Source organism: Sceloporus undulatus, chromosome 1, assembly GCF_019175285.1.
Source record: "Sceloporus undulatus isolate JIND9_A2432 ecotype Alabama chromosome 1, SceUnd_v1.1, whole genome shotgun sequence".
Classification (NCBI taxonomy): domain Eukaryota; kingdom Metazoa; phylum Chordata; class Lepidosauria; order Squamata; family Phrynosomatidae; genus Sceloporus; species Sceloporus undulatus.
Genome location: NC_056522.1, coordinates 190,338,114 through 190,409,922, shown reverse-complemented (window position 1 = coordinate 190,409,922; position 71,809 = coordinate 190,338,114). Strand labels below are relative to the sequence as shown.

General features: G+C 40.5%; 3 protein-coding genes across 7 annotated transcripts in view; 2 read left to right on the top strand and 1 right to left on the bottom strand.

The window, feature by feature from the left end:
• FAM126B (family with sequence similarity 126 member B) overlaps window positions 1–6,253 on the bottom strand; it is a 53,770-nt gene extending 47,517 nt beyond the window's left edge. For 2 of the 3 annotated variants that reach the window (XM_042462074.1, XM_042462091.1), the window contains exon 1: window positions 6,115–6,253. The gene's annotated coding sequence lies outside the window, so the exon portion shown is untranslated. Of the gene's footprint in view, window positions 1–2,415; window positions 3,293–6,114 lie in introns of those variants that run through there. The other variant, XM_042462083.1, reaches the window with a different exon arrangement.
• A 71-nt stretch (window positions 6,254–6,324) lies between these two features.
• NDUFB3 (NADH:ubiquinone oxidoreductase subunit B3) lies at window positions 6,325–20,554 on the top strand. Its single transcript, XM_042462101.1, has 4 exons — window positions 6,325–6,504; window positions 17,563–17,678; window positions 18,108–18,245; window positions 20,304–20,554. Exons 1-4 carry the CDS (start codon window positions 6,340–6,342, stop codon window positions 20,464–20,466), a joined length of 582 nt encoding a protein of 193 aa, XP_042318035.1. The 5' UTR covers window positions 6,325–6,339; the 3' UTR covers window positions 20,467–20,554.
• A 15,463-nt stretch (window positions 20,555–36,017) lies between these two features.
• Window positions 36,018–70,933, top strand: CFLAR (CASP8 and FADD like apoptosis regulator). 3 transcript variants are annotated; one of them, XM_042475528.1, is made up of 12 exons: window positions 36,018–36,083; window positions 40,929–41,057; window positions 41,235–41,272; window positions 48,923–49,366; window positions 52,402–52,513; window positions 56,098–56,233; window positions 58,006–58,094; window positions 60,265–60,310; window positions 61,434–61,483; window positions 62,045–62,120; window positions 66,069–66,546; window positions 67,543–70,933. In XM_042475528.1, the coding sequence occupies exons 4-12, from the start codon at window positions 49,071–49,073 to the stop codon at window positions 67,676–67,678; spliced, it is 1,419 nt and encodes a 472-aa protein (XP_042331462.1). In that variant the 5' UTR covers window positions 36,018–36,083; window positions 40,929–41,057; window positions 41,235–41,272; window positions 48,923–49,070; the 3' UTR covers window positions 67,679–70,933. The 3 variants fall into 3 exon arrangements, with proteins under 3 accessions (XP_042331462.1, XP_042331470.1, XP_042331478.1); XM_042475536.1 differs by lacking the exon at window positions 41,235–41,272; XM_042475544.1 differs by lacking the exons at window positions 36,018–36,083; window positions 40,929–41,057; window positions 41,235–41,272 and adding an exon at window positions 46,816–47,113.
• Window positions 70,934–71,809: the final 876 nt, after the last annotated feature.

Genomic DNA, 71,809 nt, shown 5'->3' with positions numbered 1-71,809 from the left:
TCCCAGGTCTTCATCTGCCTCTCCAGAGCACCTTCCGTGTGCCACAAAAATGGCTTCGTGTACCATTTCTAGTATGCGTGCCATAGGATCCCCACTGTGGACATAGAGGTTCCGAAAAGAAAACAAGGCAAAAGTAGGTTAGATACCCCAAAACAAGTCACACTTCCATACCTCTGAAACATGAAACCCAATCATCCCTCTCTCTGTAGGGGACAGTCTTGCAAAAGTCATTACTTGCTGCAGAACTGTTGGCCCTCATCCAACTGCTAGTCTCAAGGAAAACAGTAAACCCATTAAACCAGGGGTAGGCAATCTTTTTGAGCCGGGGGCCGGGTTGCTGTCCCTCAGACAACTGGGGGGGCCGAAGCCAAAAAATAAATAATTAAATATTTTTTTAAAAAATTTTTTTAATATAAAAATAAACCAGGACAAATGTAGGACAACATTTTCAAATGGAAGACACTTTTTTTAAAAAAAAATGGAGGACATGCAAAAAAATTTGCTGATTTTTAAAAAAATGTTAATATAAATGCATGTTTCTGAGGCTTCTATAGACAATTGCCCCCAAAGGCCCCGGCGGCAATCGGTGGCAGGACTGGGCTGGGGCTGGTCCCAAGGCCTCGCCGGGACGCATCCGGCCCACGGGTCGCAGGTTGCCTACCCCTGCATTAAACCAACTGCTGAATGGCAAGCAAATACTTATATAAACACCACTCATTCAACTGGCCTACTCTAGTATGCACAGGCAACTCAATGAAGCTGTATTCTGCAATATCAACTTTCAATTAATTTTAATTATTTAATTTAGTGACAGGTAAAGTTCAGCCCTCCATTGCTACTAAACTGTAGCTTCCAAAATTCCTCACCATTGGCTATGTTTACTAGGGCTGACCACGGCTGAAGTCCCATAACATTTGGAAACCTGCACTTTGCCTACCACTGATCCAAACCAGGAGCAAATGAAACCAACTGCAAAGGAATAAGGTGAGATTTCTCACCTTAAGACCTCCAGATAGCACCATCATCATTATTATTTTCCCCTCACAATTCAAAAACTTCTAATCTGGGGGCTTAAACATATGGGTCTTTTTTCCTTCAAGAAATGTTTTTCAGGTGTGAGGGACTGCAATGGAGAGGAGTAGTGAAGGCCAAAAAAAAGGGGGGGGAGAATTCAGAGGAAAATCTGGGAGGGGGTCTTTTCCTGAAATCTTTATTTTGTTCCAGAAAATTTGAAAAACAGATTAGGAAATATTTCCTTTAGAACAATGAACAAAATATTTAAGACAAGGTACAGTTCCTCACACTATTGTCCCAGCTAAAGCACATCTAGACTTTTTTTAAACACTCTAATAAAAATATTGCTCCAAGAGGAGTATAATGCCCATTATTCTCCATTATGCTAGCAAGAGGGAGAGGTGGGTGGGAAATAAATGGACCAATGCAGCAGGAAGACCATGTTTAGTCTACTGAGCTGATCAGGACAGAATTGTATGAATAGGAACAGACTGTATCGAAAGTTATTGAAAACATTTGCATTGTTTCAGGTGGATGGGTGTGTAGATGGGGTAAGCAAAATGCTTCAACAGCAGCAAATCAACAGCTTTCCGCTACTTATTCTATGTGTATAGGCTGTCAGTTAAGCGAAAGTAGAATCACAGAGAAATAGTTGACAACTGTTGTGCAAGCCCTGCACAGACCTTGGTTGCAGCAATTGAATGTGAGCTTGTGTAACCCTGACCAATAAAATAAAGCTCCTTATACATATTTCCCTCCATTCTCAGTAAGTGTACAAGTGACAACTTCAGAGCAATAACATTTCCAATATTCACCTGATGTGCTCATGATGCCACTCTATCCCAAAGGCACCTCTCCACAATCCTCCCAGCGGACATCCTGTTGATTCTCATGTGCCAAGAGTAAAGCCACGCGAGTCCAGAGCAAGTAAGGCATACAGAGTAAACTTGAGTGCAGTAAGTAAACCACGCTTAGAGGTACAACAGACAACAAATAATTGACTTGAAGACAAAGCACCAGCAGAGTTCAAGCAGCACCTCAGTAGCAACCATCTAACTGTGCACAAATCTGATATTGCTATATTATTCAAGCAGCTGTGTACATCTGGCTGCTGCCACTATTTACCCATTCACAAACGTTTACAAGTAATGGGAACAAATCCTTAAGGTGCTTTATCTTCACATTTTGCTATAGCTCTTAGATAGAGTAACTTAGAGCACTTAAATTACAGGAAAACAAGCTAACACCATATGTTCCTTTATAGTGCAGCAGAAGACAAAATGTACTGATAATGAACATAAGGCAATTCCATAACAATTCTCAGATTTTTGTCTCTACTTGATATTTCTTGAACACTACCACTGATTCTTCACAACATTCTTCATGAGTATCAACACCCACCTTTGTGAAGTATTTCCCATGACGTTGAGGGGCAGGAAGACAAGACAATTCTCTCATCAGATGCAATAAATGGCTTGAAGATCCAACTGCCAATGGCACAGTAGCCTACAGTGTTCTCAAGCATTCGTTCCTCATTATCTTCACCAAGTTTAACAAGAATTCTTTTGGGTAAAGGGATTCCCTCAGAATCACTAGAATCATTATCCTCTAGGATCATATTACTAACAGCAGCAACAACAACAACACAGTTCTGTACAACTTAAACAGGGCTCAAAAGCAATTTAGGGGTAATAATTGTAAGTTCCAACTAAAACAGGCCCATCAGATAAATGGAACTCAAATAAGCACTGATCTAACAAATTCCACTCGGTTCGGTTGGCCTTCTTTACTTGGGACTGACTGTCAGATTTAACCTTCTGTGTTTACGTTTTATTGCACAACATACAGTCCATTTAAAATCAATGTGAACAGCTGCTTACTCCAAGAGAATTCTGCTACAGTACAGAAAGACCACGTCCCAAGGCAAAGTCTAATGCACCAAAAACACCATATAAATGTTTTGTTTGAACCATAGCGATAATAAATTTTTAAAGTGACCACCATTACTAAAAATGTTGAACAGCCAAAACGAATCTTCTTAAGGTTAACTGTATATATGTAACATGCATAACAAACTAGTAAGCACATAGAATGATTGCACACCTTACCCTCTCAAACTCCCCTTTGGTCTAGAGATAAAAAGCTAATCTGTTTTACATCTTACGTAAAACTATGCCTGCAAAGGCAACTTTACTCCCACCTAGCTTGTCATTGCATCCCAGGAACTGAAGAGGCTACCCATCTGCAAGATCTTATCTAAGAGAAACAAAGATATCTCTTATCTAAGAGAAACAAAGACTGCAAAATGAAATAAGGACAGGGAACACTAATCTAAATGGAACAGTTTAGATTCAAGCTCTTTTCTTCAACCTTTGCTTATTTTATAATACAGTAACTAAAAAAATCTTAGAAAGTGTTGAACAAGATTAAAATAAATGAAAGCTTGTTATGAATAGAACTTTTTAAAAGTATGATGCAAATATGCTAAAATACAACTGAGCCAAGAAGAAAACATTTAAGAAACTACTGACTTTCATATAGTAGTTTACAGAATCTATGTTTGACTCTTCCTGAAAAAAGAAGCTGGCATACTGAAAGTCCAACAGCCCAACCTAAAGGACTTCAAGGAAGCTATAATAAACTGTAGAAATGCTAGTATGCTATGGCCTTTTCTTTTCAAATTCTGTGAACACCTATATATAGTTTCGCCATTACCTGTTTATAATCTGTACCGATTTGAGTGTTCTGTACAAACTCTGCAAGTGAACATCAGCATTACAACATAGCCAAATGGTTACATAACCAGCTACAGAAATGTCCCTACCACATTTGCTTATATATTTCCCCTACTGCACTTTCTATGCTATCATGCATTAACATGTTAAAATAGAGGTTCTCAAGAAGCAAGCAAGAAAGGGATGTCAACTTGAAAAGGGATTTTACTTGGATTTTAAAAGGGGTCTGTTAAACATCTCAGTGATCAGTAAAGCACAGATGAGAACATGCAGCACTGACTGGAAAAGGAGGGGGTAACTTTTTTATTTTGAGAAGAGAGATATACAGTATGGCATACAGAATATACTAAGGCCTTTGAGTGCCTCCAGGAAATTAGAAAGCCCCTATCTTGAGAGAGGTGACTTTCAAAGCAATGCCTTAAAAGCAAAAGGCCTGACTGGGATAATCTCATATTGTTTTGAAATTAAAGGACCCAAGAACAGGAGTGGGGTTTTGAGAGGGGCCACACAGAGGGAAGCATGTTACTGCAGGAGGAAAAACAGACATGGAGGAGCCAAGGAAAGTCTTCTCTTGCAAAGGAAAGCAAGGAGGAAGGCAGCCGGTCTTGAAAGCTCTGTTGGGAGAGGAAGGAAGAAGAGAGGAAGCATCTGTTATGTCCAAGGAGCCTTAGGAAAGGAAAACCTCAAGCTGTCTCCAATGAAAGGGTGGCTCCAGCTGAAAGTCTCATGCTGCCCCCAATTGAAGGAAGTATGGATAGGAGAGAAGTATGTGGAAACCAGGGTAAGGAGACAGAGCCATACCTATCTATTTATCAATCTATCTATACAGTATATATAAGAGAGAGAGGAAGGAGAAGCAGCCAGTGGAGCTCCAAGACTGAGCACTGAAGAGGAAGTGAGTGAATCCCTCCCTACGAATGAAGTGCAAAGGGAAGGAAATAAATTAATAATGATAATAATGATAATAATAATACATTGTATTCCTTACCAGCCTCTCCCCAAGGTTCAAGGCAGGGTGCAACATAGGCTAAAGTACACAGCATCATTTAAGCACTATCTAAAACACTGTTAAGCGTTTTAATACATAAATATAGAACACATCAAAAACCATCTGCATAAATTAATATCCAAATCTGAAATTAGGAGGGAGGGAGGGAGGGAGGGAACCGAGGAGGATTGGAGGGTCAACTGAGGAGCCCCCGAAGCACCCCTCTTTCCCCCGCTTGGAAAGACAACCTACATTAAGATCTTTGGCTGCATTCACGCTGCAGAAATAATCCCATTTGAGACCGCTTTATCTGCCCTGGCTCAATGCTAGGGAATCCTGGGAACTGTAGTTTTGTGAAACATTTAGGCCTTCTCTGTCAGAGAGCTCTGGGCCACAATAAACTACAATTCCCAGGATTCCCCAGCACTGAGCCAGGGCAGTTAAAGCGGTCTCAAACTGGATCTTTATTACTGCAGTGTGTTTTGGACTGTAGGCTGCATCCAGGCTATAGAAATAATCCGGTTTGAGGCTACTTTAGCTGCCCTGGCTCTGTGCTAGGGAATCCTGGGAACTGTAGTTTGTTGTGGCACCAGAGCTCTCTCTCTGACAGAGAAGGCTCAATGGCGCCACATAAAGCCTCATTAGTTGGGTTACTATTCAAGAGTCAAAGGTCCGAGCGACACTGCAGAAATAATCCAGTCTGAGACCGTTTTAACTGCCTTGTGTGGGTGCCAGGGGAACTTGGGAATTATAGTATATTGTGACACCAGAGCTCTCTGACAGGGAAGGCTAGATATCTCACAAAACACTACAGTTCCCAGAATCCCCTAGCACTGAGCCGGGGCAGCCAAAGCGGCCTCAAACCGGATTATTTCTGCAGTGTGGATGTAGCTACAGTATAAATTAAAATTAGGAGGGAGGGGGCAGGGAACCGAGGGGGAGAAAGAGAAGAAGGAGAAGGAAGAGAAGGAGGAAGAAGAAAAGGAGAAGGAAGAGGAAGAGGAGAAGGAGGAGGAAGAATAGGAGGAGAAGAGGAAGAGGATCCTGTCCCCTGAAGCGTCCTCCCTTTCCTCCTCCAGGAGAGGAGACCCTCATCCAGTGGCTCCCAGCCTTTGTCCCTCCAGGCGTTTTGGACTCCACTTCCCAGAAGCCCCAGTCACTCTGCTCATGGCTCAGGAATCCTGGGAGTTGAAGTCCCCAAAAATGAAACCCTAGAGGACCAAAGGGTTGAGAGCCACTGGGGGCTTAAAGGAACAAGACCCTGATTTAACAGGCAGAAGGCAAGGGCAGCCTCCCGCTCGAGTCCTGGCCTTTCCCCATGATCCCACGTCCCTCCCATCTCTCTCTGCAAGGGCTTGCAAGGGAAGCTCTTCCTACCCGGGTCCCTCCTTCCTTCCTTCCTCCGAGTCCGGAGCCTCAGCGGCCTCCCCGCACCGGACCCATCGCGGAGGGCCAACTACGGAAGCGCCGCCCTCCTCCTCCTGGGCCCCTGACGAAGACGACGCCCCCGGCTTCACTCAGCAGCCCCCGCCTCCAAACAAAGCGCCCGCCCATTGGCCCTCCAACAAGCGCGGCGCTCATTGGCTCCCTCCTCCGCGTTCCATGGGGGAGGAGTCAGTTACAAGGAAACAGCGGAAGGGAAGAAGCGCGGAACCGTTCGGAGCGGCTCAGGTTCCCTGGGGGGACTTCTTAGCGGTTGAGCGACTTCCGCTTCCGGTGAAGCTCCTGGAGTATTGGCAAAAAAGGTCACTCCGCAGAGAGGAAAGGGTAAGGAAGGGGGGCCCTTGGCTCTGTGCCCCATTGTCTTTGCTCCCCCAAATCTTCTCTCCTGTAATAGGCTTCCTGGGTGTCTGGGAGGTTATGGAGAGTGGGGCAGAGAGAGGCCTTCTAGTCGCCCCTTTGGGGCTCACTGAAAGGAAGAGCTTGGCAGCAGGAGCTTCCCTAGACTCCAGTCTACTTCCAAATGCATCTGAGGAAGTAGAGTTAAGTCCATGAAAGCTCAGGCTCCCAGCTTGTTTTTTTCATAGAATCATATTGCTTTTAATAATAATATCATTCATTTGTATAGGGCCATAAATTGACATGGCCCTTTACAGAAACAAAAGCGGTCCCAAGCTTTACATCCTGCCAAAGGCGTATAGTCTAAGGATAATATATATATATATAAAGTATACAGTCATTATAAACAAATGATGGAGGTGAAATACAATACGATAATAGCAACCGAGATACAATCAAATACAAAGCAGTATTAATGTAAAATTCCAAATGCATTAATAAATAAGAATGTCTTCAATTCAGATTTAAAACTAGCCAGAGAAAAGGCAGTCCACAAATATTTAAGGAGGCTATTCCAGGAATACGGTGCAGCAAGAGAAAAAGGGCAAAGCGAGGCCAAGGGAGAGGAAATCCTTGGTTGGGTAAGAAGTCCAGAGTGCCTTATTTATTTATATCCCACCCTTTCCCCAAAACTGGGGTTTACAAGATTAAAAACATACAATTAAAAACACAGGAAAGTGCTACATTAAAGCCTCTTGTTTAAAGGCCTCCAAAGAAGGAGACACCTCCACCATGGTCCTGAACCAGCACTGCCAGGAGTCAGGTTTAATCCACTCCTTTTTGATCTGGTCCAAAGGAATGGGCCACTTTGGGGGAATGCGTCATTTGAACGGCATGCTCTCAAAGCGGCCAGAAGCTGCCTTATTTGGCCCATGCATTTTGGGCCCCTGTTTGACTTGTGGTTACTATTCGCCAAAGCTGGCATAGCAAATGGGGCAGGGAAATGGAAGTTTCCAGACAGGTTGGGTTTTAGGTTGTTGCAGAACATGAAAAAACTGATTTATAGCTTCAGTCACTTAAGCATGTGGTCCTAAACACACGTAAGAGGATGAAAGTCCTGTTTGTTGTGAAACAATGGTCGAAAACACACTGCAGAAATCATCTAGTTTGAGACCAACTTATCTGCCTTGGCTCAGTGCTAGAGAATCCTGGGAGTTGTAGTTTATTGTGGCACGAGAGCATTCTGACAGAGAAAGCTAAATGTCTCACAAAACTACACTTCCCAGGATTTTCTAACATTGAGCGAGGACAGTTAAAGCAGTCTGAAACTGGATTATTTCTGCACTGTGTTTTGGGCCAAGGTTTACAGTCCTTTGTTGACATTCGGTTCTGCCTGTTGGCACTTTTAGTTGTGGCCTTCTGACTTAATAACGTGTGCAAGTATACTGAATGGCTGGGGTTTTTTATGTAATTGTGGATTTGTTCACACCATATTAATCATTTTGAGCTAGATTTGTGTCTTGCTTGTTATTGTATAAATTCAAATATAAATCTATTAATTTTAGTAAAATAATTGACCGAAAAAATCTGGGTCAGTTTATCCACTGGTCAATATAAGTACTGAACTTTAACTCTTATCAAAAAAAGGAACCATCCCCTTCTCTCAGTAGAGTGGCAAAAGGCGAGAGCTTAGTCCATCCTGGGAGCACTTTAAAGAAGCACTAAAAGAAGCACCAACCCCCCTCTACTTTCTCCACTGCATTGCATCCTTCGTTGCATGCCCCTAAGTTTTACCCTTGACTTAACATGGGTTATGTCAAAATCTATAATTTTAGCCCTAAAACCTGCTGCCGACTTATACATGAAGTCGACTTATAGTTAAGTATATACGGTATATTTGTATCATTCAAAGTTCAGTTAATAGTTTAGTATGCTGTGAATTCTGCATTTCACTCACCATTGAGGCATGCCCTCTCCTTGGGGGCCAAACTGGCACCAATGGTGATTTCATTCTAGCACCGAATTAAAACAACGTTCTGCTAGAGCTGTTGGGGTTTAATTTAATTTCCCCAAATCTAAACTGGCACATGTTCTAAAATTGTTTTAAATTGTTCAATATACCTTTGAATTATTTTAAAATTCTTACTGATTTTAAGTTGTTCTAAACGTTTCCAAATTCTAAATGATTTTAAATTAATTTGTTTGTTCTATGTCCTGAAATCTTATTATATAGCATAGGATATACATATTTTAAGAAACAGTAAATAAATAACTGGCAGTAATGTAGGAGCAGAAATCTCCATATTTCCAAAGGACCTTTTCTGTATTTCATGTCACATTAATTTCTTAATTTCAGTATAAAGAACAACAGTAAAGAGAATCAAGCAAGGTGACTGCTAGGAAACCTCTGCGTTTCATCAGTATTTGCCCATAGTCAGGAACTGGATGTTAGGCAAGGTGATTGAAAATGAATCTAGACAAAATGGAAAATGAATCCAGACAAAATGGTTATGATATTGATTGAATATGGTTTACCTATTCTCTCCATTACTCCATTTACTCAGGTTTGTAGTCTGAGTGTTCTTCAGTTCCTCATTGTTTCTGGCAGTGTTTTGTTTTATTTTTATCTGACTTTCTCCAAGGTGCATAGTATATATTCTTTTCTTCCTCCATTTTACCTACAAAATAACCACTTATAATTGAGGCCCAAAACAGACTGGCTGAATAGACCGGTGCAAGGACACACCAGCATCATTTGCTCTGGGACCATGGCAACCACATGCTTCTGGTCCCAATCTGGACCCCTGAAAGGAGCGGGTTCTATCCACTTCTTCTTGGCCCGCTTTTTTCCAGATGACGCGGGCTCAGTGCGGCTTCTGGCAGCATTTGGGCATGCATCATCTGGACACTACGCCCCAAAGGTGGCTGGAATCTGCTTCATTTGGCCCGTGTGTTTCAGGCCTGAGAGGTAGCAACTGATCCAATGTTATTCTATGAGCTTTTTAGCTCAGAGGGAATTTGAATCTAGTTCTAGTGGGATAGTCTAACAAATTTATCACATCAGTAATGACGTCCAGTAAAGTCTGTCACTTCCATCTGGTTACAAGATTTTTGATACATTTTTATCAGAGCAGACAAACCTTGTGAATGATTTCATTACCCTGAGCTTAGATTATTGTGACTTATTTTATGTGGACAGCATTTGATAACTATTCAGAAGCTTCAACTAATATAGAATGCAGCAGCAGTCTTGTAAAGGTGCATGGTATGCCAGGAATATATTATGCTAGCGCTAATTCATCTACCTGGTGTGTTCAAGTTGTAAATCAAGAAACTGCCTTGGTGTACATTTTTGTAATGTCTTTGTTTCTCAGTCACAATTAACTTTTTGTATGTGTATTTAGCTTAAGCATCAGTGCTTGAATTAAAAAAAAAACAGCTTCGTGAAAGCTGTTGTTGTTATGTGTCTTCAAGTCATTTCCAACTTATGGAGACCCTAAGGGTAAAACTGTCACAAGGTGTTCTTGGGCTTAGTGTGTGTGACTTGCCCAAGGACAGCCAGTGGGTTTCCATGGCAGAGTGGGGAATTACAACTTAAAATTATAGATCTCAGAATCCACCAGTAGCTGGGAGATTCTGGGATATGCAGTCCAAAACCAACTTTAATAAGCTCTGCCTTTTTTTTCTTCTTCAATGGTGCAGTCCTGTGTCTGTTCAGAAGTAAGTTTTTATTTAATAATTTTTATTTATGGCTTTTATACCCTGCCCTTCAGCCCTAAAGGCTATCAGAGCAGTGTACAATTATTATTTTTAATTAGATGGTTCCCTGACCTCAGGCTTACAATCTAAAAGACACGACACAAAAGGAGAAGGGAATGGTGGTGGGAAAGGGGATGAGGTCGAGTGGTTATTTCTCCCTCTGAGGCCTGGACCAAGGCAGATGGACTGGAGGGAGGGCTCTTCTTCTTTTTCTTCTTCAGACTAGCCCTGATGGAGCTAGGCCTGCCTGTTCCTCACAGGCCGAAGGATGACAGTTATCATGGGGGGAGGGATCTCTTTCTTCAGGCTAGCCCTGGTGGAGCTGGGCCTGCCTGTTCACTCCCTCGCAGGCCGAAGGATGACAGTTATCATGGAGGGGGGGGCTGTGTATTATTAATAAGTTGTATTATTTTCAGCTGAACTTACTCTCAGGTTTATTGTAGTCCTAATAATGTTAAAGTTTTAAAAATATCAGTCAATAATTTGAGTAATCATATGTCCATCAACTTTAGGCAAGTGGCTGTTATAGAGCCGAGGTGAGCAAAGTGATGCCCCCAAGTGTCCTCTATAGGTTTGGGAGGCATTTTTGCCATATCATGACTTCCTTGGCCCTTTTAGGCCCAAAAAGGCCTTTTTTTAAAAAACTGGAAGTGACTTCTGGTCACTTTCTGTTATCAAAAAGACCTCTCCTGGGCCTACAATAGCCAAGAAGTGGCTAAAAACATGACAGATTGCTCCCTCACAGCCCACAGAGGGTATTGAGGGACATATGGGCAAACAATTGTTTGCTGCAGTGGAGTGTGTCCTAAAGGAGAATTACAGTTCTCTAGTCCCCCACACTTACCCACCCCTGATATAAAGTGTATATATCAGGGAACAGGAGGTGTTCTGCATCAAGTTATAAAAATTCACTCTTGATTTTAAAAGTTTGTTCCATAACTTGAAACTTTGTCAGACCACATCATGCCTTGGGAATATAAACTGTCTTCTAACCTGTGTTAGTGTTCAAGAAAGGAGGCATCAGTGAATTTAAGACCCTAGTTTATCTAAAAGAACACAGTGCTGAGCAGAGGTTGACATATATTTGGAGTCTACTAGCAAACAGGCATTTAAAACAAGCTTAAACAGCATTTAACAACTGAGCAACAACAGACTATGACCATCAAACAAACTCACTTGTAATGAGCAAGCACCATTCCCCAATAGGCATATCACTTCTTTGTAACTCACAGTGGTGTTCTAGCTGGTATCTTTATCAGCAGAACCTGTCAAGATGTTTCAGGACTCAGATCAGATTACATGTTTAACTTAACTTAAAATTCCTAAGAGCTTACAATATTTTTTTTCTCAGCATAGCTTTTCTTCAGCACTGATGTACCTAACTTAGGCCTTATGATCACTTTCTGACTTTTCCTCTTTCATTTCTGTTAAAATATATTTTCTGAATTACAGAATGGAAAGATGCTAATTTAATATGTATGTGTGTTGTGTGCCTTCAAGGCATTTCTGAATTATGGTGACTCCAGTGCAACTCTATCATGGGGGTTTCTTGGCCAGGTTTATTCAGAGGAGGTTTGTCATTGCCTTTCCCTGAGGCTGAGAGAATGTGGCATGTCCAGGGTCACCCAGTGGGTTTCATGGCCAAGTGGGAATTGAACCCTGGTCTCCAGAGTCATGGTCCAATACTCAAACCACCATGCCATGCTGGCTCTGTAATTTAACTTTTTGTTTTTAGCTGTCCTTGAGTCAATTCCGACTCATGGCGACCCTGTGAATGAGACATCTCCAAGAATCCCTATCTTTCACTGCTCTGCTCAGGCCCTGCAAATCCATGCCTCTGACTACCCTGATTGAGTCCATCATCTGGCATGCAGTCTTCCTCTCCTTCTTCTGCCCTCTACCTTTCCTAGCATTATTGTTTTTTCTAGTGAGCCATGCTTTCTCATTATGTGGCCAAAGTACAACAGTCTCAATTTGATCAACTGGCTTCCAAGAAGATATCTGGTTTGATCTGGATTGGTCGAGGTCGCATTTGTTTGACTTTTTGGCTGTCCATGGTATCCTCAGCACTCTTCTCCAGCACCACATCTCAAATGCATTGATTTTCTTTTTGTCTGCTTCCTTTACTGTCCAACTCTCACATCCATACATGGAGATGGGGAATACGATGGCCTGGATGATTCTGACTTCATTGCTCATTTGTATATCTTTACTATTCAGGATCTTTTCTAGTTCTTTCATAGCTGCTGTACCCATTCTTAGGCGGGGTACATACCGCCACTTTGCGGCGCTCTGCCGTCGCCGCCGGTAGGTTCGCGGGGGAGCCGGAGCCTTCAGTCGGCGCGACTCCCGCGCGGACCGAAAAAGAAGCTCCAAAATGGAGCTTCTTTTTCCATCGCGTTTGTGACGTAGCGAGGCGCCAGGGGCGCACTCGCTACGTCACAAAGGACGCGACGCGTACGGACGCTCAGCGTCCGATACGCAAAGATGGCGCCGGCCATGTAGAAGGGCCGGCGCCATCTTGTACGGACGGAGTCCGTACTAGGCCCAGGGGCGTCTATAAGAGACGCCCCTTTTTTTAAATAGGACGTCCTCCGGACGTCCCAAATGGCGGTGCAGAAAGCCCCTTAGTCTCCTTCTTATTTCTTGACTGCAGTCACCACTCTGGTCAATGTGTGACCCTAGGTATGGAAATTCTTTGACTGTTTCAATTTCTAGATTGAATTTATGTAATTCTTCTGTGCTCATTATTTTGGTTTTCTTTATGTTCAGCATTATATTGATCATTTCCATTCTGTTGGCCAGTTCTTTGTTTTATATATTTGTTAGCACATTATGGTTAACCCTTATGTTGATTCTGTCTGAGTGCATTGTACCAGTTCAGTTGAGATAACGTACTGGTTACCTTTTAGTTACATGATTCTAGATTCCACACGTGCAGATATTTTTCTCAGTGCTTATCTTGCTGCTGAGTCAAGCAAGTGCTTTCAAGAACAGAATGATTATTATGTTTATAAAACTTCCTATTCTAATTTCTTTTATGTACAGATCTGCAGAATGACTAATGCAAGTCAGTACATCTTGTTCGCAAGCTGTTTCATGACTTTGCACAGTGTTTTTTACGATCCAAATCCCTTAAAGACTAAATCTAAAATTAATCGTAACTATTAAAGCTTATTTACGTAAATGCAACTTAATACAGTTTTGAACTAACAAATAGCATATTGCCTCTTTATAATGGCAAATATTATTTTACCTTGATTTGAGTTATTTTTAAAGAAAGAAGCTTTTCTATCCAGTGCCCTGGGGGTTTAAATGAATTGCTACCATGAAAATCCCATTTAAAGGCACTACTTTTCCATAGTGGTGAGATTGTGTGCTCCTGTAAGCAAGAAGCTATGCTGATGGTTGCATTGTTGTTGGTAGGGTCTCCCATGTCAGACAGGCTTTTGTGGAGGAATCAGACTAATGTGCCAAACAGCTATTGGGCAGCAACAGTAGTGAAGAGTAACACTAGTGGCAGATTTCTTAGAGACAGTCATAGTGGCAGCATAGCTGATACAGTCGGCCTTCTTTATCCATGGATTCAAGCAGCCACAGCTTGAAAACATATTTTAAAAAGTATAAATTCCTAAGAGCAAACCTTCATTTTGCCATTTTATATGAAGTAAACCATTTTACTATGCCTGGGACTCAAGCAACCATGGATTTTGTTATCCACAGGGGGCTCCTGAAACCAAACCCCAGCAAATAACAGACCCACTGTACTTGTTAGTACTGTGCAGAACGAGGCACAGTACACCCCCTCTGAACATTTTTAACATGAAAGCTCTATGATGAGACAATCCAAAAAGAAACATAGGCCTGTTACAGACAGGCCAAAAGAAAGCTGCTTCGAGTCACTTTGGAGGTATGGTATTTCAATGATACATGCGTCCTAAGAGTCCAAAAGCCGCACCAAAGTTGCACTCCAGTCCTTAGAACAGTAGTGTGGCTTTGGTGTGGCTTTTGGACTCTTAGGACGCATGCCTAATTGAAATACCATACCTCCAAAGTGACTCGAAGCAGCTTTATTTTGGCCTGTCTGTAACAGGCCATAGTGAATAGAGATAGTGCAGAAGATGAGACTCAAGGTTGGAAGGCACTCAATGAGCTACTGAGGAAGAGCAGAGGACAAATAGTGCTGTGACACAGCTGGACTAAAGCTGAAAGGATGTTCACCTGTTAATGTGCTAAGAGGTAAAAGGAAAATCTAGAGCTGCATTACATGTTTTATAGGAATATGGAATGTAGAAACATGAATGATGGCAAGCTAGCCATTATAAAACAAGAAATGGAACATACAAACTTTGTGGCTGATGGAGTGCAGCAATGAATTTCAGAAGAAAATCACCCGGTGCTTTTTAGATTATTACAAAAGGTTTTATTATTGATCACTCTTAAAGAAATGGGTGTGCCACAACATTTGATTGTCCTGATATGTAATATGTACTTAGGACAAAAAGTCACCATCAGTACAGGTAGAAACAAAATGGAGGTCAGACAAGATTGTATTTCATCATCCTATCTATTTAATTTATATGCTGAACATGTATGTATAGTTGGATTAGACTTGGAGAAAGGAGGCCTGGAAATTATAGGAAGGAGCAGGAAGGAAAAATGAAGGAACAATTTAAGATATGCAGATGGCACCATACTACTAGCAGAAAATAGCAAAGACTGTTGAAGAAAGCAAAGGAAGCACGTGCTAAGGTATAGTGACAGATGAACATGAAGAAAACAAAAATAATGACCACAGCTGATTTACACAACTTTAAAGTAGATGATGAAGACACTGAAATGTTTAAAAATTATCCAAACCTTGCCTCAGACATTAATCAGAATGGAGACTGTAGTCAGAAAATCCAAAGAAGACTAGGACTTGGAATGAACTAGGCAAGATCCTGAAGAGTAAATATACATCATAGAATACTAATGTTAGGATTGTCTGTGCCATGATATTACCTATTTCTGTGTATCATTAGGAAATCTGGACTGTGAAGAAAGCTGAAGAAAATCATTTCATTTGAAATGTGCTGGAGAAGAGTTGTGCAGCTATTGGATACTGCCCAAAAGACAGAGAAATGGGTCTTAGAGCAAATTGAGACTGAACTCTTCCTCCAAGTCAAGATGACAAAAGTGATGACTGTGACACTTTGGCCATATCATGACAAGACATTACTCACTTAAAATGATGATGATGATAGGTTTTTGTGGGTTTTTCGGGCTATGTGGCCATGTTCTAGCACAAAGAAACTCTGCTAGAACATGGCCACATAGCCCGAAAAACCCATAAAAAACTATGGATGCCGGCCATGAAAGCCTTCGACTTTACAATGATGATGATGCTTGGTAAGGTAGAAGACAGTAGGAAAAGAGGAAAACTGCATCACCTGTGGATAGACTAAACCAAAGAGGCCACAGTCCTGAGTGTAGAAGATCTCAACAAGGCTGTTGATAGCAGATGCAGGTCTCTCTTTCATAGAGTTGCTTTAGGTCAAAGTCAACTTGACGGCAGTAAACAGTAACAACCATGGAGATTCATTTGATAAAGGCAGTCATGGGCAATTTGCCAGTCATTAATAACTAGTACAATCCATACAGATAGAATCAACTTTAGTGTTAACTAATATATGCCAACAAATATAGAAAACAAAAACAGTGGCAACAGATGGGGAATGAATTATATAAATGCCCATCCATAAAAAGGAGACTCAAAAGGCTGCAGCAACTATAAGACCATAGCATTAATTTCCCATGCAAGCAAAATTATGCTCAAAATTCGGCAGCAGAGACTCCAGTCATACATGGAGAGAGAAATCCCAGAGCTGCTTAGCAAGTTTCTTTTGTCTTTTTATTTGACCCTTACTATGTAAAGCACTGTGCCAACTTTACAGTGCTCTATAAATAAATGATGATGATGATGATGGTGCAAGTGGGGTTCAGAAAAGGAAGAGGCACCATATTGTAAACATATAATGGAAGATGAAGTGCAACAAGGAATTCCAGAAGAAAATAAGCATGTGCTTTATAGATTACAGTTGTTGATTATAGTAAAGCCTTTTACTGCATAGACCATGAAAACCTATGGAATGCTCTGAAAGAAATGGAAATGCCACTAAATTTGAAAGTCCTAATGAAGAGTTGGACAGTGAAGAAAACAGATAAGAAGAGAATCAGCTTGAGATGTGGTGCTGGAGAAGACTGCCAATGATATTGTGGACAGCCAAAGAGATAAACAAATAGGTTTTTGAACAGATCAAGCCTGAACTCTCCCTGGAAACCAAGGGAGTCATTTGGCCACATTACAAAAAAGCATGCCTCATTAGAAGAGACAATAATGCTAGGAAAGGTAGAAGACAGTGGAAAGAGTTCAGGCTTGATCTGTCCAAGGATCTATTTGTTTGTCTCTTCTTATCTGCTTTCTTCCCTAAGGCATAAGCAGAGCAGTGGAGGACAGGGAGTCTTGGAGATGTCTCGGGGTCTACACAGTGTCCATGAATCGGGTTGAGTCAAGCACAGTTAACAATAACAAAGACCTGATCCATCGGAGTGATATTTATGTCTGCTTTGCCCACCCACAGCAGAACTTGTTTTCTAGCCACTAAACACTTGTGAGATCTGGAAACACAGGCCTAAATGAGATGTGCCTCCAGAGTGGTACTCTTATCCTTACTGTATTATGTTTCCTGGAATGCACCATCAAAATGAGTGGAAAGCAATGTAATGCAGATAAACAAGATTCTGGTCTCTTGTGGATATAGGCAATATCTGACACTTCCCAGAAGAGTGGTTAATACCTTTCTCTAAATTAGAATTAATGTACTGTAATGCATGCAGTGAGTTTCAGTGAAGGAGGCAACTGGAGCCTGCATCCAAAGATGTCAGGTGTGGTGATTGAGAAATAATTTGAGGCTTCCCAGACTACTGGGGTTGCACAAGAATACTTAATTGTTAACTAAATTATGAGTGATTTAGATGTCATGCCTCAAAGAAGTTCTTCAGTTGCAGGGGAATCATTATCTCAGTACTCAAAATGAAGTTGTTTATTAGTATGGGAGGGGTAGGCTCTATTGCTACTTGGTGTTGCTGCTTTTTGAAGCAATATGTGGAATGTGATTGTTTGTTGTGGAACCTTAATAAATGGTTCCCCTGACATCATCTCCTAAAGATTAGGAAAATCCCTTTGTTTCCATTTCAATGCTGCTTTGGAGACTGATTTTATGTTACCTGTACTTTGGTAAACAGGTGCTAGAGGAGTGTTTTTGGACTATAGCTACAATTGCTGCTTTTCAGAACTGGCCCAACAACATCTGGTACTCAAGTTTGAGAACAATTGTGTTGGAGCATTCTGTGAAGTGCATCTAAGTAGAGAAGCACTTTACAAAGGCAATCTCAGGATTTTTTCTTTTACTCTCTTTTGTATCTAAAAGGGCCTTAGTCCAACAAAGCAGCACATCCAGTTGTTGCCAGTCTTTCTGAAACTACGGGCTCGATCAGACAGACCAAAATAAAGCTACTTCGGGTCTTTTTGGAGATATGCTGTTTAAATGACACATGCATCTTAAGAAGTCAGAAGGTGCGCCAAAGCTGTGCTCCAATCCTTAGGAAGATTTTGCTACTAAAAAAGAGGGGGGGAAACATAGTTTTCCTAATGCAGTTTGACATGCCATTCCTTATGTGCCAAAAGTGGAAGAGGATCTGTTTTCTTTGTTTTTAATGAATATATTATGTACTATATTCAAATAAATCTTAAGTATGCCTCTTGTAAGCTGCTTTTCCATCTTTCCTAGAAACATGGGACATGGACATGAACACGGGCATGGCAAAGTGGAGCTTCCTGATTACAAAATGTGGAAGATAGAAGGTACTCCCCTAGAGGACATCCAAGAAAGGCTGGCTCGGCGGGGTCTCAGGGATCCATGGCTTCGGTAAGAACTGTCATGAATGTCATCTACTCAGCCAGATGGTTCTCCTTTCACAAGGAAAATAAATATACAGAAATGTTTAAATAAAGGATGAGTACCTTTGGCCCTCCAGATATTCAGGTCCACTACTTGCATGAGTCCCAACCATGTGGCTAACAGTAAGGGATCGTGAGAGTTCTAGTGCAACAGATCATGAGGGCCAAAGGTTCTCCACTCCTAGGTAGTAAATAAAACTAATCCTGGGGAGAAAATTTGACTTTAGGAACATAGTCCATTCAGACACTTAGAAACCCACATCTCTCAAAGCAGCTGCTTGTCCTGTATTGGAAAGTGGTCACCCAATTGTGGCCGTTAGTTCTGAGGATGGCTTTCTTGCTTTGAGAGGGTAGCAGATTCAGAAAGATTCCATTTTAAAATTGCTATACCTAGGAAGGAACCCTATTTACCTAACTCTGCTTACTGTTGGTATACTTGTATGATATTTTGTCTAATCTGAAAAGAATATTTATTTCGACTTGACCCGTTCTCTAAACCTGCTCTCTCTACAGTGGAAAAAACGATTATCTATTGCATTATTTACTAACATACTCTTAGTGTGCAATGCTTTGTATTTTTAGATCAAGCACCTCTGCATCAATTAGCACTAGCATTATATTGTCCCATTAGAAGGCTGGCCCCAAAACCATAACTTATTAATGGCTGTTTTTATGTAAGTGGAACCATTATAATGTGTGCTAGATATATGGCCTCTGAAATTCTTTATCCACAGAATAACACAAAGTGCTAGCTTTTGTAATACAGTCTCTTCAATCTACCACTATAAGGAACTGCCTGCTGCAAGTGCATAAGGGAGATTTTAATGGATTAGGAGAAATTTAAAATGATGCTTTGGAAGGTATTTCAGATTGTATCTATAAAGATACTCTTTATATATTAATATTTATCCACTGAAAGAGCCTTCTGTATATGGAAGCAGTGCTAAACTAACAGTACACTCCTTTGCACATTTACTCAGATGTAACTCCAGATGAGCTAATTTAGGAAATTTTAAACAAGTTAGAGAGAAAGGGAGTTGGTCATTAGATGCCTAATGGTGCTCAAGGGGATTTGAGGGGGCACTTGTAGTGCTCATAATTCACCTGAGGGAGAATTGGGAGATCTGGGTGACCAGGAAGCCACAAATAGGTCACATGCCCATGGGCAACAGTTTCCCCAGCCTTTCCTGATGGTTAACATAGCAATATTGCAGTGTTTAGCAAAGGATCTTTTGACCATCTGAAAGAAGATCTTATTAGGCTATTAATCATGTCAAGAGCTTTTCTTTTAAAGGCTGTTTCATTCTAAAATGGAACCGGAGACTTAAGGGGAAGGAATGGCCTCCGGCGTCAATCAGACTGTATCTACAGCAACTGCACAGCTAGCTCCCAAAGCGGGCCATTGCCTGCTGTCCCAAGCCACACTGCCCAGAACTTGGTTTAACCAACTCCTTTTTGCCGCAGTTTTGAGCTTTAAGGGTGTGTGTCACCACACCTCCAAAGCAGCAGGAGGCCACTTCTTTTGACGCATGTGTTTCGGGTCTTAGTGATTATAGTAAATAGTCCTGGAAAATTATACAATACCTAGTGAATATATTGTACAGGTTGTAATTAGACATCACAAGCCATAAACATCCTGTACATAAAATCCACACTTTAATGAATAATACAGAAAAAGAGTTACTTTGTGGGGTTGGCAATTGGATGCGTTCATTTTGTGAATAGATCTTATCATAGAATTTAAACACAATTTTAGGCTTCTTCAGATATCCCACATTTCACCCTACATTGTTCCACCTGATCATTTTTCAAGATTTGTCAAGGAGATGCAAGTGAGAGGCAAGGACAGGAAACATTTCTTCAGGAACTTCCTTAAGCTACTATTCTTAAGGCCAAAGCACACAACTCTTCTCTCTGACATGTTGCTTCAGAAGATACTGTTAAATATGTAGACCAATAAGTAGAGTTGCAGAATGTTCTGACTTTATTAATCGTTTGTCTCTGTATCACTCCCCACCCTCCACAGCAATGAAGCATGGCGATACATGGGTGGCTTTGCAAAACCTGTCACTATCATGGATGTTCTCGGCAAAGGATTCAAATGGGGATTTGCTGCCTTCGTGGTGTCTCTTGCAATTGAATATGCATTTTTCCCTCCAAAAAAGGATAACAGTAATGGGCATCACTGAAGACATTTTTTGTTTGCTCCTAAATTATGCTTCAGTTGTGTGTTTTGACTTTTCATGGGAAAATCCTATTAAAGTTGTTCATGAAGTACACCAGTTTTTGTTTCTTTTGTCTATATATGAGGCAGGTGAAAATGCTTCAACGTGATCCTTCATTAATAAATCTTATGTTTTTATAGGCTTCTGATTAGGCTGTTTTTGTGCTAATAGCTTTTGTTTATAATTGATTGGACCAAAGGCTAGAAGATGAACTATAAATTCAGAGATTTAATGTCTCCTGAGTGGTGTATATTTAAAAAGACTTGGTGCCCTTGTTCCAGGGGTTTGCTATGCTAGTATTCCTCATATTTATATCTTATCCTTTTTCCAAGGAGCTGATACATGGATGTCCCATATTTTCATAACAACCCTGTGAAGTAGATTGGATTGAAATGTAAGGTTGTCAGGTGGAATAACTGCAGGGATCCTGTTCCTTTAATGGTTGTGCAGAAGAGAGAATTTCAGTAGGTGTTGCTTATCATGCTGAATTTCTCTAAACTATGTAACAATTAAATGAAGACGAATTCTGTCTTTCATTTCACCTGGTAGTCTTATTGAAAGATAATGATTGATTCAAGTTCATTCCATGATGCAGCTTGAATCTTAGACCAGGCCTCTTGAGTCTAACACACACTATTCTATATCACACTGGTTTTCCTTAGATGGCTCTTGACTAAGGGCCAAAACATAACGACCTGAAGGGGTGGCTTGGTGCTGCCCCTTTGAATGCTGGATCAAGGCTGCAGCAACAGCACACCACAGCCCCAGTCTGGCTATTTGCAACCTCAAATAGAAGTGGCAGAAAGTCGCTCCTTTTTGAGCCATCAAAAAGTTGGCTTGTCTGCTGCTACGACAGTATTTTGGTGCTCGTGCAGTGTATAAACGCAGCATGACTGGAATGCTACAATGCTGCCCACCATGTGGTTGGGCGGGCAACATAATGCCGGCTTGGGGGCAGCATCAAGGGTGTGCGTCATCTAAATGCCATGCCCCATGCTGCCCCGAAGCTAGCATATTTTGCCAGCCTGCTTCACCCCTTAGTCTATAAGGCGTTCATCAACCTGTGTATCTGGTAGCTTATATTATAGTACTTCATGCATGAGATAAACAACTTTAAAATGTTACAGCAGTTGCACGTAATATAAGGACCTTTTCTTAAAAAGCAATTCTATAGGTTGGAAACATTGTGCCCCATTTTTCAGTTAAAATACTTCATTTGTTCTGATTATCTTGTTTCTGATCTTTGTCATCTTCCAATGTGCCTTCCTAAGAATTCTAATGACTTCATTTGTAAGAAATTCAAATAGGCTTCAGATACAGCAGCTTTTTATTCAGAGCTCTTTTTACATAATTTCCTAGATATTTTAGCTGCAAAACCTCACTGCTTTTCATCACTGCCTTATATGCCCCCAAACAAACAAACAGATGATTGGAATTAGATAAACCTGTTTGTTTGGCTTGTACAGTGTGCCTGCGCCATACGTGGGCTTGCTGTACGCGGCTTTGATCTTACTTATACGGCAAGCCATGGAGGACAAAATGGTGCCACACATGAGAATGCACCACCATAGTAAATAAAGGGATTTAACCTTATGCTATTTTTCCATATGCAAGGGGGAGGGTTCCAGAACAGATCTCCCACATATAGGAAGGGGCCATTAATTCCTTGGCTTGCCTTACAATGGTTGCAAAATTGGAAACACTTGAAATATAAAGTTTGGAAGTCAATTTATTGGTTATGAAAGCAGGCTGTTCTGTGCACTATGAAGACTGCAGCTATTCACTTAAAGGTTATCAGCCCCATTTTGTGGTGTGCACCACAGCAACAATTCCCTATACTATACTATCACAAGAGGTCAAGAGTACAACAATGTCAGAAATTCTTTAGCTGCATTATAAATTCAGAGATGAAAATACAAAGCAATGTCAATTTTTCTTCTTTGATTCAATTAAGAGGAAACTACAGCAACTTCTCAGACATTTGCTTATTGTTTTGCTGAGATTAACATTATTACATTGATAATAATATGCACAGAATTCAAAAACAACCATGTTAGTCTATAGAATTAGTTTGTAAAGATATTTTGTAGCACCTTTGAGACTAGTCTCAAAGGTACTACAAGATCTCTCTAAATAATATGCACATTTTAGTTAGGACTTTGGGATGGCTGGGACAGAACCAAAGCTTCAGAGTAATGGGCCACATTCCTTGTTGATGAATAGACCTCTTCCTCTCCTCCTGTCTGCTTAGTGTATTTGGGGAACCCCGATACATCTGGATGGTTTTCTGTTAACTGAAACCATAGAGGATAATCCAAATAACCTTAACTTCCACTTGATCAACTGGATTTAGAAAACAAACTCCATCTTCCCATTGACAAATTTGGGTCAATGCTTTTGTTTAACATAGAAAAGATCGTTGAGGAATCTCATTCACTACTGTGCAACACTTCCTCCAATAACAGTGGTATTTATTTTGGAGCATATGTTTATGAGGTTTTGTTCCATGTGTAAAATATTTTTCCAAATAAAATTTTTAAAAAATCAAACATCAGTTTAAGAAACCCCCCATTTTTTCAAAACCAGAAATGGATTTCTATTTCTCTTCAAAATTATTTCTCTTGAACAATGTGCCCTCTGAGAGGTAATTTAATTGTGGCTTATTGCACTTACATCTAAGATAACAGACTTTCTGAGGTGTAGGGAGGATGTACACTTGGTTGACTTTATGAAAAAATGGTTTCATTTGAAATATTCTAGGACTGCAGATTATGAGATGCCGAATAGCTATTTGTTTTCTTCACTGATATAGATTATTTTAAATAAGAAGATGACATTTTTATCCTCATTCAAGAAGATTTTAATGTATTATATAATGGTATAACTATAATTTATATACTTTGCATACCATAAAAATTAAAACAACATTAAATAAAGCTACTCCTACTCAAAGCACTACTATTAAAGCTACAATCATATGCTTACAAATGAAGCAAGACATTTTTAAACTGCTCACAACCTAACAAAACACATAAACGGCTCACAGATCCTCTCAGTATTTGTAGCAATACCCAGTAACAGAATTTAATTGTAAAATAACATTCTGATGGTTTATACAGGACAAATGTCCTATGGTAGATACCAGGATCCATACCATTCTCTTGCTGTAACTGTACCAACCACTGTCCTACAAATGAAAGCACCTTCACTGCAAGGAGGAATGTGATCACATTACAGATCAGGATTTGCAAGCATTGATAGCTACAGGGATCTAGAGGCCTCACATGTTGACTATAGAACACAACATGAGACCTTATGTCAGACACAAGGGTTTAAAAATAGAATAGTCGTCAGTCAGAACTGGCTGGATGAAAAGCTTTCTGCTTACGTTATATACAATAGGTTGCTTTCGTTTATCTGTGGCTAGTGGTGCAGTCAATTCCTGGAACTGAGGAGGGAAAAACGCAAATCATATTGTGAATTGCTTTGTTGAGTTAACATGGAAAGAGGTTGCACGTCAGGTATCTTGACCTCAGGCCATTTGTATTATTTATAATTTCGTTTTTTAAAATTATTTTTAAACTGGTACCCTTAACTCTGTCTAGCTCAGCGCAGCTGGACAAGACACCATACAGATTTGAAAGAGACCTTTCATAAGCTGGTTGCCCTACTGATTTTTCCTTGTAGCTGTGGATTTTCTTAAGTTGAGCTATCCTTCATGTCTGATTTATTGCAATATCTCAGAACGATTGTCATTCAAATCTTACAGAATGGAAATGAAGTTCATAACGATAGTTTCTATTTCTGATTTGCTTAAAATAATGTTTTCTTTAATATACTTCTCTTCAGCAGTCCAATATTAAACATTTTTACTTGGGGAAGGAAATCTCATTTAGCTTAATGAGGTTTACTTCTAAATACAGTACCATGATAAGTTCACTTTAGAGTCACACCACAAGTCAGAAATGACTTGAAAGCACACAACAACAACAACAACAAAGATATTTTATATATGTTAATACATTGTTACCCACCATTAACATTCTAAATAACATGAATTTCACATTTAATAATTATTGTAGATACTTTGGTCAGAGGGTAGGTATTACTTCATTAAAAACAGAATTATTTATTGTCCCTTAAAGTCTTAAAGTGAGAAGGGTTGCAAGGGAAGAGGCAGGAGTAGAAGCCTACAGAGCTTTTTCCAATTAGACTTTTGTCCTATTCTGCTGGGTTACCTACTATGAATTGCCATCATATCAGATCCTGATTATATGCTATAGTGTTAGTTACTATTGTTTATTATGCTTTCAGTACATTTTTATGTTACTTGTATGGTGCTTTGGAAGGATTTGTATTCTGAAAAGTGAACTCTTTCCCTGGGAACATGAGTTTGCCTGCAGGGTGCAAAATTCAGGCCTGAGATGTTTTGATGTCTTCTCCAGATGACTACTGCAGGTATCTAGTTTTCTTTAATAACTGGATTTTTAAAAAGAAATTAATGCATCAGAAAATAATAAAGGGGAAACTAGAAAGGAAAAGGGGGCAAAGAGAATAGGACATGGAGAGTATGGACATGGGCTAGGCATACATAAATATAAATTGACTTCCAAAACACATTTTCTTGCAACTGGCATCTATAAAATACATGTTCTTGAGTGGCTACAGCAGTGAGATATTCAGTGTTAAACTACAGACAGAGAATATGTATCCTCCCAGCCTTCAAATACAGATCTTTGACAACAATAAGAGCATGCAGGATCAATCCACATTGACCATTAGTAAAACTCTGTTTCAGAAATATAATTCAAAACAGCACATGTGTCTACAAATGCAAAATATCAAAGACAAATATCAAAATGATATGCAGGGTTCTAATTAACATAAGATCAAGCCAGTGGGGTATGTGTCAAAGGAAAGAACCTATCTAGCACATGTGGTGACACAAATTTTGGTGCCTATATCTTTCTGGGCATATTCTTTGTTTGGAAATACATCCTAGTAGGGAAAAGGGAGTTGGGTTTGTCAGAGTTTTTTAAAAATAAAATTATGAATACAATTTCTACATGGTTGCTGAACCAGCCCTGAGTGAATACAAGAGTACTGGCATAATATTTAGGCACTTGGCACACAAGCTATCCCGTTTTTACATGCCAAACCTATTTCAGGATGGTGCAATATATTTTGTCTGTAGACATGCTACACCCCACTTACTATATTAATACAGAAATGCTGCAGCAGATGCCCTATAGTGTTGGGCTTTCCACCGCAGCTTTCTATTTTCCTTATCCATTAATGTTTTAATTACCATATCTATGTATCTACATAACTATTTATAATAAATGTGATTGACTGCAGACTTGGCTTTGGGATGGAGCTGTTTTCTGCCAGACTGCTGTACTACAGTATTTTATTTTTTAATTCTGGAGAACAACATAAGCTTTTTGCCAGCAATTTCATTATTTGTTAGGAAACTTTTGTCACAACCACTCTCCCTGGAGGAAAACATTAAAGAACAGTTCAGTACACCATGACTGCTGTTATGCCTGCTTTTAGGACACGCTGGGACTATTTATATAACTGTTATGCTGTATTGTCAACTGTCATTTCTTATTGTGTGAAACACATACAGTATATCCAGACTGAAGAAAAAGGTGATCAATACATGTAAATCCTACTTTGTTTCTAGGATCAAGTTGTATTTAAGAATAAATACTTCAAAAAGGAGGGAAATTAGATTGCAGGTTGGTCTGTTGTGCAAACACGAGAAATAGGGAATGACATAACAGATGTTTATAAAACAGTTGCAAGAGAACAAATGTTCTTTCTCACAGTCATCTGACTTGAAGTTACCTAATTAAGGTCCTATGCCGAGCAGTTGAAATTGCTGGGTATGTTTATCCCAGAGACAAACAGATTACAGGAAAATATGACAGCAGCCTTCAAATATCTGATGTGTTGTGACACAGAAGAATCACAAGTTGGACTGCCATCTGTCAGGGATATTGTAATTGCATTCTGCACTGTAGATTCTTGCACTGAAAGTGAATGTGTGCCTGTTTTGGGTTAGATTACCTCCAATGCCCCATCCGATTTAATAATTCTAAAAGCTTGGGAGGAGTAAAAGGAAATACTTTATTTTAAAATTCGTAAAATGTTACCACCCACCTTGAGAAGAAAAGTCTTTTGAACTTTGTCTCTTCTTGTCAATCCACAGCCATTCCACCAGACTAAGGAACTCCTGAGTTTTCTTGTTTTCCTTTTCTCTTCATCTTGTTGCCCCAAAAGGTGGGAGGATCTGGGGTTCCTGTCACTTTTGTATGTTGGGGAGCTAACTAGCACAAAAGGAGGCATGCGAGAGGTGGGTGCTTGTCCTTTGTTCTTATCTAGGCTGGGCATGCTCCAGGCCAAGTGAGCCTGACACTGGTGCTTTTAGCTTCCTTGGGTCACTGTGATCCCCCAAAACACATATCAGGTCACCTTGACTTCCAGTCCTGCTTCGGGTAAGAAATAGAATATCCCAATTTCATGGCAACCAGGTGCATCGTTTGTTTCCATGAGTGTAGGCCCATGTCCTTCAATACTTTCAAAATAAGTTCTGAAACCTGCTTAAAGATCACTAGCTTCAGCACTGATAGCAATTACACCCAGTTCTGCACAAACTAATTCTAATTTAGTGGCTACAGGAACTGCCAAAACTCTACATAAAACTCTGTGTGTGAGCTGTGTTCCTAATGAGACTATGGAGATTACCACACTGGCAAAAAAGATGCTATCATAGTGGTATGCTCCCATAAATATCACATGATAACACAAAGATTATCACTCAACGTCACAATTATCCTACGATTATCCCATGAATAAAGAGGAATTCATATGCTAGAATTCCTCTTTATGTATGGAACAATCATGGGATAATTGCGATGCCACATAACATTGTGTGATAATCTTTGCGTTATTGCACAATATTGAAGGGAGCATGCCAGTGTGATTTTCTCCTAAAGCTACATCCACACTGCAGTAATCCAGTTTGACACCACTTTAAACGCCATGGCTCCATACTATGGAATTATGGGATCTGTAGTTTTGTGAGCTATTTAGCCTTCTCTGTCAGAGATATCTGTGTCACAACAAACAATACTTCCCATAATTCCATAGCATTGAGCCATGATCATTAAAGTGGTGTCAAACCAGATTATTTATGCAGTGCAGGTGCAGCCTAAGTTAGCCATGGCCCAGAGAGGAGCCCTATGTAACTGTTTTGGAATAACTCTAGTCTTTTACACTTCTAAGACTGGTTGAACCAAGTTTCCCCCCTTTTTGTGTGAGAGAATCATAATCATCTATTTAACATTTGAGTATTTCATTGAATTTGTGTGGACCATGCATCAGCCCACCAAAAGCCCATCCAAGATACTTAAAGGACGGCACTTGCTCAAGTACGTTTCCATGAGGTGATCAATTAAGAGTGTGTTTAGATTTACTAAATAGCATATTTTGAGGAGGGGTAATTAACAGAAAGAAACTCATTTCCACATACAAACTAACCCATTTCAAATCTATGTTAGCTCAGCTGAGTATAAGAAATTAGAAATGCATCATCTGCATAAAGGAGGATTGGGTATTTCTGGTTTCCCACTATATGTAACTGGAGAATAGCAGTTGCCTTTAAGAACTCTACTGTGTAATTAATAGGTTAAACAGACGTGGGGCAACTAAGCACCCTTGTCTCACTCTTTTTTGTAACTAGTAAAGAATCTGACAGATGTCCACTATTAGTTCTAACTTGGACAGTTGTCCCATAATGTAGCATTTTTAAAGTTGTGGATCAATTACCATAGATTACAGCTTGCTCCAAAGGCATTTTTCATGGATAGATGTTTTCAGATCAATAAAAGACACATGAATATGTTTTACAATTCCAGCCAAGTACTGATCAATAATATGTTTCAACATTATGCAATTTTTTAAAGTTGACTGACAGACGGAAATCTGGAGCAAAGTCGAAGGCTTTCACGGCCAGCATTCATAGCTTTTTTTTTTTTTTTGGTGGGGTTTTTTTGGGGCTATGTGACCATGTTCTCTAGAATAATTTATTCCTGATGTTTCGCCAGCATTTATGGCTGGTATCTTCATGGTCCCCCAGGTTTTCAAGAAGATACGACCCTGCTACATCTAATAGGGTGATTGGTCTGTAGTTTACAGGTTCATTCCAAGATCCCTTTTTACAAAATGAAACTACAATAACTGTAGGCCAATAAAGAGGTGAAATGCTTGAGATGTTAATTAAGGAAGGCAATCTTATCCAGGAAGTTTTCAATTTTTTAATCTTGAAATTAATGTCTTGGCCTTATCCACCAAAATTCTTTCCCAGTTACTATAGATACAGGAACAGGGAAGGTTGGGTTCATTAAATACCTTTCTAAATTGACATTCTCATTCAGGCTTAACTATATGGCCCTCTAGAACTGGAGCAGATCTCTATTCCAGCCTTGAGACAAGATTTAAGAATTTACTTGGATTTTTTCCAAAAGAGCAAGACCTATTTCCTACAATTGCTCCTCAGAATAGATCTTCTTTTTTTTTTCCTACTGCTTAATCTTTTGCATCTTTTTCACATTTCATAATACTGAGGAGGTATCTCAGAATAATAACTTCTGCAATTTTATAGCGTGTAATCTTTTTAATGCATTCATCGTCAAACTAGTTGTTACTCCTTTTAAACTGATAGTTCTTTGGAAATGCTACCTTTTACATAAAAGCAGTATAAGAGAATCTATTAATTGTTCATATAATGGTATTGATAATTCAATACGGGACACTTGGAGTTTGTTGTTAACTGCCTTTGAGTCAACTTTGATTCATGGTGACCCTGTGAATGAGACATCTCCATGACCCCGTTCTCAACCTCTCTGCTCAGATCCTGCAGATTCAGGCCTGTGACCCTCCCTGATTGAGTCTATCCATCTGGCATGCAGTCTTCCTCTCTTTCTACTGCCTTCAACCTTTCCTAGCATTATTGTCTTTTTTAATGAGTCCTGTCTTCTCACAATGTGACTGAACTACAACAGCCTCAGTTTAGTCATCTTGGCTTCTAGGGAGAGTGCAATGCTGTATCTAATGATATGGTTTATTCTAGGACCCAATTGTTTGCATTTTTGGCCATTCGTGGTATTTTCAGCACTCTTCTCTAGCACATCTCAAGTTAATTTTCTTCCTCTCTGCCTTCTTTACTGTACAGCTCGTGATGGGGGAATACAATGGCTTGAACAATTCTGACTTTAGTATTCAGTTTTTGCTTCTGTGGGAAATTAATGTTATGGTCCTATAGTTGCTGCAGTCTTTTGTGTCTCTTTTTTTGTGGATGGGGATGAGCACGTTGTTTCCAGTCTGTTAGCCACTGTTTTATTTTCCAGGTTTGTTGGCATATTTTGTTATATTATGTTACAGTCATTATAACATAATATAATAAATATAATAAACATGATGATAATAAACCTAAACATAATAATAAGAATAATAATAATAGTGCAGATTATCGGATTCCTGATGGCCCCTGCATGCACGGGTTGCCTTGGGAGCAGGCCATGTCGCCAGCGGGGTTCGGACCTGCTTCTGGCTGGAGCAGATTTGGTCCACTCTTTCCTGCCCATCTGCTCCAGCCCAAAATCCATAGTAAAGGTAAACGCCTAGTTGTAACCAACTGTAGGGGGGCAGTGCTCATCTGTTTCTAAGCTGAAGAGTCAGCGTTGTCCGAGGACTGCTCTGGCGGTGATGTGGCCATCATGATTGCATAGAACGCTGTTACCTACCCACTGAGAAGTGGTACCTATCAATCTACTTGCATCTGCATGCTTTCGAACTGCTAGGCTGGTAGAAGCTAGGACAGGAGCTCACCCCATCATGCAGTACTTGGGTCTCAAACTGCCAACCTTCTGATCTTCCAGTTGTCAGAACTGGCATCTTAACCACTAAACCACCAGTGCCTGCCCAAAATTACTTATATAAGTAAATTTTCCTTATGACTTTTCTAATTAGGACACATTAATTAACATTACATTCAATTTAATTATTAATGCAAAAAAGAAAAGGCCATAATAATTAATCTTTCTATCTTTAGATTTCCAAGATTCCAGATCTTTGAATACATCCGGAGGGCTTTCTAAAGCTTTAACAATGGACTGAGTAGATGAAGTCATGTGTGCATTAAAATCACCAGCCAATATTAGAGGAACGGAGGGAAATTTATCTTCAAGCTCGTGCAAATAATTATCAGAGGATGGATTTGTACTGCAGAAATACAGTTTAATAAATTAAATAAATTAAATCCACCTCCATGTCCCATGGGCCTTCTTATTAAGAACACCATCTATATTTCCTCTAGGAGTTCTCCATATTGTGACACAGATTGCTGGAATAGCTGAGGCTGCATCTGCACTGTAGAAATAATCCAGTTTGACACCACTTTAACTGCCAAGGTTTAATGCTATAGAATTCTTGGAATTTTACTTTGTGGCACCAGAGCTCTCTGACAGAGAAGGATAAATGTGTCACAGAAGTACAGTTTCCCGATTCCATAGCATTGGTCCATGGCAGTTAAAGTGGTGTCAAATTGGATTATTTCTGCAGTGTGGATGCAGCCTCAGATATTCCAACAGTCTGTGTAATAATAAGGATAATTCTGTGGGAGAATATAGATATTAACAAAGATATAAGAATACACAGTGTTCTTAATAAGAAGGCCCATGTAGTAAAATAACTGAATATATCACATACCCAGGTAAGAAATGTTCCAGGATTAACCATGTTTCTTGAAACAGCAAAACTTGAAAATGACGTAAGTAATATAAAAATTATTTTTCTCTACTTTATTCCTCCAGACAAGCCAAAGTGCAAGATAAACAATGAAGTCTTGCCTCTAGCTGTGCCATTTGTCATTTCTGTCCCAATTCCTCTTCAGGAATTAATGACCCATTATCCAATTGGTGTGAGTTATACTGTGGTTTATTAATTTCTACTGGAACAATACCATCACTCTTAGTCTTTTCCTCTGCTGATTCGCTGAGAGCGGTGACTTTGCAGAACTGAAGCCTGCTGGTTTCACCTCCTGCGGCTGCCCCTCTGTCATCAGCTTTTGGTGACTCAGGACTCTCCAAATGTTGAGTCATCATGTCTGCCACCTTGTCATCTTTGTCCCAGTTCCAGGCCATAGCCACATCTCTGACATTTTCTACCAGAGTGCTCTGTACTCTGACAGTATGTACAGCCGGTGTGGTATAGTGGTTTGAACGTTGGACTAGGACTTTGAAGACCAGGATTCAAATCCAGGCTTGGCCATGAAATCCACTGGGTGACTTTGGGTGAGTCACATTTTCTCAGTCTCAGAGGATGGGTATGGCAAGCCCCCTCTGAAGAAACTAGCCAAGAAAACCCTATGATAGGTTTGCCTTAGGTCGCCATAAGTCAGAAACAATTTGTAGGCACACAACAGCAACAACAATAACAACAACAACAGTAACGTATTTAACTGGAGATTGCTGCTATGGTTTGTCAAATTATCATCTGGACTTTAGAATAGAGAAATGGTTAATAATTTCTTATCTGTGTAAATATTTGCAGTTAGGGATGGAATGTTTGAGCAAGCAATACAGAGGGACCAAACCAGAGTTAGCAGGAAAAGATTCAGAAAAATCTACAATACTACACTTTGAATGCTATGAAACAATAACTTATATTACATAAATGGAAGATGAGAATAGATACAAAGCAACAGACATGTCCCATTGTTCTTTTAAACATAAATTAAAAAATAAATTTGAAAATTAAACTTTTAAACTATTTTCCACTGATGTTACAATTGTCTTATGTGTTTATCCCATATCTTTTTTTTTCTGGAGTACCCCTCCCCCAGTTTTATCACATGAATCAATTAATTTAGTTGCAACAAAGCAAAGCTGTAAAAACTACATGCCTGAAATAACACAACTTGTCCTGTGCACATATTTTGTAATGGGTAAAGGTTATGCCAGCATGTATTTGTGCAGCTTTTCCTCTGCAACAGAGACAAGTGGTGTCTTCCCAAAGAGGTCAGGCTTTGTCAATTCTGTCTTTAAAATGGCAACAGTAAAATAACACACATTTGTAAATTATTGTATATATGAAATATGATTTTAAAAATATAGTAATTATAGTAGGCCCTTGGTTTCCATTGGGGTTTGGTTCCAGGAACCCCCACAAATACAAATACCAAAATCTGTGGATGCTTAAGTGTCCTATAATACACAGTTGTGTAATAAAATGGTATCCATTGTATAAAATGGCAAAATCAAGGCCTCTCTCTCACTCTCTCTCTCTATATATATATTTCAAGCCATGGATGGTTGAATCTGTGGATGCTGAATCCACAGAGCTGATTCTATGAAGTAGGGACTGACTACTACTAAATGTGCAAGTGTGAAAATAAATTATCTAGGGCAGGGACGGGCAGAGTGAGCATTCTTCACCACTGGTTATGGTGATTAGAGTGGTGGGAGTTGTAGTCCACCAGCCTCTGGAAGCCTGCACATTACTTTCCTCTTGTCTCAAGAGGAGGAAAGCAGCCCTGTTCAGTGGCCATGACATGCCGACTGACTTTTTAAGGGAAGGGCTGGGGTTGGAACAGAATATCTTGGCACAAGACATTTCTAATTGAAAGGAGCATTTCATGATGCAAAATTTTGTTGAGCATTTTTTTCCTCCTCAAGAGCAAGTATTACATGAGTAGGCTCTTCAGCTTTATACCTCTCAATAGACTACTTTCTGTTTCTTGGTTATGAACACTGGCCAGAGTCCAAAGGGCCACTGAATGGGTTGTATAAACATAAGAAGAAGGCTTGACTTTAACCAAAGGGCACCTCTCCTACTGGTGCTCTCAAACTCACACTACTTTACAAATTGAGTTCAAAAGCAGTTGTATTATGGACTGGAAGACAATTGTGTGAAGAAGGAAAAAAATTAAAATGTTTTCAAGCCTCTTGTGTGAATTTCAACATTTCTTGTATTTCAGTTGCCGCTATCATTGAGAGAAAACAGAGCAACGAAAACACATCACCATGACTTGGTTAATTGTTGTGAGCCTTCAAGACATTTCCAACTGTTGGCTTGGAATTTCCAGAGCCAAAAAATGAATGCAGTAATAACAATGCACAAATGCCAGTCCCTGTCATGCTGGGGGGGGATGTTGGTGATTTACATCAGATACTCCCAAACACATTGCAGAAATAATCCAGTTTGTGACTGCTTTAACTGCCCTGGCTCATTGCTAGGAATTCTGGGAATTATAGTTTTGTGAGACATTGAGCCTTCTCTTTCAGAGAGCTCTGTTGCCACAATAAATTACAATTCCCAGCATTCCCTAGCACTGAGCTTGGGCATTTAAAGCAGTCTCAAACTCCCTCTTATATTCCGCCTCTCTTCTTTATCTTTCTTCTCAGTTCATTTCCTCCTCCTCCATTTTTTTCTCCTGCCACTTGTACATTGCAGAGCTCAGAGGAAAGTCATTCCAAGCCTTTTCAAAAGCATGTCTTAAGATGTATTTAAGAAAACACATGACTTCACTCCAACCCTTAATGGAAAAACACCAAAGAAGCAAGAAGAAAACAGAAAGAAGAATCGAGCCTCATAATTAACATCAGGCCCAGACCGGCTCATTGTTGTTGTTGTGTGCCTTTGTTTCCGACTTATGGCAACCCTAAGATGAACCTACTGAGCCAGTTTGGCATTGTAGTTTGAGCGCTGGGCTGTGACTCTGGAGACTTGCGTTTGATTCCCAAGTCAGCCATTAAATCTACTGGGTGGCCTTGGGCAAGTCACACTCTCTCAGCCTTTCAGGGGAAGGCCATGGCAAACCACCTCTGAACAAATCTTGCCAAGAAAACCCCACGATGGGTCACCATAAGTTGGAACAACTTGAAGGCACACAACAACAAGGGGTTTTCTTGGCAAGATTTGTTCAGAGAGATTTGCCTCTGTGGCCAGGGTGATACGTCCTCCTTTTCCAGGATCTGCCCTACATTTCAATCTTCTGTCTAGGAAGAATTTCAAAAAGCCCTCCCTTTTGAGCATGACCAAGAAACATGAATTTACATCCCTATGAGAGTTTTTAGCTTTTATTTGCTCATGTCTTATATTTTTCTAAAATTTTCTACACTTTGCAGTGCCATTATGCAATTATGACCTCTGGTCCCTATTTCTGAGGCTGAGAGAGTGTGACTTGTCCAGGGCCACCCAGTGGGTTTCTATGGCCTAGCGGAGAATCCAACCCTGGTCCCCAGTCATCATCATCCAGAAGTACCACCACTAGACCAGGCTAGCTCTGTGAGGTCAAACAGTTTTGTTTTGAAAGAGACTCCAAGCAGGGTGATCAGAAGTTCTCCTTTTACAGGATGTTTCCTCCATTTCAACCTTCTATCCCAGGAGGAATTCAGAAATGCCCTCCATTTTGATTCATGACTGAGAAGCATGCATTTCCACTCCTATGAGTGTTTGGAAATTTCATTTGGGAATGCCCTCCATTTTGTCTTTAGTGTCCTCCATTTTGAGCATGGCGAAGAAGCATGAATTTCCATTCCTATGTGTGCTTTGAGCTTTTATTTGAGATTGCCCTCCATTTTGTCTTGTATGTCCTCCATTTTGAGCATGGCAATGAGGCATTAATTTCAACTCCTTTTTGAGTGTTTTGAGCTTTCATTTGAGAATGTCCTCCCTTTGTCTTCAGTGTCCTCCACTTTGAGTCATGACCAAGAAGCACAGATTTCCATTCCTGGGAGGGTTTTGAGCTTTTATTTGGGAATGCACTCCATCTTGTCTTGAGTATCTTCCATTGCGAGTCATGACCAAGCATGAATTTCCATTCCCATGAGTGTTCTTTAGCCTTTATTGGGCCATGCCCTCTTTTGTCTTGTCCACCCCACACTTCACAGTGCCTGGTCCTCCTTGGTGGTTATGAGGGCTACCTTCTAGCCACCCTGAGATGAACCCTATCATGGGGTTTTTTTTGGTCAGAGTTGCCAGAGGAGGTTTGCCATGGCCTTCCTCTGAGGCTGAATATTTGAAGAGGTGTCACACTAAGGATAGAGCAAGCTTGTTTTCTGCTACTCCAGAGATTAGGACAAGGAGCAATGGACACAGACTACAGGAAAAGAGATTCCACCTCAACATTAGGAGGAACTCCCTGACAGTAAGGGCTGTTTGACAGTGGAACACACTCCTTCAGAGTGTAGTGGAGTCTCCTTCCTTGGAGGTCTTTAAACAGAGGCTGGATATTGTGTGTGTGTGTGTGTGCTTTGACTGAAAGTTCCTGCATGGCAAAATGGGCTTGGACTGGATGGCCCTTGTGGCCTCTTCCAACTCTCTGGTTCTATGACCCTCTGAGGGAGTGTGCATGGCCTCCCAATGGGCTTCATGGAAGTGCGCCCAGCAGCGGTGGCGGCCCCTTGAGGCCGGCGGTGGAACTGCGAGGGCAGTGCCTCTGAAGGAGAGAAGGCAGAGGAGCCTCCGGGCGGCCATTTTGAGTGTTGCACTCAATGCCGGTGGTCTATGCGGTGAGTGAACGGAGCGTCCCCTGAAGCTGGGAGGCTGGGAGTGGGGCTTACACTGGAGGCATGGGGGAAGGAAAACAGGGATGGCCGGGTGCCTGTGTGTTTGTGTGTTTTTGTGTGTGTTTTCCCCTCCTGGGACAACGAGGCGAAAAGGGAAAGAAGCAGGAGGAGGAGGAGGAGGAGGAGGAAGAAGCCATTCCTCCTTTCGCTTCCACTTTGGGGCTCCAAAGGGGAAAGTCTGGCACGCATTCAGACACGGGTTCCTGTCCCCGTGTAGACAGCCCTAGCCGTGCCTAGCAGCCAGAGGGGCTTTAGTGGTTTGGGAACTGGGATACAGGACTCTCGGGGCCAGGGCTCGGATCCTGGTTCGGCCACTGAGTGAATTTGGTAGAACTCAGGATATTATAGCCCTGTTAGTCTCTGGAAGCAGTGCTTTAGAGAGACCCCTTTGAGGCTCACTGGAAGGAAGAAGTGGATAGATAACAAGAGATTTAAATAATAATAATAATAATAAGAGAGATCTTGTGGCCCCTTGAGATTCACTGAAACAAAGAAGTTGGCAGCAGGAGCTTTCCTAGACTTTAATAATAATAATAATAATAATAATCAGTTCCTTCCCTCCCTTGTGGCCCTTTGAGGCTCACTGGAAGGAAGAAGTTGGCAGCAGGAGCTTCCCTAGACTAAAGTCTACTTCCTCAGATGACTTTGGGCAAGAAGTCACACTCTCTCAGCCTCCTCAGGGGAAAGCAATGGCAAACCTCCTCTTAAGAAAGCTTTCCCTGATAGGTTGGCCTTAGGGTTGCCAGAAGTCAGAAATGAGTTGAAGGCACACAACAACAACAACAACAACAACAACAAAGACCCAAGTGGCAAAGACTGTGACACTCCCCCCCCCATTTTGCCAGTGTGACCTTCTGTCCTCCTTTTCCAGGACCTGTCCTCCATTTATGCCCAGGAGGGATTCCAAAAGGTCCTCCCATTTAAGTGTTTTCAGCTTGTATTGTCTGGCCTCCTACATTTTGTGGGGGTGCCTTGTCCCCCTTTGTGGTTAGGAGGACATCTGCTCTCCCTGCATTTTGTGCTCATCCAGGACACAGGGACTGGCCTTTTTGAGTAACAAGGGGAGAGGAGCCAGATGGACCTTTGAAGGAAGGTGGCAGACATTTAACCTGAAGCGCATTGGTGTGTTTCAGGATAAAAAAAGAGTTTTTTGACACCTTTAAGGCTCTACTATGCAAAGGGATATTGCAGCAGCGTTGACACTCACTGAAAGAGAGGAGCTGAGAGCATGAACTTTGATAGACTAGAGTACTTCCTCAGATGATGATGATGATGATGATGATGATGATAAATTTTATTTCTCTCCCTCCTCTCCTCAGGACCTATGCTCAAGTCTGCCAACGCTCATGCCAGCAGCTTCTTTCTTTCCTTTAGTCTCAAAGCTGCTGCAAGATCCCTTTAAGTCCTGATTATTTGATCTTTAATGTATTGCCAGCTGTTCACTGTTAGACTGGCACCAGTTGCTTCTTTTTGATCACTTTCTTTAATAGTGCAAGAAATGCCATTCAGAAACAAATCCTTCAAGTCACAGAAGTTCCACCAAAACCAACTTGCTTTAAAAGATCACTTTTTAAAAAGAAGAATTATTATTTGAACTAGTGGCTATAACATCGGAAGTACATTTTGCTACTTAATTTTCTGATTTATTCCTATATTGCTGTTAATGCAAAAAGACACAAACCCGTTTAAAAAAGAGGTATATTTTAACTTTCCCCCCTCCAACCCTGTTTAACAGGACCTTTCCTGGAAGGCAGTGTTTTGTGCTTGTATCAAAGGAAGAGGTGTTTGGTCAAGAAGTTAACTTATCTCGGCTGCAATCAGAACGTCAAACATGATGAAGAAATGGTGTACTTTACGCACCATTTTTGGTTTTGTTTTGGTTTTACTTCCTTCGTAGGCCAACATATGTGCTGGGTGCAATGACTCACCACATTACTTCCGGATTTTCATATATATTTGTGAAAACCACCTTCTGTGGGCTGAGGTCAAGAGCAAAATGGGGGCAGTGAGAAACTGTTTGCCACCACCTCCAGAGGGGAAAAACATGGTTTAAAAACCCCAAGTAATAAAAGGTTTTAAAGCACTGGAAGTAGTAGTAGGTGTGGAAATACCTAGTTGTCTAGTCATAGCTGTATTCAAAAGCAGGCATTTTATTTTTTGCACTGAGAAATTTTGCACTTCCTTTGAAGAATGCATGACACAAACTATGTCATTGTGAATCACAGTGAGTTATTTCTATTCCCATCCAGGATATCTTGTGAGTTTCCCAGAGAAAGCCCCTCAGGGGATGAGGGTAAATTCTAGCCAGATCTGACTGTCAATACCAAGGAGGAGAGGAGGAAAGAATGCAACAAGGATCAGCACTAGATCTGTCTAGTCTCCTCCCACCATTTCTCTTGATCCCTTAGATGTAGCTTGACAGACCTTCCCTATGGGCAAAATAAAAAGGAGTGGGTGGGAGGAAATTTATTTCAGAAAATAAAAATATGGGTGCTCTTTTATTTACATATATAAGTCTGGAAACCATAGTGGACACAGTGACCTTCTCTCTTCCAATGTAGGGGTTGCTTTGTTGTGTCTCTTCAAATCGTTTTCAGCTTATGGTGACCCTAAAGTGAACCTATCTCGGGGTTTTCTTGGCAAGATTTGTTCAGAGGAGGTTTGCCATTGCCTTCCCCTGAAGCTGAGAGAATGTGACCTGCCCAAGGTCACCCAGTGGGCTAAATGGGGGATTGAACACCGGTCTCCAGAGTCATAGTCCAACATCCAAACCACTATGCCACACTGGCTACATTAATGTAAGAGAGAGCTAAAGCATACCTAGGCATCAAAGGAGCATGGACTAGCAATTTAGACTTTTTAAAAAAAATTAATAGTTACACCAATCTGGCTTGAAAGCATATGATTTGGGGAGATTCTAGGGGGAAATGATTGGTACTGTCAGGTTGTTGTTTCCCTTCAAGTTGTTTCTGAGTTATGGCAACCCTATGGGGGAAATCAATGGAATGGTCATATGGTTACTGTAATCCCTGGTGACCCCTTTCTTAAATTCAGCTTCTGTACAATGACTTCTTTCTTGAGTTCTGTGGAAAAGTCTTATGAACCCTAAATCCTGAATAGCATTTTTAGGCATTTTTTCTGTTTTTATTAAATCTCAGCCCTCAGTCAGGTTTCTTGCAACCTGATACTGGACAAGTTTACGGCAAAATCCCACTCACTTGTTTGTCCTACTCCTATATAAGCATGCTTAGGTGGGGATCTGTTGTGTGGAACCAGAACATATGCGGATCCTGCACTAGAATTTGTTATTTTTGTATTCAGAGTAGTATCAGGAGAGGTATCAACGGACTGGAGAAAACTCCCAAGCAGTGTTGCCAGTTTCCGGAGAATCCGGGGAATTTAATTAATTTATTTCCGGGGATTTTGACTGAATATTCCAGTAAATATTGGGGAATTCCAGGGGTTTTGGAAAAACATTCCAGGGAATATCTTCAAGATTTGTTGGCAACACTGCTCCCAAGGTTTACCAGAACACCAGAAACATTTAGAAGGGAAATCTTAAAAGCAGGAAAACCTCCAAACTTCCCAGTGATGACTGAATATTTTTAATAATTGCGGAAATTATTGAAAGAAGGAGAACATGGATCTAGGGGAAATTAGAAATGGAATGACTTAGCAAAGGGCCTGGCTGGCTAGCTGTGACATTTTGTTGCTGAAAGAGTTGTATTTGTAACTTTTAGATGATTTAATTGTAGGAGGAAGGCAAAGGCCCTCTGAACAAATCTTGCCAAGAAAATCCCATGATTGGTTCACTTTAGGGGCGTAAAAAATTGGAAACAACTTAAAAGCACACAACAACAACAAATACTTTACTTTGCAATTAACTTTATTTAACTTAATGGTGTTTTTGTACTTCTGTGTAGAACAAGTAGGTTTGAGCTGCATAGCTGCAATAACAGGCATTTCCGCTATTTTATGAGGAGAACCATAACTTGCAGTCAAAAGCATATGTATTTATATGTATGTATTTATAATCCCAAATTTAAACCCATTACAAATTGGTAAACATCACCCTTGAGAGCCATTATCAGTCAGAGTGGACAGTACTGGGCCAAATGGGCCAGTGGTCTTGACTCAGTAGAAGGCAGCTTCATATGTTGATATCCTTAAGTACCATTGGAGCCAGTGGAGTTTAAATAATTTAATTGTCCATAGTATTGCAGTCCAGTAATTCATACCTTGGAAAAGTTACTTTTTAGGAGTGTGTAATTCCTAGAATCCTCCAGTCACAGTCCATGTTTCTGTCAGCTCTACCCAAAATATCCAGACTTCCAAGAAGATGATATGGGTTTCACTAGCTGCATGCTAGATGGATGGACTCTGTTAAGGAGGTCACGGGTATGAGTTTGCAGGAAATGAGCAGAGCAGTAGAGGTCAAGGGGTCTTGGATATGTCTCATCCACAGGGTCATCAACTCCAGAGCAATTAACAAAGCCTTTCTTTGTTTTTTTATCTTGTAGTTATCATCTTCTTGTTTGGTGGCTTTTCATTCAGAATGAAGCAGATTCACCAGCTGATTTTTGGCTTGACATCAAAGAGTGTGACTCTCCTAAATGGCATGCATGTGATGAGAGAAATGTGAAATGTCATTATCTTTGTTTTAAGTTCCTCAAAGTCCTCGGCTAAGTACAGAGTCATATTTCCTGTTGTGTGTGTAGTCTGTGTGGATTTCTATTCAGATGCAGTTTTTGAATAACCCTTTTTGTATTGCTCTTCTTGGTTCCACAGGGGTTGAGTTTCAGGATTGAGAATTTGATCTGGATAGTAGATGGAACAGCTTCATTTCCCAGTATTTCCAAACACATGAACAGAAGGAGTGAATCATTGGACCTATGGAAGAGCAAATTCATTTTCCAGGTAAGCTTGATTTGAACCATATCTGCGAAGTTTTCGAGTAGTTTTTTCAGTTTTTGGAATAAGAATGATAAATTTGCACTAGTCAATGTGAATTCTAGGCAGTAGGCCCTAGTCTGAATTTCTGTCCGTAACGTGCTTAAATGCTGACAGTGTACTTCTATACATTTTTTTCCTTAGAGGTAAATCCTACCATAGTTGATGGGAGTTACTCCTAGGTAAGTGCATACATGGATTACAACCTTAATTTCTTCTTTGTTTTATTGAATGTTTCCTGTGACTTTAACATTTTTCATGAAGGAATAGTGTTTAATGTAGAAACTTTATTCCTTTTGAACATAGGAAGAGAGGTTTTGCTTTGTTAGAAAAGAAATCTGTTTTATCTGGTCCTTTGTCCATGGAGTTAATTGGTTCTCCCTCTGTTCCATTTAGCCTCACAACAGACCTGTGGGGTAGGTCAAGCTGCTTGGCCCAGGATTATCCAACAGAGGAAAAGATTAGGCATGCATAATGTGTAAAAGATTAGATTGTTTTGTGGGAGATTGTTTAGTAGATAATTGTTTTTGGAAAGCTCCTGCTGGATCCTTCAAATTGGATATTTGCATCTGTTTTGAGTATTTTCATCTCTTTAGAAATACATATCAAGCTCTTTTGCTGTGGGTTCCTATAGCTACTAAAGAAGGGAGGAGAAAAATAAGACAGGGAACCTGGTTAATCTGTTGGAGCAAACATGTTTCATGCATTTATTAAGTTAGAAGCCTCTATTCAGCACAGTGCACTTCATGGAAAATACTTACCTCTTTTTCCTTTCTTACAACAATACATACATAATGCTGGATCCAGATATATTATCCTGACAAGGTGGTGTGGTAGTCTATTAGCATGGCACAGAAGAGGGTTATGTTTCTGCCTTGTTTAGCAGAATGAAATTGGATTAAAACTACAGTAGGTACCACAAAATTGAGTAAAGGTTTCCTAGTCTTGTCTTCACTTGACTTTTACAGCAGAATTGTGGTACAGTATTTCCCTCATCATTTTTATAAGCTTACAGCTGACAAGAGCTGTATTTTAAAGTAAAGATTCTGTCAGTGGTGTACATAGTTCATAGAAGTAGGATAGTATTTCTGGAAGCCTTTAAATGATTGTGAAATTATAGACCTGTATCATTGATAACATCTTCATGTAGATTAGTGTCATTATTAAATTAAAAGTTGTATGGAAAGTGTATTTGCTGCTGAAAGAGATTGCAATGTATACATTGTACTTCTATGCACATTGACTAGTGTGAATTTATCATTCTTATTCCAAAAACTGAAAAAACTACATTGCAATCCGATGTATTTTTACTTGGAAATCAGCATTGATTGTACTCTGTGATGCTTACTCTCCAGTAAGTGAATTTATATTTATATAAAGCATTTCACCCATTCAGTTTTATCCTCCAGGAAGACTCCCAGAGGCTCTCTTAAAATCAATAACAGACAGCCACTGCATGCAACCTTGCAGTCTAAAAAAGAGATAGCACAAGAGGAAAAAGGGATGATTACAACACAAGTAGTTTTTTCAGTAATACTGATGGAAGAACTATACTTCTCCCCTAGCTGTAGCCAAGTGGAGTGGCTTCCCCTTACCTATCTACTAAGAATCCTGTACTAATCTTTTCAGAGGTAAGCACCATAAAAGTTCAATGGGACTTCCTACCAGGCAAATCTTTATAGAGTTGCAGCTTTAATGAGATTTTTGATTTTGATGAACCATATGGATTCAGACACTTCTTGAATCCTCTGTCTTTGCTGTAGCTAGGCAGAGCAGGAATACCATTCGTAGGTGGATAATTACCTGAAGGAAATCTGTGACAGAAGAAAATTGCTCTCAGATATGAAAAGACAACAATATTTACAGTGTTCTATTGCATGACATCTTTTTGGAGCTGGGAAAAGGATTATAAATCATAACTGTGCTGTTGTTTTTAGCCCAGGATCCTCTGAAACAGTTACCACCTTGGTATAAGTCACATTTTAAAAACTAATCTAGTGCCATAAAATGTTACATTTCAGTTGGTTTCAATACCACTACAAAATCAGATACATATTTGTCCTATTTGGGAATAAGTACCTCTTGTGGAATGAGCATAATTTCCTGAATACAATACTACTTGTTTGGTTCACTTCTCTTTTTATAAAAATGAAAATAAAAATGTTATCATGGTAACCAGTGGTGGTACATTAAGGTCCTCTTGCAGTCCTAAGCACTTCAGCTCTTGTAAATAAGCATAGGATTCCACTGGTAATGAAGCAGAATGATGTAGAACAAGAAAATGCATGAATATTTCCACAGATCTTACTTAGTGGAATGTGATGTTCATTAGTGCAGAGGTTGTACTTTTGTTTTGACAAGCCTCAGTAGAACTGGAAATGTTTAGAAATAAACAGTTATCTGATAATCTAATTGCAAAATATTCCATTCTGTCATCAGACTTTTCTTATCTCTCCTGTTTTACTTCCTGGGTCCTTCGCTTTAACATGTATTCTGGGACTGGTCTACTCTATCTGGCTGTAAATAGACCCTAAATCTGTGATTACTCTGGATTTCTTATCTAGTTCTGATACTTTACTCTCTCCTCATGCCGTCTTCTACCATATATGGAGACAACATGATGACTGCTTCACATCAAATCCTCAAGATGTTTTTGGTATCTTTGCAAAGTTTGCATTTCTGTTTCTAGCCCTATGTAAGCATTGCATTTACTCTTTAGTCTGAAGATAGAGAATGCATGGACCTCTATTGTTGGATTGCAACTTCCCATCAGCTCTAGTAATATTATCCCCTCTGTTGTAAACCGCTCGGATTCCCAGTGATTGGGCGGGATATAAATAAAACCTATTATTATTATTATTATTATTATTATTATTATTATTATTGATGGACTGCAGCTTCAATAATAATAATAATAATAATAATAATAATAATAATAATAGGTTTTATTTATATCTGGAGATCTTCCAATTTAGTTTAGTCAAATAAATAATTCAAACTACAGTGATTAAATACTTACTGACACTGCTTATGCCATAACTCCTCCCTGTGACATCCATATATACCTTGGACCTCTGCAGAAGGAGACCTCCAACTGACCTAGAATCCTAGTAGTACAGAGCCACAGGTCACATAGATACCACAATACTCTGTTTTGCAGATGTTTGGGTTTGAGTTTAGATGTTCAGGTGGGGAGGAAATAGGACTATGTAACATGCAGCATGAGGGCAGGCACAGCACCGTGGTGTGGCCTTGCACCAAGAAAAAAAATAAGCACAATACCTCCTACTTTCTCTTTTTGGGGAAAAATTTTTTGTTAGCTCTTTCTTAGCTGGAGGGTGGCTAGGAAGGTAGAAGTGTCTCTCCATACTCTGATGGCTTTTCACATTGTAGAAATTCAGGAGTGGTCTGCACTCCAGAATCCTCATGAAGATGACATCCACTGGCTATTCAGCCCTGCTGAAATATCTTTTGTTCTTTTGGCACAGGTCAGATTGTGGATTGGGTCTTGCTTTAAGCAGGCTTATAGTGACCAACTGCTAGAAGAGCAGGGATCAAATCCCATAGCAGCCTTGGATAAGTCACATTCTCTAAGCATCAGAAGAAGACATTGGCAAAACTGCTTTGAATAAATATTGCCATGAAAACTTTAGGATAGGGTTGACTTGGATAGTCAAATAGTGATAGTCCCACCTATGATTGGCTCAGAACCATATAGTGTGCTGGCTCATTCATCCTAGGAACTACAGAGCAGTTGTCACCATTATGTTGATAGACAGCACTGAAAGATCTTTTTTTCTGAAAGTGATTGAGGCCCAAACTGGCCTGTCATATTTCTTTCTCGTAATTATCGAAGGGCTGCAACATGCTTTACAAGAGTTTTTGGGAAATGAGGTGTAATGGAAACTATGGTTTCCATTTTTATAGAGCATATGCTCTTCTATTCAGGGAGGATACAATAGGATGTGTCTAAGACCATTGACTGATTTCATCCAGTTGGTTGAGAGTTGAGGAACCTTAGGCAGAATCCAGCCCACTTTAGGAATCTGTCCGCCTCTAAAGTGCCCCAGGAGGCCACAGCCCTTTCCCCATGACATCACTGCACAAGTTATTTGCCATTCTCAGAGTTTAAATGGTTCTCCTAAGGCCTAGTTGCTAGCAAAATTGCTTAATGCTAGAATATGTTGATATTTCAGCCCTGCTCACAGTGGAATGCACTCCCTCGGAGGGTGATAGAGTCTCCTTCCTTGGAGGTCTTCAAGCAGAGGCTGGATGGCCATCTGTCAGGGATGCTTTGATTTGGATTTCCTGCATGGCCCTTGTGGTCTCTTCCAACTCTATGATTCACCACTGGAGTGCCACTTCCCCTAGGTTTTTTTTTTTTTTTTTTTTTTGGTAAATGAATCCAGCTCTTTGGCTGAAAGAGATTTCCACTTTTTTTAGCAACTAGGAAGTTTGAACAGCTGCAAACTGGGAAATGCCATGTTTAAATCTTGCTTCTGCCAGAATAGCTTGCTAAACAGCCTTAGGCAAATCATTGTTTTAGTCTCAGTCCTCCCATATGTAAAATGGAAAAAAAAATCTATTGCCTTGATTTCTATGTTATTTATTTATTTAGAGTAGCAAGGCAGGATGTCCTGTGATCTTAGATGTTTCTACACTGATGCACAGAGCATGGAAAATGAACAAGATGAACTCAAACTCCTACCACAGCAAACCAAATATGATATAACAGGCATCACTGAAACCTGGTGGGATGAGTCTCATGAAAGGAATGTAGTAATAGAGGGGTATATTTTTAAGAGAAATAGGCCAAACAGCAAAGGAGGATGAGTAGCATTATATGTCAGGGGTGTTTATACCTGTGAAGAGATGCAGCACTTAAATCCTGGAAGCCAGGTGGAGAACATCTGGCTAAAAATTAAAGAGGAAAGAAACAACAAGGATGTTATTGTGGAAGTCTACTAGAGACACCCAAGTCAGACTGGAGGAGGGCAAACATTGTCCCCATCTTAAAAAAAAAGATCCAAACAATTATTGTCCAGTTAGTCTGACATCAATACAGTACCAGGAAAGATTCTAGAGCAGATTATTAAACAGAGAGTATGTGAGCATTTAAAAGGGAACACCATAATCACAAAAAGTCAACATGGGTTTCAGAGAAGCAAGTCATGCCAGACTAATCTGAGCTCTTTCTTTGATAAAATTACCAGCTTGGTAGATGAAGAGAATGCTGTGGATATAGTATATCTTGATTTCAGAAAGAGCTTTGACAAGGGCTTCATGATATTCTGGCAAACAAGGTAGTAAAATGTGGGCTACACAGTGCAACTGTTAGGTGAATTTGTAAAAGGTTGAATGGCTGAATCCAAAGGGTGCTCAGCAATGGCTCCTCTTCATCCTGGAGGGAAGTGACCACTGAGGTGCCACAGGGTTCTGTACTGGGCCCAGTGCTATTCAACATCTTTATCAATGACTTGAATGAAAGAATAGAGGTCATGCTTATCAAATTTGCAGATGACACCAAATTAGGCGAAGTAGCGAATATCCCAGATGACAAAATTAAAATTCAAAATGATCTTAATAGATTAGAAAGCTGGGCCAAAACTAACAAAATGAATTTTAACGTGGAAAAATGTAAGGTACCAAATTCAGGGGGTAGGGGGAATGAAATGCATAGATATAGGATGGGGACACCTGGCTTAACAAGACTACAGTACAAGGGATCTAGGAGTCCTAGTAGACCACAAGTTGAAAATGAGTCATCTGTGTGATGCTGCAGCCAAAAAAAAAAAAAAAAGCCAAGACAATTCTAGGCTGTATCAATAGAAGTACAGTATAATGTCTAGATTGTGGTAAGCAACAGTGCCATTCTATCCTGCTTTGGTCTGGCCTCACCTGTAATACTGTGTCTGGTTCTGGGCACCACAGTTCAAAAAGGATGGTGGCAAGCTGGAATTTATCCAGAGGAAATGGTGAAAGGTTAGAAACCATGCCTTACGAGGAGTGATTTAGGAAGCTGGGTAAGTTTAGTCTGGAGAAGAGAAGGTTAAGAGGTGGTATGGTAGCCCTGTTTAAATCTTTGAAGGTGTGCGTCATATTGAGGATGGAACAAGCTTGTTTCCTGACTCCGAAATGGAGCAGTGGTTTCAAAGTACAAGAAAAGAGATTCCACTTCAACATTAGGAGGAACATCTTGACAGTAAGAGCTGTGTGACAGTGGAACACACTCCCTCAGAGAGTGGTGGAGTCTCCTTCTTTGGAGGTCTTTAAACAGAGGCTGGATGGCCATCTGTCTTGTGTACTTTGATTGTGCATGGCAGGGGGTTGGACTGGATGACCCTTGAGGTCTCTTCCAACGCTATGATTCTCTTTATACCTTACTTTCCAGGGCTGTTTACAGATTGGTAATTTAACAGTTCCCTGCCCTCAGGTTTATATTCTAAGGCCTGGAACACATGGGTCAAATGAAGCGGTTTCTGGCCACTTTGGAGATGTGATATTCAAATGATGCACACCTCCAAAACGGCCTGAAGCCACAACAACATTGCACTACGTTCCTTTGAACTGGAGCAAAAAAAGCCAGGTTAATCCAGCTTATGGTGGTGTGGGCTGGGGCCAGCATCCGCGGCTCACTTTGGGAGCGGGTTGTGCCATCGGCATAGTCCCAAGTCCAACCCAGTTCTGGCTGGAGTGGACTCAGGCCATTCCTTCCAGCCCTTCTCCTCCAGCCCTAAAAAGACATGACACACCACCTGTTTCAGCCAGATTGGGGCCGTGGCAATCGCAGGGCACAAAAAGGAGCTGCAAAAAGCTTGGTGGCGCTCTTTCAGCACTGTGTCATATGAACACGCAGTGTGGAGCAGCACACGGCGTCATGGTGCCCTGTGGCTGGAGTCGGGGCCAACTCTGCCCCCCAGCCGACCTGTACAGGGCCTTTGTCCAGTAGATACTCCGAGTTCTTCTTTACTTCCATGACAGGGTAGTAGCAGATAACATGGAGGGGATCTTTAATCTTCCTCTGGGCCCAGGCATAGTGGAACTGTGCCTACCTCTCCTTCTCTTTTTTGTTATTAAGATCAGATAACAATTATAGAGTGCATATAAAGCAGTCTGAATACTTAGAAGTGCTTTGCAGTCTGTTTTTGCTGACTTTCTTTTGAATGTACTTTTGAGCCAGTACCCTTTAGTTGTAATTTGATATTAATGGATTGGATTTTGATTCTTTTATCATAAACATCTACTATATTTTGGTTTCTTCATTTTTTAAAAAAATTACACCATCTGGGATGGTTCTATCCTTAAAGACAGATGAAAACAATTGAAGAAATGATTACAAATATGTCAGTTTTTAAATGTTTAATAATATATTTATTATTAAAATTGTTATTAGTAATAGCAATTGTATATTACATGTATTCTAATTATTGTGGCATGTTCTGTAGAAAATTCTAGGTCCAGAATCTTGAAAAACATTATCTAAGTCCTAGTGAAAGAGCACTTTTGTGTGAGAGTAGCTGGCAACATGTCACTTCTAATTTTTACTGGATCATTTTCACTGTGCATATTTGCCTTGTTTTAGTTTCATTTCCCCGTGGGCAGTCCAAGTTATGTGATTAAGAGAGCTTTGCTGCAAACTGGAGATTCCATTTTTCACTCAGTCTGACTCTTGCTTTATCAAGAGAGAAACATGCTATTTCTGAATTTGTGTTCCTGTTGGGTTTGAGCTCATGGTTGCAATGAATGCAACATCAAGGTAGATGTTCAAGTTGAACTTGTTAAATTATCTGCCATGCAATGAAATCTGGGTCTTTAATGTGGTCTCTTTGTAGAGCTTCATTTGATCTATAAAAGACACAAGAAAAAGTCCAACTGCTCAAAGTCATTGAGGGAAGGAAGATACTGGGAGCAAAAGCAAATCCTCTGAGGTGGCTTTCCTGTTTTAGACACACGAAGAACTTAAAAGGACAGTGGCTTGGGATGACTGTTTACAGGGTGCCAGCTAGTCTTCTTCACCAGATTGAGCAGGAACTGGATGCAGAGGAAAAGGAAGCCATGGTTTTCTTATGCCGAGATCTTGTCCCTGACTTGCCTGGGACAGATGTCAGGAACTTGTTGGTGGCTCTGAATGAGAGGGAGATGCTGACTCATTTCACCTTGGCTGAACTGCTATACAGACTGAAGAGGTTTGACTTGCTAAAGAAGATGCTGGCAACTGGGAGAGCAGCTGTGGAAGCCAATCTGGACAGACATCCTCCGATGGTGTCAAAGTACAGGTGAGTTCAATGGGTGAGTTTTTTCTCTCATTTAGAGTACATCAGTAAATGCTTACATCTTGCCCATTATTTACAAATTCAGTTTGAACTACAGCTTCCAGAATCCAGCATCCTGCATGGTAATTGGGATATTTTGGGAATTGGCTGGGGTGACTGAGAACTGTAGTCCAACAATTTAAGTTTTCCAAGCCCAGGTTCAGCTCTGGCTCACTTCCAGGAATATGCTCATGCATGTGCTCTGCTTATGCAAGCAGCATTGTGTTATTCTGTTATCCCTTTTTGACAAACTGGAAAACAGCAAGTTCGTGGAAGAGAACATTGGCTTCATGTTTGTTTGTGCATGTGATGTTATATTAATGACAAGAGGTGGGCACTCAGGCAACTAGCAATTATTTAAGAGTAAATAAATAAATAAGGCATCCTGGCAGCAGGAAGTAGGAACTAAATGCTTGCTTTGACCCAAAGGATGCACTGCTGATGTGTTACCTTGGCGGGATACAAACCGCCATTTAATACGTATAGGATACGTACTAGGGTTAGGAAGGGGCGGTGCTTCCCACCCCCCTAACCCTAGTACGTATCCTATACGTACAAGATGGCGGCGCACCTTCTACATGGGCGCCGCCATCTTTACGTACTGGACGCATAGCGTCCAGACGTGTCGCGGCACCTATGACGTCGCGAGTCTGCGCCAGGCGCCTCGCGACGTCATAGAGGCGCCGCAAGAAGAAGCTCCGAAATGGAGCTTCTTTTTTGCTCCGCGCGGGAGTAGCGCGGTTTGGCTACTGCGGCTCCCGCGTGGAGCAAATGGCGGCGGCGGGGGAGCACCGCAAAGCGGCGGTTTGTACCCTACCCTTGTCTCTCATTCCTTCCCTATCTTTATGTTAACCCTGGCTGTATGTCTTCTTTCTCAATCTCACTTTCCAGTTTCTAATCAGGATCATCATTTCATTTATTTTTCCCATTAAAAAGCAGACCCACATGTTTTGTTGAGAAATGAAGTGGCTTTGTTGCATTTTGGAATGGTGATATCATAATATTTGGCCATACTCTTTTTGGTATAATTGGCCTGTTACAGACAGCCAAAATAAAGCTGCTTCGAGTCACAGTGGAGGTCTTGTGTTTCAATGATGCATGCGTCCTAAGAGTCCAGAAGTCGCACCAAAGCCACGCTCCAGCCCTAGGGACTGGAGCGTGGCTTTGGTGTGGCTTCTGGACTCTTAGGACGCATGCATAATTGAAACACCATACCTCCACTGTGTTTTGAATTTAGAATTCATGTAACAGAAAATTGATCTATGGAGAAGAGAAGAACCTCCCATTTATTGACCTAATTTGTCCCCCAGGCCATCCAATATAGCCTACTAAGGGTCTGGGACAGTACACTCTTGGAAGATTCCCCCACCCACCCTCCCAGTCAGAAGTGGAATGGGGAGGTTAGAAATTGGAGGTAACAACAGGGATTCCCCTCTCTGTGCTCATGTGCACAGGTAATCTCCACTACGATTTCTAGTCAGAGATTGTATTAGCAGCTTCTCCCATGCAGTGGCCTGCCCAATGAAGGAAAGCATAGGCTTCCCTACGAATCCCAGAATAAAGTACTGTACCAGCTTTTTGGATCTGGGAGTCAATTTTGCCAATGGTTTATCCGCCTCAGGAATGCTCCTGGATCCAGTGCATAGATTTGTGCATGCCATTGGGGAGTACTGGGAAAGGTGGGAATGGATGAAATCTGGTTGCTGGGCTGGGCTGCAGCTGCACCAGTTATATGGCCATACTCCTTAACTCAGTCCAGGGCATATGGTGTGGGTGGCATGGGGATCTACATTGATACCCCAAACTAGACCTCACTCCTGCTTTAATCAATTAGCCATTTGTTCATGCATCACCATGTACAGTTTAACAGTGCTACCCTGTGCATGTTATCTCAAAACTAAATCTTATTGTACTGATTGAGGCTTACTCCCTAGTAAACATATTAAGGATGAGAATATATATTCTAGTTGGACGTTCTTCAGCCTTGTTCCCTTAAGATGCTTCAGATTTTTCTAATTCAGTCATTCTTAACCTTTTCTTTAACTCAAGATTTATAACCTTAAAATACGCGCATGCACGCACACACACACAGAGGAAGCTTAATGCCTTTCTTCTTACATTAAATTGTTTTGGTTTCTCTAGTGCTGCAGACAATTAATTTTGGTTCTTTAATAAGGAGAATTATTTACATCTGCTTTTCAATTTAAAGAACATCCATAATAGAAAATTCCACTAATGCAATTACTTTAAGAATGGTAAATCACTTTACAGATTAGTCAATACAAAGTTATATTGATCTGCTGATTAGAAACACAGTATTTTTGTTAGTAAATAAATGTAAGTTATATTTTCTACGACTGATTCTGTTTCTTCAGAAACATCAACACGTACCCTTTCCCTAGCTTAGTAACTGAAAGAGGTAGATGTTGCACCATAATTTGATTTAGCGTCTTTAACCCTGATTGAAAGCCAGATCCTGAGTGTCTGAATGAAAATATTAAATGGCATAAGAGCTGAGACAGCTCCTACCTGCCTCAAGTTTCACTTTCTGTCTTGTCCTTTTTCTCCCTCTGAACTTTCTTAGTACTTGGAATAATGGGAATTACTCCCAAGTGCAAAAGGCTTTAATTGGGAGCCAGAAAGCATGGCCATTCTCCGAAGGGTTGCAAGGGGATGGGAAATTGGGGGAAGGGGTGACTCTTGTCCTTCCTTCTGAGGCTGGCCCCTTCTTCCCCACTTTCTTCTGAATCCAGACCCCCCCCCTTTTTTTTCCCTTCCTTTCTCTTTTTCGGCCTGCCTGCCTACTTGCCTGCCTCCCCTTCCTTTTTTTCATGAGGATGTTGAAATTGGCTCCTACTTCTGCACTTACTGTGCCACCTGGAATCGATGTGTAATGTTGGAAAGGAATACATGTTGAGCAATAGGAAACATTGGGACAGTCAGGCAGGACAGGTAGAATTTTGCTGAACGTGAAATAATTGTAAATTGTGTGTTTGCAGGGTGCTGATGACTGAAATCAGTGAAGATCTGGATAAAGATGACTTGCGTTCTCTTGTATTTCTTCTCATGAATGATCTTGGTGCATCTCATGTGAAGAAGACAAAAGAAAAGGTAAATATTAGGTGATACGATAGCCCTGTTTAAATATTTGGAGGGATGTCATATTGAGGAGGGAGCAAGCTTGTTTTCTGCTGCTCCAGAGACTAGGACCCAGAACAATGAATGCAAGCTACAGCAAAAGAGATTCCATCTCAACATTAGGAAGAACTTCCTGACAGTAAGGGCTGTTTGACAGTGGAACAAACTCCCTTGGAGTGTAGTGGAATCTCCCTCCTTGGAGGTCTTTAAACAGAGGCTGGATGGCCATCTATCAGGGATGCTTTGATTTGGATTTCCTGCATGGCAGGGGGTTGGATGGATGGCCCTTGCTTCTCTTCCAACTCTATTATTCTGTGATTCTATGACCTTCCTGTCTTATTGTTTCACTGAATTTGCCAGAGAATGGTCCATGCACCCTAGTGAACTCCTGACATTTAAAAAACAACTTGTTAAAGTGTGGGATTAACTTCAGTGTTAACTGGGAAATTGACCAAGTTAAGTGGTGTCAGGAGAAAACAAAAGTGTAATACATTAATAATTTGATAAGTAAAGTCGTAGCCATTTCCACTTCTAAGTTCTAGGCATCTTTCACAAGTACTAGTACAATCTTCACAGAAATGTGTTTGTTCATTGTTAAAATGTATTTTAATTTTGTGTTAGCAATTTTGAGTAAAACTGATTTTGAGTAAAACTGATTTTGAGTGAAGTGAGTTCATAATCTAAATGAATGAATTTTTAAAATGGGGAGAAATGGGGCTTTCCTTTCCTTTGTTTTTGCATTTGTCAAAAGGCTACTTGGAACAATTCAGTTGTTGATACTTCAGAACAGAGGCAATTGGTTTCCATGTCAGTGGGGCAATTCTGAACTATAGTCAAAACTTTGAAGGAGTTGTACAAGGTGTTGTGTTGATTTTGGGGATGAGTTTCAGCAATTTTAAAGTTTGAACTAAAACCTGAAGTACATTCTCTGCCCCTCTGACATAGAAGCCACCAGCTGTCACAGTATTAGCATACTGTAAATATTTGATGGACTTCTGGGATTTGTAGTTTTGCAGATTTGAAGTTTTGTGATTTGAAGGATCTAGTGCCACAACAAACTACAAATCCCAGGATCCTATAGCATTGAGCCATGGCAGTTAAAGCAATGCCAAAACTGCATTATTTCTGCAGTGCAGATCCAGCCTTAGAGAAGTTCAAGTAATATGGAGATATAATTATTAGAAAGCGAGGTCATTTGGGGATTGTCAGTAATAGGGGAAGTCCTTTCAATTCCCTGTCTTACTTACATACTGTAATATATGACACAGAATTCCCCAGTGGCTGAGTAAAGGAACGAAATGCAAATTTATTTTAAGAATTACTTTTGTTCAGTCTTCTTAAGAAAGTTGTAGGGAACTTCTTGACTTCTAAGGGCCAAGTTCAATTTCAGAGATGTTCTAGATGTCTCTCCATTACATTCAAGGTGGGGGGGCAAATGTCAGAAAGGTGGGATGAAAACATGCCAGCATATTTTAGCTATAGATTTTTACTATTGATAACTAGATGTTCAACAGAAACATTAAAAGGTTAAACCTTTTATAATTGAGGGGAGGATACTGTAAAAAACTGGTAAACCATCAAACAGGGATGTTATGTCAAGGAAAAAGCAACATGGGATATACAGTCAAAGAAATAAAAGATGTATGTGAGAGTCAGGGTGACTCAGCAGAAGCCAATTGGGAACCACACAGGTGTAAATGGTAATACAATTAACAAGTCCTGAATGCCAAGGACAAGAAATGTAAAGTGGATAATTGGACACACCTGACAATTGTTAAGTGGTCAAGGCTGAGATGATGAAATCACTAATTGTAGGATGAACCAAGAGAACCAATGAGAATGATGTACACACCTACTGGGTGGAAACAGACAACAGTGGGTGGTACCATGCATTGACTATAATAATGACTATGCATCCCAATGTATTTTGTGGGTTGTAGTAGAGTGGGTAGTAGAGTGAGGAGTTGAGTATTGTTGTGTTGGATAGTTTTGGAGCTGTATATAGTAGAATAAAGTAGATCTTTTATATAAGACTACTGAGTCGTCTGGTGTCTTGGGTGAAGCTACAATAACCAGCTGGATCCTGAAGAAGGGTGGAGACTTCTGTGGAAGCAAGAGTGAGAAGGCTTGGAGAGTTTGTCGGGGTCTTCAGCCTATTCTCTGTAACTCTTGCTAAGCCAGGGGTAGGCAACCTTTTTGAGCCGGGGGCTGGGTTGCTGTCCCTCAGACAACTGGGGGGCCGAAGCCAAAAAATAAATAATTAAATATTTTTTTAAAAAAATTAAATATATAAATAAACCAGGACAAGATTTTCAAATAGAAGACACTTTTTAAAAAAAAAAAATTGAGGACACGCAAAAAAAATTGTTGATTTTTTAAAAAATGTTAATATAAATGCATGTTTCTGATGCTTCTATAGACAATTGCCCCCCAAAGGCCCCGGCGGCATTCGGCGGCAGGACCAGGCTGGGGCCGGTCCCAAGGCCTTGCCGGGCTGCATCCGGCCCGCGGGCCGCAGGTTGCCTACCCCTGTGCTAAGCTATAACCACTGGCCAAAACTGGTCAGCGCGGTGCACAACCAGGTGGTGAGTTCAAGCCAGAGGTGAAGAGCTACAACTCCCATCATCCCTGACAGTTATGTGTAAAGAACCACAGCCCTCTTGAGAGGTTTCGTGAGATGGAATTGGAACTGCTGGCAGGAGTGGGCTGGGGTGGATATGGCCATAGGGCCTGAGGTTCCCCACCTCTTGCAGTCTTTATTGTAGGTTTTCTGCCATCCTTTTTTTCCATTGACTGATTTGCCTGAAAGCAAGGAGGGGCTGTGGTAATCCATCAGAATTTAATCATTTGGAAACCTGGGAACCACCCAAGATTTGGACTATATTTCCCATTGTTCCTGACTGCTGACCGGCCCAAATAGGAGTTGTAGGCCAAAATATTGGCTGACACAAGTTTGGAGAAAAGTGTGATTACACCAAGTGTTTAGATTGACAAATCGCTTCATTTTTTAAAAAATGTACTGTTCTGTTTCAGTATAAAAATTAAAACGGGGGGTGGAAGGAGAATAATCTTGCATACCTTTTGCCACTATTTAATGTGGTATTCGGTTCTAGGAATTTTCCAAATTTAAAAATAAAATGTAAAATAAATCAGTCTGAACTTTGATGCTAGAGTCTTTCCCCACACCACACCCTTTTTTGCCTCCTGCCCCCGTAAACCTGGACTCAGACATTGGTCAGCTATGACCTTATTGTGATGTCCATTTGGGATGCATAAGCTACTGTGTCTTGGAATCAATCCATTATCAGTAAAATAGAAGATCAGAATATCTCCTTTGCAGGTTAAAGTAGGGTAGTGTAATGCTGATGTGAATGACATGAATTTGCTGGTGCAGGAAACATAGGAACCTGCAGTTGTATGGAAACGTTACCGAAATGTATTTTTTATATCTAGGTTAGCTTAAAATAAAATCATATTGTTCTCTGCTCTGTTTCTCTAACTTACCATTCAGTTTCTCAAGAGTCTGCTGTTTAATACATGGGTTTTAACTTTTCTAGAGTTTCTTGACTATTATAAATGAACTTGAGAAGCTAGATCTGGTGTCACCAAATCAACTGGATTTGATAGAAAATTGCTTCTTGCACATTCACAGGAAAGATTTGGCAAAAAAGATCCAGAAGTACAAATGGGAAGGTAAGATGTGCTTGCTTGTTTTCCTGTTTGGTCTTCTTGGCTGGTTGATATGGAGAGCTGCTCCTGGGCCTGCATAGGTAGGGAAACACCTTGCATATCTCATGCTGTTATGTACCCTTACTTGGGACCACCTCCCACTGATTCAGTCAGACTTGCTGAATGATTACACTGCTAATAATAATACACTGTGAATAACTGTTACAGTAAGGAATATCTCACACTGTGACACTTTTAAATTGAAGAACTCTTTCCAGATCTGTAGATTTCATAGTTATGAAAGTAGACAGACATACAGCATTTCCACATCACTACTGCCTTGTTACCACTAAAAATTCATGCTAAGATACCACTACTTCATTATTAGCTTAGTAGTTTGGGTTGTCAGATTAAAAACCATCAAGGGCTTCTGTGCTTTAATGGTTGTGTAGAAGTGGGAATTTCAGCATGTGTTGCTTGTCCTGTAACCAGGTTACAAACAACACCTGATGAAATTCTCTCTTCTACAGAACCATTAAAGGTACAGGAGCTGTCTCTAGATTTCACTCTGGTAACCCAAGTATTAATAGTATTGTTCAGAGATTCACCCTGTAACTCTATTAGAATCACATGAAAGAAGCTGAGCAGGTAAGAGCCTGCGCTGGCCTTATCCTCCTATCAACATAATAATAATAATAATAATAATAATAATAATAATAATAATAATACATTTTATTTATAGACTGCTATTCCGCAATGATCATAGCGGTGTACAGTACAAAAATGCAATAAAATCCAATACAATGCAATCTCTCTCCCTCAAGATGGTGGCTGAAGGGAGGTCTTTTCTTCTTCCAGGCAGGCCTGGTGGTGCTAACCTGCCTCTCTTTCCTTCAAGATGGAGGATGAAGGGAGGGCTATTCTTTTGTCCTCACATAATTTCAGGCATTGGAAAGGTTGACTTTGACAGCAGATGTCCATCCCTGTTTTTGTCATCTCCCTTCAACCTAAAGTATCCTGATTTTTACAATGTTGTAAATATACAGGTAGTCTGCCTGAGTACCCAGGGCTTAGAAAACTCATACTTTCAGACTATAACTCCAAGAATCCCACAGCCAGCAGGGTCACTGTCCATGTTAGCAGGGAGGATGGCGGAATTGTGAATCCAGAAAAAACTAACGTTTTTCATGTTCTGGATTTGCCCGCTGCAGACATTCAGTTCCTACCACAAGGAGGTCTGTGGAAACAGGCTGTGGTCAGGAGGAAGGAACAAAAGGTCATCACCACTCTCCTGCAGGTCTGACTGCATGAACTTAGATAGGAATTTATCTAGAGCAAGGAAATTCTTGTTTGTTTAAATGTGTTAGGTTCAGAGACTGTTAGTTAGCATCTTAACTTTTTGCTTTTGGTTCTTGTTAATGACCACAAATACACAATGCATTCTATTTAGCAGCATTTCCAACCTGTTCGCCTTTCATAGTCCATCATATTTTTAAAAATTATTTATTTTTATTTTCCCTTTTTTCTTTTTAACAGAAAGGGCATTTTCTGTTTCATAATGTGGAAATGGGGCATATTTTATAGTGAAGAGGTTGAAAGTCTGAATGTCAAGGGTGGGTGAGATTGACTGTGCTGGCTAGGGATGATGGAAGTTGGGGTCTGGTAACATGTGAAGGACCAGATATTCCACAATAGGTTCAGATTTCAAAGATGGATGAGGATGGTGTTGGAATGTATTTGCTCTTAGGGAATGACTGCTTTAGTGCCATTTCTGAGAGCCTCAATTTAATTTTCAGCTCTGGTGCATCCAGTTGACATTCCATCTGTCTATGCAAACACCCTGCAGGCATCATTTCCTAAACTGTCTCTTGCTGACCCTCCAGTGGTAAGTGCATAGTAATCCCATATACTAAAGTTGTTGCCAAAACATGGTTTCAAGATAAAGCAGTTTGCAAAGCACAGAATACCAGCATGTTACAGAAAGCATAACTAATAACTGTGAATTGACAGAAATGCTGCTGCTTTAGATTCTTTCTAACTACACTCAGCACAGTATAGCCCTCTTATCTCTCTGCCAGACGTTTCATTAAACCTGGAGTGAGGGATGGTGTGGCCCTCTAGATATTGATGGACTACAGTTCCTGTCATCCTTCACCATTGGCTATGGTGGCAGTCCATCTGGAGGGCTACAGATGCCCCAAAGGATAAGTACCATATCTTATCCTGAGAGAAAGTCCTGTGATTGAAATTTTCCCACCCTTTAATGTCCACCACATGTGTGCTATCAACAGCATGCAATAGGGACCATCTTTTCATTAGGTAACAGCTGTACTTTGCATGCAGTGAGCAAGTACAAACTAAGTGTACAAATTACAGCTATCACCGCTTGAAAAATTGGGCCCTGTTGCATTTTGGTTGATAGCTTGCCAGTGGTGGACATTAAAAATAAGACATTAACGGTAAGACAGCGTAGGCCTTTTGCTCAGGATAAGGAACAGAACTGAGAGATAGGTGTTCAAATAAAGATATGAAGCTGGAGACAAAGCTACTAGGTGTGAGCAAGGGCTGGGCAGACCACTGCCAGACCCCCCCCCCCCCGCAGTCCACTGTCACTGCCCCCTTGGCAGTCTCCCCCCTCCCCTTGCATCAGGTGTCACCAAGCCTGGTGATGCCACCAGGAAGACCTCCTCATCTTCCTGCCTCTACTGTCCTGTCTCTGTCCTCTTTAGACAGCAAATGTTTTAAAGACAATGTGGCAGAGGACTCTGTATATGCACCACAGCATGTGCAAGGCTATCCTTTGATGCTTCAGCTTTGCAACACTCTTTCGTTTACCTCAGTAAATCATTTTGAAGGATGCTTGTATCATTTCCCTATTGTTTCACACGCAGAATGCTCTTTTTCTACTGCTGCTCAGTGTGACAAATGAGTAATTTATATGTGGGATTGCTGGTGAGATGTGTGTACATACACAATCCTGAACACAAGATAGTATTTGGACTTTGTGACTTAAAAGTTTGCTTATTTCAGCTTTAGTTAATGTTATTGTATATCATAAAAGGATTGATAAATGGATTTGTTGCATAAGGATGCATCTCTCAGCCTGAAGGAGAGGGGGAAGGCAAAAGAGCGAGGCCAAAAATGTCAAGATGTTTTAGTTTACAAGTTCTTAATTGTCAGAAACAAATCCAGAGGAGAGATGTTTCAAGTTTTTTGAATGGGGGAGAAGGAGCTTGGATAATGTCACAGAGAAGGGAGCACAGACATCTAGGGGACTTCAGAGGGCCAGACTTAGACTGTGGGGAGATCAGATTTGGCCCCAGGGCCTAAAGTACCCCATCTCGTCTATAGAAGCTCTAGGATACAAACACAAGAGTACTCCTACTGGATGAGACCAAAAGCTTATTTAGCCAAGCATCTTGGATCTTGTAGTTAGTGACTGAGCAGTTTAGAAGTAAGAACATGAAGGTAATAGTTGTTCCCAGCTGTGTGTCCTCCTTTGACAACTGGCATTCAGAGGTATACTGTGTCTGAATGTGAGAATTTCTATTGAACAAATATAGGCAAAAAAAAAAAAAAACCCACCAATGGACCCGCTTCCCTGCAAATTTGTTTAATTCCCTTTAATTTCCATCATCTAAGACAGTGGCCATTGCCATATCTTCAGCAAGAAAATTCTTTACATGCATTAAGAGTGGAAGAGTCCTTTCTTTCACATGTCCAGAGTCCACTCTGAATCAGCTCTATTGGGTGATCCATAGGTTGAAAGCGAGGGAGATAGAAAAAGGAGAGAAATCTGTCTCCAGGTTGTATGTGTAATTAAATAAACCCCCACAATGCCACTTTAGAGATGGATTAATTAGAACTGCTATGTCCATAATGTGGATTTACAGCATTTACATGTATATGTTATACTGGCCATTAATATTTTCCTAATAATCACCATCATGAGATTTTCTGCCTTTGCCACCATAGCACAGTCCTGTGGTGCATTATTAGTGAAAGATAATGATTTTATGTTTATTTTAAAATTTATTTAAAATTTTTATTTGCAGATCATGAATAAAGGAATGTTGCTAAATAGAGCATGTGCTGTTAAAGGTAAGGCCTGTCAATCCTTACAGCAGTAAAGGAGAACCTGTTACCATCCATATGTTGATGAATTGGTGTTTCTATTAGCTCTTGTCATCACCCAGGCTGATAGGAGCTGATAATAGTTTGAATTTAATTATAATTGGGGGATTAAATGATCCCCAAGCCTACCTTACAGCCACTGGTCTTAATGGCACTTACTTTTCAATAGCATTTTATGCGTGCATTGTTGGATTTTCAGTTCATTGGCAAACGCGTGTCATGTTCTTTCATTATTATGTAAGAATGCTCAGAGGTTTTAACTGGGATTTTCCTTGTCCTAACTTGCCCTAACTCAACACTTTAGTTGCTGCTTCACATGGCTACACACTAGTAAGACTAGCTCTTCTCCCAGTTTTTTAATATGTATGTCCTGGCCATGAAAGCCACTAGATGACCTTGGGCAAGTCACACTCATCTTCAGAGGATGGCAATGGCAAACCCCCTCTGAAGGAACTTGCCAAGAAACCCCCGTGATAGGTTCACCTTAGGGTCCCCATAAGTCAGAAATGACTTGAAGGCACACAACAACAACAACAACAACAACAACTTGGAGTAGGTTTGCCAGACTGGGTCTGGGACAAGGCTCCACCAAGCCAGTCTTCCCTTACCTTCCAAACACCAACTTTTGGATCCAGCCATCCCCTCACAACATGGATGTTTCTTCCCCAGTAGAGAATGGGGGGGAAGGGCACAGAGGTACGCCCATCTCTGTTCTTGTTGCCAGCACCTACCTACACCATCTTCCCCAGTCTGCACCAGGGAGGCAATAGCTGTGTTGAAGGGGACAGTGGCAGCTGAAAATTAAGGTTTGTAAGGTGAGGGAGGACAGGTACCTTCATCTGGCATGATGAAGTTTTGCAGTACTTTATCCTGCTCCAAAATCTGCTCAGAATTATAGTTATGGTAACACTACCCCATAGCCATCCTAGTTACCCTGTCTTGGATGTACGTTTGTGTCCAAGGTGATGTGAGAGAGTTTGACTAGCCAAAATGTTGATATTGATATTGTAAAGCATAAGTCTTTGTTTTAAAAGTTAAAGCTGCTACTGTGGTGTTCTGAAGATAACAAGATTGAATTCTCTGTCCACAGCTGAACCTGTTCACATATCAATACCAGAAACAGGAGGAGCCGCAGTGCAGGTATTGTGCAACACAAGGACAGCCATCCCATCATCTTACCATCCAGACCCCTTTTGTTCAATATAGAAATCCCCTAAAGGCTTTCAAAAAGTAACAAATGTCACAACGTCACCGGAGAACTTCTGATCTTCCAGATGTTGTTTGGTAGCAACTCCCATAGGGCATAGCCAGACACTTATCCAACCCCCCCCCCCCCCACTAGCCACAGAATTACCATTCAGGGGACGTCAACACAGCAAAAATGTGAATCCTAGGGATGGTGAACGGGGAGTCCTAGCAGAATTCCACCTTTAGAATTCTTACACTAAATTGGGCAGTATAGGATGCCAGGCAATGACTTCTCCCTGATGTCCTCTCCTGTTTTATATGGCAGGCAAAGGACATTGATGTCAAGGAACAATGCCATGTCCAATACCTCTGCTGTCAAATGCTTTCTGTCACTCAAATGCAAACAACTGGGTTATATAGTCTATCAGAGAAGACAGAGAAGTACCTTCAAGTGTGAAGAGTAAAAAAGGAGACCTGTGGGTTGAAGAGGACTTACTTTTGTTACCTTTGCAGGTGATTAGCAAGTACAGGATGCAGAGTCAGCCCTTAGGAGTGTGCCTGATTATAGACTGTATTGGCAATGATGCAGGTAAGTGTCGGGGAAACGATTTCTCCATCCTAGAAGGCTCCACAACAGCTTGGAGCCTTCCAAATGTATTGTGCTATAATCCTCCCCACCTGATAGCTCAGCCTTGACTCCTGATGTGAACATCCTCAAGTAGAGTTAGCAAGGTAGGACATGGTTTATTATGACACACATCAGTTATTTTAAGACATCTTTCTGTCAACAAGGAAAAGGATGTGCTTTGGTTTTGGCAGAATCCTGAACAACCATACTGATTTGGACAGATGTGGGAGCTATTCAAATTGAAGTCGAGCTCTCCAAAGTAGACTGAATCTGAATCTTATGGTTGGTGCACACCTTTAGGTCAGTATGGAGATACTGTCTTAGATAACCTTACTTGAGCTCTCTTAATTGCTCCTTCACATTTTAACTACCTTACCAACCCACAGTTGATAAAATAAGGATTTAAAAAACTAAATATTACTGGGTAAAGTAGGGTACCTAATCCATGTCTGCAGTTGCACATAATAAATAATAATAAAATTTGTATTTTTATACCGCCCTTCCATAGATCAGGGCGGTTCACAGCAAATATCAATAAAACACAACATATATATTCAGGTTAAAACAATTACACAGCAACAGAATAAAACCCCCGTTAGCCAGTCCTCTTTGCCACAGAAGAGGAAGGGAGGCCCACTGGACTTTAGTCAGGGAATGCAAGCTGAAATAGAAAGGTTTTTAGGTCCTTTCTAAATTGGGCCAGGGAGGTGGCCGAGCGGAGCTCTGTGGGCAGGGTGTTCCAAAGGGCCGGGGCAGCGATGGAAAATGTCTTCCTCGCGGTGGAGGTCAACCTAGCCCCTGGCACCCTAAGTAATTGCTGCCCAGATGTTCTGAGGGTGCGGGACGGAATGTACGGGGAGAGGCGGTCCTTCAGGTATCCTGGGCCCAAGCCACTAGCGATTAGGGTTATTTCCCAGGGTAACTAATCCAATGTGAAATATTCTCTTGTGGTTGTAGTTAAAATCCAGAGTTTCTCATTATTCTGTCTATATTATTTCTTTCAATGAGTCTGAGAGCCTTCTTGGGAGCTTTGTTTCCTCTAAAAATAGACAAATACAGTGTATCATATGTGGGCGTGCCTTACGTGGCTTTCAGCATATGCAGAAAGCGGATTGGGAAAAGAGGCGGTGTGCATTTAAATAGGGCTCAAACATAGGCGGAATTCCTTTTACGTGGGTTTTTTTTTTCCCCCAGAACGGAGCCCTTGCATAAAGAAAGAGCAGACTAATTTCCTTTTCCTTTCCTTTTAAAAACATTTTTGGTAGATCATGCAAATAAAATTCTTTCTAGAGGATACATGTAGGCTACCCCTTGCATGTTTTTTTCCTCCTCTGTAATCACTTTGAGATATTCCTGAGAGACTTTTATGTAGCAGAAACAAAGAAATCTCTTAAGGGTTTGAAACCTGGCCCTGGAAACACAAAAGTGGCTAAAAATAACATGCAGAGTGAGGGAAGATGGGGCTGCTTGATGCCTTAGAGAGCTTTGGAACAGAGGGAGAAAGGGAAGGCAGTGAGCTTCTTTCCCCTTTCTCGTCTACAGCAACTGTGGGAAATTGAAAAAACAGAATAATAAAGCATTAAATACCTGTGTGTCTAAAATCTAGAAAGAAGGAGATGATCAAATCTCACATAGTTAGTGCCATCACTATGAACAGCATTTCATATGGTGATCTGTAAGCATCATATTGGCAAAAGCTGTCCTTAAGGTAATTTCATCCCAGTTGTGGACTGAAGGAAACTGGCAGTATTTTAAAAGTATTTCCAGTTGGGGCCTAGAAACTGGCAAGAAATGCAGCTGCTATGAATCTGACAGAATATGTTTGACTTTTTGGACACCACCCACTCTTCTGGTGTCCAGTCAACTTTATTATGATCACAGATCAGGAAGGACAAAAGCAGAATATAACAGAAAATCAAAATTTAAAAACACACAGCTTCCAGGTAACAAGAATTCCTATGTGAGTACATAAGTGGCAGTTCAACAACCAGCTTCTAAATCAATACCTAATAGCATTCTTTAAGATCTAGTTGAGCCATAATGGGATTTGACCAGCTTCCTTCCATACTAACATAGAAAACTTTGCACTCTTCTGCATTCTTTAGAGAAATCTGAAAGAAGAGAGTATACAAATGATATCTGCTTGTGAAGTTTTCCAAAATTGGGTTTATAAATTGGAAACAAATATGATTTACAATAAAGCCAATAGAACATACTATATTTAGCCATTTCAGTGATGCCTGACTGACAATGCCACATACACTGTGCCTAAGGAATTTGTCATCTCTCCCTTCTATTGGGGCTGATTAGACATTTCCAGAGTAAAGACAATCTGTGGGAGCAAAGTCTGTGCCATGGTTCATACTGCAAGATAGTGTTCAGTTCTTGCTCTGCAAGGTTATGTCCCAGCTCTGTTTCTTGTTTTCCTGGCCTTAGGGAGTCTCAAACACACTGGTACTGAAAGGGAAAACCCATACAGTTGTAATCTCAGTTTAACAGCCACAGATCCAAGCAGAGGAAAAATTGTCGATTAATTTCAGGGGCTAGGCCAGAAGGAATAAGTTTCACCTTAAGCCAATAACTAATTATGTAGTAGCAAGTATGTGCTTCAAGCATGACCATCAGAAAGGCAATGTGGAACATCAAGGATGGCATGCAGAAATTTATAAATGCACATCTGAGAACTGTACAAAAGTTGTGATATTACTTTGCCCTGGAAGATTTTTTTTTTACAGAAGGCATATGTTCAAGCCTCCTTTCGAGAAAATTTCTTTATGGATGAGAACTGTTCTTTGGGCATTCTGAAAGATTGCACTCCCCATGCCCCAAATGACTGAAAAACGACTATCAAATGCTTACATAGTGTGACCTGTTCTGTATCATGATAAGTTTGGGGCTAAAACCCAGAATTTTGATCTTGTGATGACTTATTGTAAGCCCCTTCTCTGTATAGTGTGTAGAAAAAAAATCTGAAGGGCTCTTCTAAGGTTCCTTTCCAAAAGGGAAATAAAATTACTGTATCATCTGAATACATAAGATAGGAATTTACTAATTTGCTGTTCTAGGTGATTGAGAGGCTACATTAGATATGTTGTTGTTTGTTGTTAAGGCAAACCTAAGAACCTATCACAGGATTTTCTCAGCAGGATTTGTTTCCTTTCCTCAGAGATTGAGAGAGTGTGACTTGCCAGAGGTCATCCAGTCAGTTTCCATGGATGAGTGGGGATTCATACCCTATTCTCCAAAGCTAGAGTCTTAATGCTCAAACCACTACACCACGCTGGCTGTCTACTAAATAAGTACTGTAATGAAGACAGATGTGACCCAGCAGAAAAATCACATCTGTAGTCCAGCCTGAACCTAACTTATGTCCCTGAATCAGGGATTACTGCAAAGCTCCACACACATTCTTCCAGGAAAAACATTGTTTGTCAGGGAGTGGCCAATTTGGGCCATCCATCACCAGTTGATGAGAGCCTGCTTCCCTCATTTTCTAGAGATTGCTTGATTTGAGCTCACATTTGCCCTCAAATGGCAGAACTGAAGAACTGGCCTCGTCTATCAACCAGTGATAGCAGGGCAAAGCAATGCCTCCTTGCCTTCCAGGAATAAACATCTTGGCAAAAGAAGAGCATCAGCCTGACCCACAGATTGGGTAGGAAGGAAGATGTTCAGTGCTTACATTTTTCATCCAGCCTCCGCCTCCTTCCTTTCCCTTTTGTTTCATGTCTGTTAGATAAAGAACTTGCAGGCAGGGGTAGTCTTATAAATATTAAATAAATTGATGATGATGATTTGTGAGTGTAGCCAGATCTACAGCCCAGTTTGGCTATGCACAACTTGGATTTGCTTGTGGGAATGGTATGTATTCATCTTTCCTTCTTTCTTGTGTTGCTTTTCATTCTTTAGGAATGCTGGCAGACACCTTCAGGGCACTGCATTTTGAGGTTCGTTGTCACCTGTTCCTGAATGTGGGTTCCATGATGCGTGAGTTGAATGATGTAGCAAGACTAAGAGAACACAAAGTATATGACTGCTTTGTTTGTATCCTGGTCAGCCGAGGGAACCATCAGCACATCTTCTGCACAGATCATGTTGTTCCTGGATTCTCACTGGAGAGGGTGAAGCATTATTTTGTTGGCGACAGATGTCCTGACCTCTTGGGAAAGCCAAAACTCTTTTTCATTCAGAACTATGTTGAAGCCAGTAATTGGCAACATAATACCAGTCTGGTTGAAGCAGATGGAGATTTGTGTACTATTCCACAAGTAGCAGACGTCCTCTGGAGCCAGAGTACACTGGATGCATCAGCCTTAGAGAGATCACCAAACTCCTCTTCTTACTATCTGACAGCTCTAGCAGAGCTTTTGATTGATCCACGCAAGAGGTAGGAGGTTGTTTTGATGAGGGTGGGCTACTGGGGAAGGTCTGGCAGCCAGTTCTCTGCCCCAGGACTCTCAGGGGTGCACAGACAGCCAAAAAACAAACAAAAACACCAAAACAAAACAAAAAGTGGCCAGAAACCAGCTTCTGGTTTTGAAAAACTCATATTTTTATGTTAAACAGTTCATAACATGCTAGCAAACTGTTTAAAAGGTTAGTATCTTTTCCTGTAGACTTTCAGGTGGAGGAATTTAACCTAGGGGGAGTTAGAGAATGGGTGGTCTGGAAGGCTCATGTGCCAGAAAAACCATATCCAGAGGCTGCTAATGGCTCCAGGACTACACTTTGCCCTCCTCTGTTTTACGCACTGATTCAGTACTTGCTCCTAAACATTCCCATGGGAATGTTCTACAGAGTATGGAAGATGCACAGAACTGTGACGCTGGCCTGAAACAGACAGACCAAAAGTGCCGCCTTTGGGCCAATCTGGGAGTGTGGCATTCCGATGACGCATGCCCCCGGATTAGGCTGAAGTTGCACCATGACCGCCTAAGGCAGCCCAAATCCAGCTACAAAAGGAGTGCAAAAAAGCGCTTCCTGCTGGCAGTTTATTGCGGGCAGCAGCCAGACTCAGGACTGTGGCATCTCAGGGCATGTTCATGGAGGGGTTTTAAAGCATGTAAAAGTGCAAATAGATAAATAGGTACTACTTTGGTAGGAAGGTAACAGCGTTCATGGACAGTGCTGGGTCTTCAGCTTAGTAACAGATGAGCTCGCCCCCTACAGTTGGACTTGACTTGACAACTTTGTCAAAAGGGAAACTTTTATCTTGATCTTTTTATCTTTATCTTTACTATATCAAATAGCAAAATAATAAAAAAAAGGTTTCCAAAGCACAGAGCTGTTCATCTGGAGATTATTTTTCAAGGTTTTAGAAGTGATGTTATCTTCAGTATTGAAAGACTTCATTCTTCCTTTCCACAATTCCTTTTCTTTGCAGGAACCTGCCTCTGCTGGATATTCTTGTGGAACTGAGCAACAGAGTTTATGAAAGGAACAGGACTAACCCTGCAGAGCAGTATTCACTTGTGTTGAAGCACACCCTCAGGAAAAAGCTTTTTCTTTCTGACAGCTAAACATACAAACCTAACCTGAGATGAGTGTGACCTGAAGAGGAGTGTTCTGGAAAGTTACCCAGTGTCTTTCTTTTGAGGAACCAAGTGCTGTGGTATTAAGAAGCATGTTGTACGTTTAAAGCTGCTGTGGGACACAACTGATAAATATCTGGCACATTACTTATGCTACTGTAGCAGGTTCTAGATGTCATTGATAATGTGCCTTTCTTTTAAGTTGCCTCTGATGAGCATTTGTTGGGTTTCCTTCAGAGAAATATATTTCTTTCTTATCCTCCCGAGTGGGTGTCAGATCAAGAGAAGACACTTTTGAGGCCCTACACAGATCAGTTCTGCAGACAGATAGAGGCCTTGGCTGCCATCAGCCCCCTAGTACGTAAAGCGATAAAGACTTGACTTTGTTAGATAAAGGGCTCTCTGGTAGAAATGCCATTAAGGAAAAGACATAGCAAAAGAGGTACATCTCTGAGCCTGAGCAACAGACACTTGCTTTTGAAATCTTGCTGTTCACAGGCTTTGAAGGTCTAAATGCCAGCCTTTCTTAAAATGCTGCCATCCAGATGTCCTGGACTACCATAATCCAAATAGCCATAGTGGCTGGGATGTTGCAGTCTAGTACTTCTGAAGGGCACCCGCTTGGGAGAAGGTTGGTCTGGGTTATAAAATATACTAGTTGGAATCTCCTGTACATTGTGCCTAGCCTGGTTGTTGAGATTCAGTGTCTTTCTTGGACATAATCTTGGAATTGCATCCTGTACCACCATTAGGCCTTTTCCAATATTTACTGAGAGTATGTCACAGAATAATTGTTTCAGTGGGTAGCTCTTCCTCTTTAGTCCCTGGCCACCAATTATTTTAGTGTGGAATTGCACAGATGGCTGATACACTCCTTCCCACATCCTTTATATTCAGAACTTAGTTTTCTACTAAGCATAGGCAGCTGAGAGGCCTCACATAGCATAGGCATAGCACTAAGACATTGCTATTCTAGCAGAATCTTTGCTGTTATGTGTTCATGACAAACTAAATTAGTTTACTTGGGGAAGCAGGCATGTGGCAAGGAATATGGAAGAAGTTTTGGGTGAGATGGAAGTACTGATATTGTGGTAAATTGCAGAGTATAACAAATAAGACATGGTATGGGATTGAAATCATCTGTTTTTCTGCTGGCAATTGTTGAACAGGCAATAATTCAGAAATGTTAAGTATAATTGTTATCAGTAATATTTATTTATACTTCTCATTTGTCTAATCAATATTCTATGTTTCACTTGTAGGTGTAACTTGTTATGTTATTTTCTTAAAGCAGATTTTCTGTCATTTTTTTGTTGTGTTTTCCTTCCAACTCTCACAAAACACTTTAGTCTTTTTATAAATGTACATATTTCTGGAAATATTGTCATGAAGAATTGTTCCTTATCTTAAATTAGATCTCAGGAAGTTCATTTCTGCTAAAATAGATGTTTGAATATTAATTCATGGATCAGAAGAGCTGTATACATCACCCTGATCCCTTTTTTTTTACAGCTCCTCAAGATTCCATACCCTTGCCATTCCCCAGAATATTTGTGGGCAGAAATCTCCTCAAATAGGTCACTGGCCACTCCTGGTGTGGTGGATATTTTAATACCGTAACCATTCAAAAAACAGAAACAGGAAGTGACTTCTGGTCACTCCCAGGTTGGGGTTTGGGGAGCTCTGTGATCTGTGGGTGGGATGTGGGGACAAAATGTGGACCTTGTTTTAGCCATCGTTGCCTTGCTTAAAAAAAAAATACACCCCACTTTTTTGCTGTACTTGCCAAGTTACTTTTGGGGATTGCAGCTTTTTTGTCCATGTTGGCTTGGAGTTGTAGTCGAAGAAGATGACTTTCCAGATTCCGAGTTTTCTGTTAAGGTGTAGTGACCAAAGCAGTTTCTGTTATAGTAGGTTTCCAAACTAATTCCATTATTATTCAGTTATGTAACCCTCCCCCCATTTCTATTTTTCTCTTTCTAAAGGAATACAAAAATTAAATTTAATTATGTTTTTTTAAATAAGTAGTGAAGTAGCTGTGATGTTGTAATAACTGAAAAAAAATTAAATAGATCACATAATATTAGTTTCAAAAGGCTTCAAAACTATACACTGGTTGCATTCATATACAGCTGGATTCCTGAAGAATCCTGTTTTGCCTTGAATTATTTGTTTGTGTATGCACAAAGTCTGTTAGCATTCACTTATCCAGTCCAGCTATCTGTTTTTAAAGGAGTCTTGCACTGTGAAGTTGAAGGCTTTCATGGCTGGTATCGATGTTTTTTGTGGGGTTTTTGGGCTGTGTGGCCATGTTCTAGAAAGTTTTCTTCCTGATGTTTCGCCAGCATCTGTGGCATCTTCAGATGCCAGCCACAGATGCTGGTGAAACATCAGGAAGAAAACTTTCTAGAACATGGCCACACAGCCCAAAAAACCCACCAAAAAACACGGGTCTTACACTTTTTATTCTATATGATTAATAAAACACAGAAAACTCAAGGCATTTTTATTGCATAACCTTATGAAGAATTTGGTTTCTTTTTTGAGTGCACTGATTTCAGTGGATTTGGGTGCACCAAACTATATAAGCAGTGGTATTTACAAGTTAGCTCCAGAGCTTGTAGTGGCATTTTTAATTGACACAGCTCCCAGAATTCATCAGCCAGCCTGACTGGACATGATGCTGGGAACTGTAATCCAAATAATTTACAAGCTTTGACTAACCTTGGTACATGAAGGAAGCCACCTTACACTGAGCAAGATCACTGCTCCATCTTCCCCAGTGTTTGTTCACATAGCAGCAGCTCTTCAGATTCTTCCCTATATAGCAAGCACTAAGGCTGCAAACATGTGTTTTAATTAGAGATGTGCTCATGTCCTTTGGTGTGGTTGTAGAAATACCTAGCATGTTGAGTTGTGCTGTGTGGTTTTTAAAAGTCTGTCCTTAGTAGTTAACCAAATTGAGAAGATAACAAAGGTGAAATGAAAGTGTGCTCAGCCAAAGTGATAAGTATCTTATTCCATTCTACCTGCACAATATCCTTTGCTGAAGTTTTTATATTTTGAATATATATTTCCAGACTTTATTATTATATTATTAAAACTGTCTATTAATATTACCCAGTCTTCATATCTGTTTTAAGGGACTTATGTTTAAATAATATATTGCTATTTTATTGTACTTTTAAAATACCAGAACTTTTTCTTTCTGATTTTGGTTATAATATAGTACTTTGAAATACAGATTGTCAAAGCCTTTGGGATCTTCCAGATTTTCTATCTGTTTTATTTTTTTTAGCAAACAAAAGTCTACTGTATAGATTTAATAGTCATATGGAGAATTAAGAAGAATTGTAAACATACCTAATACTTTTAGGATCAAATTGTAAGGTAGCAGTCTTATAGAAATGTAGAAGAAATGTATGAGATTTACATATGAAAGAACATATTAAAGCTTTTGAGTTGTAATATTTCTAGGGGCTATCAGATGATGGCTTTAATCCTTCCCCTGTTGTCACTTATATTTTTCATTACATGTGTAAATCAGGGTAGTGAACCTTTGGCCCTATATCCACCTTACCCAGCATGCTCAAGGAATAGGGCTTGCCTTCTAAAATTTTCAGAGTCAAGGGCTGCACCCACATGGCAGAAATAATCTGGTTTGACCCCACTTTAACGGCCATGGCTCAAGGCTATTCTGTAGTGGGGTCAAACTGGATTATTTCTGCCATGCAGATGCAGCCAAAGATTCTTCAGCCTGGATTTGCAGAGAAATCTGGCCATCTAAATGTGCATACACTATTCAAAGTGATATTATCAGTATAGTTTGCCATTTAAATTGAAGATCAAAAGACGAATGGGCCTTGCTTTTGGATCTATGAACTTATTGTGTGTTTTAACTATTTACAATTGCTGTAAAGATTTATTTTTAAAAAATTCCATGCATTTATCTGAGGAACATGTAAATAACTTCCATTTAGGATTGTTAATCCAAGCTAATTAACTGATCATAGTAATCAGTCTAGAGGACATTCACATATCTGAGTCCCACCATCCTAGGTCATAACTTGACATACTCTTGAGAGGCAGGTTTGTAGTAAACCAGCTCGTGCTAGAATC

Excerpts from the sequence above, each read along its gene's own strand:
- NDUFB3 (XM_042462101.1), top strand. The coding sequence starts at position 6,340 with ATGGGGGAGGAGTCAGTTACAAGGAAACAGCGGAAGGGAAGAAGCGCG. Across the intron at positions 6,505-17,562 it reads CACTCCGCAGAGAGGAAAGG|GTGCTAGAGGAGTGTTTTTG; the intron begins GTAAGGAAGGGG and ends TTTGGTAAACAG. Across the intron at positions 18,246-20,303 it reads CTCAGGGATCCATGGCTTCG|CAATGAAGCATGGCGATACA; the intron begins GTAAGAACTGTC and ends CACCCTCCACAG.
- CFLAR (XM_042475536.1), top strand. The coding sequence starts at position 49,071 with ATGACTGTTTACAGGGTGCCAGCTAGTCTTCTTCACCAGATTGAGCAG. Across the intron at positions 52,514-56,097 it reads TGAAGAAGACAAAAGAAAAG|AGTTTCTTGACTATTATAAA; the intron begins GTAAATATTAGG and ends TAACTTTTCTAG. Across the intron at positions 58,095-60,264 it reads CTCTTGCTGACCCTCCAGTG|ATCATGAATAAAGGAATGTT; the intron begins GTAAGTGCATAG and ends TTTTATTTGCAG.